Genomic DNA, 72089 nt, shown 5'->3' with positions numbered 1-72089 from the left:
GTTTTCAAATTGGAGGAACCGAAAAGTTTGGATAAATGGAGAGATGAAATCTAAAACTAAACAAAACTTACTAAGTATTAAAAACTAATTAGTGAAAGCAGAATTTAAATGAAGAATAATATCAATTAACAAAGGTTAGGGTTTTGACTTCATTCGAACTCTATGGATGAATTCTAGAGACTATGTTAATTCCACACTCACATGCACAGATTGTAAATCAAATTCTCTAAGTTGTTAAACATACCTTCTTAGGCTATGAATTCCTACTTTTCCCTATTAAACTTCCACACCCAACAAATTGAAGAATAATAGATCCAGTTCATTAATGCTAATGGAATCCTAGTTGATTTCATTGATTCTTAAATCATCTCTAGCATTCAATACTACAATGGTGATTACTCAAGAACCTCAACATGATTCATTTCTCAATCTCATCATATTCATCAAATAATTCCATTAAAAACAGAATAACCACACAATCTATGCAATAGAATATGGAAACACAATAATCAATTCATAACCCATAGAAATCCAAACTTAATAAAACCCTAGCCCAAAATGGGTTAGTTCATAACTAAATCAATACACAGCAAGAAAAACAATAGACATAATGTCAACATATTGAATTGCAGAGAAAAGAGTAGAGATCTCCCCTAGTTGAATATCCACCAGATTCAAGCTCAAATCTTCCCTCTAAATATCAAATCTATTCAAAACTCAATGAGAACAGACGAAAACGACAACCTCCTACGAATGGTAAAGTTTTTCTTTTATACCTCTCCCAAACCTAAAATTTATTTAAATAAACTGTGCGTTTTGGAGAAACTAAAATTCGCAGACTTCACCTGCGGCGAAGAAAGAGTTTCGCCGCAGTGACGAGGTAAGATGGAATCTTGTGCTAACAGTTTCGCCATGGCGAAGAGTGAGACTTCGCCGCGGCAACCTTCATGAAGAATTATGAAATTACAGAATTGCTCTCCGCTTGCGTCTTTGCTTGAATCTTCGATCTTCGATGCTCTCCCATGTGAAAAGCTTCATAGTGCTTCACTTGCTTCAAAACTCTCTCAACTCTAAGATCCGCTTACTTAAGGGTCCAGAAACTCTAATTCGCTCACTATTTTCTCAAATGTCCATTTGGCTAAAACACAAATGTAAAGAATTAAGTGGCAATTCAGGCAAAAATGAACTAAGCAGTATCTGCAATTGCCAAAAAGCCTAATAATAGTATATTCTTGGATCATCAATACTCCCAAACTAAAGACATGCTCATCCCGAGCATCAGTAAAAAAACAAAAAGAAGAAAAACAACAAACGCCCAACAACGCAAATAACAAACTGAAATAAAATAAAACATTAGCCTCAACTCAACACAACGAGTTGCCTAGATAAAAACAAGTCTCAAAGATCGTTGAAAAATTATTACAGAAAAATGTTCAACACTCCAAGAATTTTAAGTTGCATCGACTATCTTCTCTATTTTTCCCCGAGTAGGTGATCCCCACTTCAATCCACATTCCAACTCTCGATTATTTTATGCAAAAATGCAAAGTTTATCAAATGTGCGAACTCCATAAGCCTAAGTATTGAACTACTCTCCACTAATGAGGATTAGACGTTACTAAAGATCAGAATTTCTTATAGGCTTGTAACGTTAGGCTCGGTTAGTGGGCTTAAAAGAAACGACAGGATAAAGCAAGAGAACTCAGTTTTCTTTAAGCAAACATCAAGACTCAAATCAACTTCCACTTTCTTCCTCAACCACCACTACAAAGTCAACCAATTTATAACCCTCAAGCATGTGCACTTCTCATTTTTTTCAACTGCATTGCATTCTCAAATTTTGGTCTTTTTTTTTTTTTTTTTTTTTTTTTTTTTGAACATAGCAATAATCCTGTTGGGTTGCATTCTTAATACTATAGTCAGATAATTGTTCCCCACTCTATTTCTTTCTGTGGCAATGGAATAGAGTAACAATGCCTTCTCATAAGTCACTGTGCTATAATGCTTTCCGACATCATCCTCGCACTCACAAAGTGCCACAACCTGACCATCGGTGTCAGATTGGTTCCCTTGATACTCTTCTTTCCTTTCTTTGAAATCTCCCAAGTGGTATCCAGTTTTGTTATGACCAAAGTATCACATTATCCTCAAACTGTGTATTCCTGAATTCCTCATGCTCATCATGGTTATTTGAGGCAAATCAAAGAAATCATTGATCATGTTTGCATCAAATGGCACATTAATGCCCCTCACAAACACATGACCAAAATCACAATTAGGGAGGTTGCGTAAAACTCTCTTACTATCGGCTCTATGGCCGCATTTGCAGGTTCATCCTAAATGCATTTCACTTTCGCCCTGCCCTTCACTCTTCAGCATAACAGTGGTCAACCCCCTCGACAATAAATCCTTTACTTTCTTTGGATTGCCCCTTCATATCGTTTCCAGCCTTCTCATTAACAAACCGGTCATCTATCTTCTTCCCTTCTTTTACCCTGGAAAGTACTTTGAGCGGCATTTTCCCCAAACTACTATCAACTCAACAATTCAACTCTAAGCACCCTACTATACCACAATCAATCCTGCAAAACCACGGTACTTCCAAAATCGCACCTAGACCCCCAAAATTCTCTTCTTCTTCCAAAATCAACCAAATACTCCAAAATTAAAAACCCAAACTCCTCAACACCACAACAATCAAGATCTACACTTCTTAATTCATCAAAGCACAAACACCACAAAAGTTCCATAACTCACGCAACAATCAATCTTAGATTCAACTCAAAAAAAAAAAAAAAAAAAAAAAAAAATCAAAATTAATCAATAAAGAGTTTGGAGACTCTAAATCTTACCAATCCAAGAGTATTTACCACCAATTTCATCGATTGTGGCTTAGATGGCAAGATCCCCAATTTTGAAAACCAAGGGTTTCCAAAATTTCTTCAATTTTTCGCGAAAATCATTGTTAAAATGAGTTGTTTTGGTGTGGGAGGGTTAAGAAATGAGGAAAATTGAGGAATTTGCTGAAGAAAACTCTAGATTGAAGTAGAAAAAATTTGCTCTCAAATGTGTTTTGAACTTTGGCGTAAAAATGAAAAGTCACGTGGGTATTTATAAAAAGAAGACTTTGCCGCGCGAAGTTCTTAATACTACAATAAAAAATTTTCAACCTAGTTGACACCTGGCGAAGACAAATTCTTCGCCGCAGCGAAAAATCTAGTGCATACAGCGCCTCAGCGAAGAAACTGCTTTGCTGCGGCGAAAAATCCCAGAGCCCACAACGCCTCCCGAAGAAACTCTTTGTCGTGGCGAAGTCTGGGACTTTTTGAATTCCAATTCTTGCAAATGCAGTTCACCGGGCCTTGATTCAATAATTCACCTGAAACACCCAAAAACACCACAATTAAAGTTCATCTAAAATCATAAAAAACTAAACAACTTCAAAACAATAAATCAACAACAACAAATGGAAACACTTGGGTTGCCTCCCATGAGCGCTTGTTTATAGTCGAAAGCTCGACTTTCTCAAGTGCTAATGTCAGAATGTCAAGCCGAGGGGGAATTGACTTGCAACTCATCACTCCGTCGATATATGGCTTCAACCTCTGTCATAACCTTAAATGTGTTTTTTTTCTTATGTAACACCTCCACCACTCCGAATGGTAAACTTTGTAACTATGAAGGGTCTGGACCATCTAGACCTAAGTTTTCGGGAAAAGCCTAAGTCTAGAATTAAACACCAACACTTTCTGACCCATCTTCAAAGTTTCTTCTTCCTAATATGCTTGTCATGCCACTTCTTGTCTTTTCCTTGTACATCCTAGCATTCTCATAAGCTTCGTGACGAAACTCATCGAGTTCATTCAAAGTCAACATCTTTTCTTTCCCAGTAGCTTTGTAAATCCATGTTGACTGCCCATAGGCCTTATGCCCGAGTTCTACCGACAAATGACATGCCTTCCCATGACCATCCTAAATGGACATACATTTGGAGTCTTAAATGCAGTACGTAGGCCCTAATGCATCATCCAACTTCTGTTACCAATCCTTCCTCGATGCATTGACTGTCTTCTCTAAGATTCCCTTTAGTTTTCTGTTTACAGTTCCACCTGTCTACTATTCTGTGGATGGTAGGGTGTCGCAACTCTATGTTTCACTCCATATTTCCCCAACAGTGCATCCAATTGCCTGTTGCAAAAATGCGATCCTCCATCATTAATGATTGCCCGTGGTACTCCAAACCTTGAGAAAATGTTCTTTCCACAAAATTAACCACCACCTGGGCATCATTGGATGTCAATGCAACTACTTCCGCCCATTTTGATACGTAGTCCACTGCTACCAAATGTACATATTCCCGTAAGAATTTGGGAAAGGCCCCCTGAAGTTAATTCCCCATACATCGAACAGCTTAACAACTAGGATATTGTTCAGTGGCATCTCATCTCGCTTTGAAATATTCCCACTTCGTTGACATTGGTCGCATTCCTGAACCATCCGAAAGAATCCTTGAAAAGGGTTGGCTTGTAAACCCAAATTGAAGAACCTTGGCTGCTGTCCTTGCTCCTCCAAAATGGCCACCCACTTCCCTTTCGTGACAATGTCGTAGGATACTATCCATTTCCTCTTCCGGAACACCCTACATATCATCTGATCAGCATAGTGTCTAAAAGAAATGGCTCTCCCAAAGTAGTACTTCAAATAAGAGAAAAACTTCCTTTTTTGTTGGAAGGTTTTGCGATGGGAGCACCTCACTGACAAGTAGTCTGCAAAATCTGCATACCACGGTGCTTCCTCCATTCTCATCAATTTCTCATTTGGGAAAGTTTCTCTGTTGGGTTTCTTCTTCATTTCCCTGAATTGGCCGTTCAATCCTTGACAAATGGTCTGCCACCACATTTTTTTAGCCTTTCTTATCTTGTATCTCCAACTCAAACTCTTGTAGCAATAGGATCCATCTTATCAGCGAGGTTTTGCTTCTTGCTTTGCCAATAGGTGCTTGAGTGCTGAATAGTCCGTGTAGACTATCACCTTGGCACCTAGCAATATGAACGAAATTTATCAAAAGCAAAAACCACAGCCACACATTCTTTTTCAGTGGTGGGTAATTCAATGTGTATCAGTGAGTGTTTTGCTAGCATACTGAATTACAGCAACACTTGTTTTTTTTTCCTCTGTCCTAACACTACTCCTAGTGCAAAATCACTAGCATCACACATAATTCAAATGGTAGTCCCCAATCGGGAACTGCAATAATAGGTGCGACACTACTAATTTTTTAGAGTTTGAAGGCATGCATGCATTCATCATTAACACAAAGCAACATCTTTAATCAATAAATTGCAAAGGGGTTTAGAGATCTTAGAAAAATCCTTGATAAACCGTCTCTAAAACCCTGCATGCCCCAAGAAACTTTGACTGCTTTAACATTTGAAGATGGTGGCACGCTCTCAATCACGTCTATCTTTGCTTGATCCACTTCTATTCCGTCCTTTGAATTCTATGACCAAGCACTATTCCTTCCTGGACCATGAAGTGGCACTTCTCCCAGTGAGAACCAAGTTCGTCTCCTGACATCGCTGCAAAACAAAAGAGAATTAGATAAGCAATTATCAAAGGACAAACAAAAACAGAGAAGTCATCCATGAAGACTTCTATAAACCGCTCCACCATATCTCCAAAGATCGACATCATGCATCTCTGAAAGGTGGCTGGTGCATTACACACCCAAAGGGCATCCTTCAGTAAGCAAGTCCCATAGGGACAAGTGAGTCGTCTTCTCTTGATCCTCAGAGCGATGGCAATTTGTTGTATCCTGAATAACCATCCAGGAACAGTAATAAGCATGCCCTACCAATCCTCCAACATCTGATCGATGAAAGGAATGGAAAATGATCATTCTTTGTCGCTTCGTTTAATTTCCGGTAGTCAATACACACTCTCCAACCCATTTGTCCTAGTTGGTATCAATTCATTTCTCTGATTCTTTATCACTTGATACCTCCCTTCTTCGGAACCACTTGCACCGGACTCACCCACGGACTATCAGAATGGGATAAATTATTCCTGCATCTAGAGTTCACCACCTCCTATCTCACCACTTCCTTCATCGAAGGATTCAATCTTCGTTTGGTTGAACTCTAGGCTTGATATCATCCTCCATGAGTATCTATCATGCAAAAAGATGGAGAGATGCCTCTATATCCAAAATATCCATCCAATTCCGATCTGTGTTCCCTCAACACCTGAATTAATCGCTCTTCTTCCAATTTGCTCAACCTTGAACTGATGATTACTGGGAAGGTTTCTGATTCCCCAAGATACACATATTTGAGGTGGGAAGGTAAGGTTTCAGCTCAAGCTTTGGAGGTTCTTCCTTTCTTTCCTTTTCTCTCTTTTTTCAAAATCAAATTCCTTAATTCTAGATCTTGTCTCTCAATTGGCTGAAGTGCTTCCAATAATCTAGCACATTCGTTCCTTGCTGACTCATATACCTCTATTGTTCTTGATGGGCAATACAGCTTTTAGAGGTAGTTGTGGGTGTTCTCTTCAATTACCTTCGCTACTAGTTTATCCACCATATCAACCTAAAGCACGAATCCAACTCGGATGGGAATTTCATAGCCTCAAACATATTGAACGTTACTGTTTCATCATAAACCCTCAATAGTAACTTTCCTTCTTGCACATCAATGAGTGCTCTTCTATGGCCAAATGGTCGGCCCAAAATAAGAGGCATTTCCTTTCCTCTCCATATCCAATACAACAAATCCGCCAGAAAGATATCTGTCCACCTTCACCACACATCTTCAACTTAACCCCTTGGATGTTTGATGGATCTATCTGCAAGTTGCAACGACATGGTCGTTGGCTTCACTTCACCAATTTCAATCCTCTAAAACAAAAAAGGCATTAATTGATGCTAGCACCTAATCACATAAAACTCGATCAAGGTAATGTTCTCTATAATGCAAGGAATTTAAAATTCCCTGTTTCCTCATCCTCTAACTTCCTTTTGTTTGATAAAATCTCCTTGAAATTTTGCATAGCTCGGCATCTGTTGTAATGCATTGCAAAAGGAATGTTAATATGCATTTTTAAATATTTCAATGATTTGGAAAACTGCTTATCCTAATTCTTTTTCTTGAGTCTCTGAGGAAAACCACATGAGGAGTGTGACGTGCTAATTCTGGTGGTATCTCGGGAAAAGGCAGTTTCTCTTTCCTTTGTCTTTGCCTCACTTTCCGTTTTTGTTCTTCTTCCCTAAACTCGATGGTTTCTCTTCAGCAACTATCTCTTCATCAACTTCCTCATCAGAGTCTTCCTTTTTTTCCCTTTGATGGACTTTCTTCTTCCCTTGATTTTTCCACCTCTTCCAACCACTGTCCCACTTCTTAGAGTTTCGCATTTGCTTGCTCACGTGGGTTAGTCACTGTTTGCTCCGTAGTGAGCCCTGTGTTCTCTCATTTAACTTATCAGCCAATTGACCCACTTGTACCTCCAGTTCCAAATGGACTCCCCTTGATTTCTGAAATTTGTTCTCGTCTCATCATAAACCTTTCTCTTGCATAAACTTTCCAAACATGTCCTCCAATTTTGTCACTCTTTGCTCTCCTGATTGATTGTTCACCCCTGTTTGGTTGTTTGGCAATGCTATTTGGTTCATTGATTATTTTGCTGATTTTGATTGCCCCAAGACAAGTTTGAATGTTCCTCCGACCAGGATTATATGTGTTGGAGTACGGATTGTTCGGTTGCCTTTGATTTCCTACCAAGTAGTTAACCTGCTCCGATGATGTGATGATGAAAACATGTTCCCCACTTGACATTTGCTGCTCACTGTATTACTTGCACAAAATTCACAAGTTAGTTGAGGTGATTGAATGGAATTTACTTGCATACTTCCCAACTGTTTCTGAAGTGCTGTCAGTTGGGCTGAAATGGCTAATATGCATCAATTCATGATGACCCATAGATTTCTCTTCGGTTGCACCCTCTCATTAGGTCTTTGATAATTGTTCTTCCAGAACTTCAAGCAATTCGTGAGCTTCTTCCAGAGTCTATTTTGCAGTGCTCCTCCCGATGCTGCATCCACCATAGTTTGCACATTCACCATCAATCTGTTTATAAAGTTGGACTTGCATCCAAACTGGCAACCCATGATGTGGACACCTCCTTATAATTCTTTGTATCTCTCCCAAGCCTCATACAATGATTCTGACTCTTCCTATAGAAATGAGGTTATTCATTCTTAGCTTTGCCGATTTTGTTGGAAGAAAGAATTTGGTTAGGAACTTCTTGCTAAATCGTTCCATGTTGTAATCGTTCCTGATGGTAATGCCATTAACCATCCCTTAGCTTTATCCTTCAATGAAAACGAGAATAGCTCAATCTGATGGCGTCATCTGACACTTCGTTTGACTTGAAAGTATCACAAATCTCCAAAAAATTGGCAATGTGTAGATTTGGATGTCCTTCAAATCTCTCCTGAACTGTATCGACTGTTGGATCATCTGGATGATTGCCGGCTTTATCTCAAGTTTTGGCTTGTACTGCTGGTCTGTAAAACTCGACCCACTGCCATCAACTGAGAAATTGAAAACTCCCTTAGCATTCTATTTTCTTCCATCTCTACAGCTATACCTCTGGTTCCACTGTGCCTCTCTTTCTCTTCTTTCTCTGTTAAGCCTTCAGTGGTTCTTTCAATCTCTGGATCAACAGGAACAACTAGCTGACGTCTTGCTCTTTGCATAAACTACACAGAAAAATAGTCAGAGAAGATCACAACCAACGAAACAATAACAAAAATTAACAAACAACAATTAAGCGAAAATAAAGCTCTAATCTAGCTAAACAAAGAAAATTTAATGTTAACACAAAACTCAATCCCCGACAATGGCCCAAAAACTTGATGCTTGTAACTACAACATGCATAATAGCAAGTGCACTAGTCGCACAAGTAATAAAGTGATGAGTGAGTATCGTTCCCACGAGGATTGGTTGTTAGCCTAAAATTCCTAATTGTTTTCAAATTGGAGGAACCGAAAATGTTTGATTAATAGGGGAGATGAAATCTAAAACTAAAACAAACTTACTAAGTTTAAAAACTAATTAGTGAAAGCAAGAATTTAAACGCAAGAATAATATCATTTAACAAACGGTTAGGGTTTTGACTTCATTCAACTCTATGGATGAATTCTATAGCACTATGTTAATTCCATATTCACATGCACAGATTGTAAATCAAATTCTCTAAGTTGTTAACATACCTTCTTAGGCTATATTCCTACTTTTCCCTATTAAACTTCCACACCCAACAAATGAAGAATAAGATCCAAGTTCATTAATGCTAATGGAATCCTAATTGATTTCATTATTTCTTAAATCTATCTTTAGCATTCAATACCTACAATGGTGATTACCCAAGAACCTCAACAATCATTTCTCAATCTCAATTCATCAATAATTCCATTAAAAATAGAATAACCACACAATCTATGCAATAGAATAGGGAACAACAATAATCAATTCATTAACCCATAGAAATCCGAACTTAATCAAAACCCTAACCCAAATGGTTAGTTCATAACTAAATCAATACACAGCAAGAAAAACAATAAACATAATGTTCAACATATTGAATTGCAAGAAAGAGTAGAGATCTCCCCTAGTTGAAGAATCCACCAAATTCAAGCTCAAATCTTCTCTCTAAATATCAAATCTATTCAAAACTCAATGAAAACAGACGAAAACTGGATGACCCCCTACGAAAATGGTAAGTTTTTTCTTTATACCTCGCCCAAAGACCTAAAACTTTCTTAAAATAAAACTGTTGTTTTGGAGAAACTAAAATTCGCAAACTTCGCCGCGACGAAGAAAGAGTTTCGCCGCGGTGACGAGGTAAGATGGAATCTCGTTCTTAACAGTTTTCATACTCTCCGCCGCGACGAACCTTCATGAGAATTATGAAATTACAGAATTGCCCTCTGCTTTCTTCTTTGCTTGAATCTTCGATCTTCGATGCTCTCCCATAGCAAAAAGCTTCATAGTGCTTCACTCTGCCCAGAACTCTCTCAACTGCTGAGATCCGCTTACTTCTGTCCAAACTCCAATTCACTCACTATTTGTTCAAATGTCCATTTTGGCCTAAAACACAAAATGTAAAGAATTAAGTAGCAATTCAGGCAAAAATGAACTAAGAAGTATCTACAATCCAGCCAAAAAGCCTAATAAAAACAGTATAATTCTCGGATTATCAAGGGCTTACGAAACCAAATATTTTTTTCTTCTATTATGACAGTTTTTTTAAATTTAAGGAACCGAGTAGGTTTTCCTTTCAATTTTTAGATTGTTCTTCCTTTAACCTTAACTTTTTTCTTTAATATTAAGCTAACAAACTCTTTGTTCTTTTGTAGAAAACAACGACTAAGTTGTCAACACTACTGTCGCAACTGCATCGAAGCATTTGGTTGACTGCCTGACCAGAGTCGTGACACAAACCCTCGTGACACTGCAAATCTTTGGAAGTACGATTTTTTCCTACTGATGCATACTTGGATGGTTCGGCTCGTAAGTATTTCTTAAACAGAAAAATTCAAGTCTTTTTAACAAGTAGACTTTTTTTGTTGATGTGTTCGAAAGCCATGTAGCAGCCATGCAACCGAAGAAGCAAAGACGTTGAAGAAGTCTGTGGGATTGACATTCCCTAGACTAAGTCTAACAGAACAGCTGGACGACCTCCAGCGATGTCCCTGTGTAGGGACACAGGTAACACCTGCAAAACAACATGAAGAAGCTCCCAACCTGCTGCTACTCATCCAATGAGGAAGAAAACCATGGCCTCAAGGACGAAGAAGAGAAAAACAATACCCATTGAAAATCTAAATTTGGTCAGGAGGCTTCAGGATACTGCCAGATAAGTTACAACCCTATCAACTCTTCACCTCGAGAGCCACCTTAAAGGGCCCTCTCAGACCTTGACCGCCCTTAGGACTTCGCAAGGAAATAAAGGTGCGACCACAACCACTTAGGAGACTTAGGAGGGGCTGGTGAGGAACAAGCCGAAGAGGTCCCTACCACATCGATGCACAACCCGTCTGTATTGGACCTCTTAGGGCAATTGCTAGACATCTAAGGCCGATGGTCTTTACCCTTCTAAAATGCCAATGGCCACAACCTTTGATAGGTACATGGCCTCCCGACCTACTAATCTAGTTTGCCACTGCTCTTTAAATGCAAATTCAAGTAAGACAATTCTTTCTTTTGAGAACTCTTTCATATAGGTTGGTTCCTTAGTTTTCAAAAAACTAACTCTTTATTCCTTCTTTTGTAGTTTTTTGCTCACTCTGAACGTGGCTCACAACAAATAGAGATCAACCCTTTTGCAAGCTTCATGAAATGAAGGAGCAGGTTGCCAAGTTGAAGAAAGCCTTGCAATTTGAATGAAGCTACAAACTCTACTCAGTTCAAGAGAACTATACCTGTCAGAAAAGAACTCTCTGGGATAGTAGAGTTTCAGAAGACGAGTTCTAAAGAAGATGACAATACCAAAGAGCTCCAACTAACATAGCGAAGCTCACTAAAGAGTTGGGCCAAAGAGAAAAGAGCTGCAGAGAGCATAAGCGCAAGAAGTGATAGAGAAACTTAAGTTGAGTTATGGAAAAACTCAAAAAAAGACAGAAAGCGAGAGAGAAAGACTTTAGATAGCTCATGGGCATCCCTTCGCTAACAGAACAGATGAGCAACTAGACCTCGAGGTAGAAATGAAGGCTGCTCATTGGGCGGTGCAAGCTATTCACACTTGCAACCAAATAATCCCAACTTAGAGATCTCTAATCTCCCCGAGGAGTACCAAGTTACTCTTGCTTCACTAGTGTCTATTGAAGAGCAAGAAGATCAAGGATCCGCTCACGAGGAAGATCAACAAGAGACAGAAGTCCTCGAAGACCAAACACACGACCTAGAGGTCGTAGTAACCAAAGTAGGGATTCTAAGGTGCAAACCAATGACCGACCTCTTTTCTATCTGCTTGCAAAGAGTCTTTTGCATTTCTTTTCTCTTTCATTGTAGCTCTTGGTCATCCATTGTACATATTTTGCAATATATATAAATAGACTTTTGACTAATTGTGATAACACCTTTATAACTTAAGTACTTCACAAAACAAATACAACTTTTCTGATCGCAAAACTTATAAAACTTGTAAGTAAAGATTATTAAAACTTGAGATTACAACACAAGTAATTCTTGAGAAGAAATGAGATAATCTATTCACAACATTATATAACAAGGAAAATTTACAAGTAACTGATCGTTTAAGCTATACAAGAGTTTGAAATTACTGAATAAGGACTAGATGCTCAGCATTCCAAGCTCGCGGTACTTTAACCATTAAGTCTTTTGAGATGATACATTTCAAGTCGTATCACCTAAGCGACACAATATGGGCCTTCCCAGTTAAGTCCCAATACCCTCGCACTTGGTTCTCTTGTATCGAGAAGGACTTCTTTTAGAACCAGGTCACCACACTTGGAAGTCTCTCTCCTGACTTTGAAGTCGAAGAATTGTTTTGCCCGCTACTGGTAGGAAGTTCCTTAAACAAGCTTTTCTTGCGATGTTCTTCACACTAAGTCCAGACTTGCACACAAAAGTGCTTCATTCTTTGATATAATGTAAAATTCTCTCTGAGTGAACCGGTTCCTATTTCCATTAACCATTTCCTCAAGCCATACACAATGAAAGGGTGTTCTGAAGTACAGGTTCTCAGAGTTGTTCTATATGCCCATAGAACTTTGGGAGATCATCGGCCCAATTGCCCTTGGTTGCGCCAAGCATGGCCTTCAATGTGTGGTTAATACTCTTGTTGAAACTTCAACTTGACCATTAGCTTGCGATCTTGCTATTGAGGCAAATTTCTTATGAATCCCTAGCTCTTCAAAAACTACTTGAAATTCTCATATCAACTGTTTCCCTTTATCAGAGTGATGTGATGAGGAATCTCATAGCGCACACTATGTTCTTAAAGACAAAGTCTTTGACTTCTTGGTGATCGTGGCTAAAGGTTCTGCTTCGACCCACTTAGTAAATATCCACTACGACCATGACATATTTGACGCCACCCTTATCGGTTGGCATAGGACCGATGAGATTAATTCCCCACATAGCGAATGGCCAATTGGTCTCGTTGTTAACTAGTGGAAAGGACTCACGGATGTTCATGAATCTTTGGCACTTGCACTTCTTCCCAAAGTTGAAGGCATTTTCATGAAGTAGAGGCCAATAATATCCCTGGCGAAAATTTTTATTATGAAAGATCATGCACAGTGTGATTACCACAGATTCCTTTATGTATCTCTCTCATGATACATTCTACTCTTCATCCGTTACATAGAGGAGGGGAGTGCAGCCCTCACTTATACAACTGATCTCCGAGGTGTAACGAGCAGCTTTAGTCTGCAAGATTCTTGCCTCTATCTTGTTGTAGGAAAAACCCAATCTTTGATATCTAAATGATTGGAGTCATCCAAGACATGGATTTAGTCGTAGCTATGGCCTAATCGGCGAGTTTATGCTGGGAACTTCGATGTATTTGACTGAAATACGGTCCAGCACATCAAGTCTAGTGATAAGGCTACTTTGCCAAGCATCCGTAATTGAATCACTATCTCTCAGGCTTTCCTAATCGTAAAATGCTTGAAGGTTCAGTGCAGCATGTTAGGTAATGCCCTAGAGCCAATCAATTATGGTAGAATTGACTCTTTGTAATAATGTTCATTAATCAAATAAAAGCATTTTATTTTATACCGCGTAAATCATTATATTGCAATATTTATTGATATATGTCCTTAGAATGGTAGAACCGTGACGAGGGTATCAAGTGTTCAAATCTTGATAGTGAACCCTATGAGCACATATGGTGGCCATTCTAGAAACGTCCGTAGCCCCATATATTTCTAAGTAAGGGCACAGATAAACGGTAGGCTATCATAGTGTTGAACGACCCTGTGAAAGGCAGTGACGACCTCACTGTCGGTTGTTTGGTAACAACCTGGTGCAACACAGGGGTGCTTGTTAGGAGAATACACCGCAGCAGTTCACTGACTGACCCACAGAGGTTCATATGGTGATAACCCCAGTGTCTATGGAACAATCCTCTAACAATGGTGGTGCGGTGATCCTTAGACTTGAGATCACCGGACCTTGTGCACGATTGGTCAGTTTGACACTAGCCTAACGCATTTCTTTTCAGAGCTTCATACGGTGGTGATTGGCTGCATCAGGAGTGTATCAAGACTATGGTGGATTGAAAGGATTCATCACTCCCGGTACAGAGAATTATCTCACGGCCAATTCAGTTATGGCAATGACACTAAAACTGTGGCCAAGTGGGATTGAGTTGTTTCTATCCAGTTTATAATACGGGTCATTGGTCCAGAAACTGAATAATAATATCGAGAGTAACGAAGGTTGACACTATTTCTTGCCTTCGTCTCGTGAGATAACGATGATGAAAGATCAAATTGTACGGTAACCATATCGTTGAAAGGTAGCTACTTTGCTGAATCCGAATCTATCGGTGGCCATGATGCCTTGCTAGGGGCCAATCTTGGTCGTGTATAGTGAGACGATTAATTGGTGTTAATCGCGATACTATCCACTACCGGTATGATGAGAAGCCTTGGGTCACACACATAGAAGATAATTAAGAGCCAAGAAGAAAGAAGGCGTTTTCGTCTTTTTGGCGAAGGGTATTTTGGTATTTTCATAGTGCAATTAATTTGCTGAGGTCGTAGCCTTTTATTTAATTTGTTAAAAAATTAAATAAGTGAATTACGTTAAATGTGTGTTCGCACATATTTAATTAAATCATCATTATTGTTAAATGTTAATTAATATTAATTGTTTTTAATTGAGAATGATGAATTAAATTAAAATATCTATTGGGAGTGTTTGGCAAATGGGGGTGTTTGGGTTGGAGCCCAAGCCCTTCCATTGGGAATAGGGAAACTAAAATAACAGTATAAGAAAGTTTTAGTTGAAAAATAAAAGGGGTTTTTTATTATTCCATTTTTCATTGAAAGAAAAAACTCCTGCCCCAACACACTCTCCACGCCACTTTCACTGTTTGATTGAAAATCAAACTTTTCTTTTGTTCTTTTGATTCTTAAGGCCAAGGAGGACCTAGCAAATCCCTCTTGGTTCTTGTTGATTGTCTTCGTGTGACCTCTACGGTTCGATCCTACACTGGATCGGTAGCAAACACGTTCAGAACAATATTGGGGGGCCTCCAAACGTGGGTATGTTTCTAAACCTTGATGATTTTTCTGCAGATTTGATTTTTTATATAAACTGTAATTTTGTACCCATATTTGGTTCTAAGGAACGATCATACACTTTTTTTTGTTTTCCGTTGCGTAACTGGGTCGTTTACTAACACGGCATTGGCTCTCTCCAGTAACTGATCATATCTCTTTTTTTGCTTGATACTCTCCTAGAATCTGATTAACTACCAACTGGGGTTGCTATTGACGTCGATCATATATGAACCCATCTCTCTTGCTAGTCGCAGACCAGCAAATAGCATCCATACTCGGCCTCATTATTAGTAGCTTTGAATCCAAACCTAAGGGCTCTAATAAGTGAGTTCCTTCAGGACTAATAAGTAGAAGACCACTCTGACTCTTCTTCTGTTGGAAGACCTATCAACATAGAGACTCCAAGTTGATAAGTTTCAAACAGTTTCTTGGATAACTTCATTATCTGGTTGTTTGGCTTGTTATCTAGCTAATAGAACTCCAAAATAAAATCAGCAACAGCTTACCCTTTGATTGTTGCTTTTGGTCTATAATGTAGATCGAACTGACTTAGTTTCACAGCCCACTAAGCAATTTACCTAAAGCCTTTGGCTTTTGAAGGACCCGCCTGATGGGTAATTGTCACTACCTGGCTGGGTGGTAGAAGTAGTATCCTTTGGTCTCATTTGGATACCCCACAAATACACATTTACAGGATTTTGGGCCCAGCTTGTTCGAAGTCAATTTCTGAACATAAGCTTCGCAACCCCAAATCCTTAGATAAGACAAGTTGGGCTTTCGCCCACTCCATAATTCATATGGAGTCTTATCTACAAACTTTGACGGCACATGGTTCAAAATGTGAGCCGTAGTCTCTAAGGCATAACCCTAGAACGATGCAAGTAAATCACTAAAACTTATCATGGACCTAACCATGTCAAGTAAGGTCCTGTTCCTCCTTTCTAACACTCCATTGTGTTGGGGTGTATAAGGAAGGGTGAGTTGTGATACTATCCCACATTCCTTCAGGTGCTCTGAAAACCCTGAGCTTAAGTATTCAGCTCCTCGATCCGACCAAAGAGTTTTAATACTTTTGTCCAACATATTCTGTACTTTATTCCTGAATTCCTTGAATTTATCAAAGGCTTCAGATTTATGTCTCATAAAGTAGACATAACCATATCTATTGAAATCATCAGTAAATGTGATTAAGTATGAATATCCACCTCTGGCCTTAACTGTTAGTGGACCACATACATCACTATGGATGATGTCTAATAGCTCAGTAGCCCTTTCACCTTGTCCTGTGCAGGGAGACTTGGTCATCTTGCCTAACAGGCACGACTCACATACCTCAAATGATTGAAAGTCAAAAGGGTCCAAAACTCTATCCCTTTGAAGTTTTGCAAAGCAATTCTTATTAACATGACACAATCTACAATGCCAGATAGATCTCTGGTTTTGATTGCCATGTTTAGCTTTCTTGGTTTCAACATTGAGAATATCTTTATTGTTTAAGTCAAGAACATATCATCCATTATATAACCTCGTAATTCCAAATAGAATACCATTCAAACTAAAGGACAACAATCCATTAGATATCTCAAAATGATAACCCATATTATCCAAAACGGATACTGAAATAATATTTCTAGAAATAGAAGGTATGTGATAACAGTTATGCAGTTCCAACAACAAGCCCGTAGGCAAACATAAACAGTAAGTCCCTACAGCCAATACAGCCACATGTGCTCCATTTCCAACCCATAGGTCCACCTCTCCCTTGGCGAGCATTCTACTCTGCCTTAGTCCCTACACATCAGTACAAATGTGAGTACCACATCCTGTGTCAATGACCCAAGATGTTGAGGGAGAGAAGTTAATCTCAATCATAAACATACCTGAAGTCATAGCATCTGACTTCTTATTGCTTGTGAGGAAAGCCTTGCAGTGTTTCCTCTAATAGCTAGGCTTGCCACAAAAGAAGTAGACTACTTTACCCTTCCCTATGCCACTCTTAGGGCCAAGAGCAACCTCTCCTTTGGGCTTAGGCTTGGGTTTGGCCTTGGCCTTACCTTTGCCATTACCCTTTCCTTTACTAGCAGCAACCAATAAAATAGGCTTGGACTTCTTCAAGTCCTGCTCTACAGTCCTCAACATGTTCAAAAGTTTCAATAGGGTTTTCACCATCATGTTATATTGAAATTCATTATGAACAGTGCATAAGAGTCAGGCAAGGATTGCAGAATCAAATCCATTTGTAATTCTGCATCCAACTCAAATCCCAAAGTCTCAAGCCTCTCTATGTTCTCGATCATCTTGAGCACATGAGGACCAACTTGGGCTCCCTCAGTCAAACGACTCCCAAACAGTGCTTTCGACACCTTGTACCTCTCATGTCGAGCATTTCCTTCGAAAAGCTCCTTGAGGTGTAGAATAATGGAAGCAGCGTCCATATTCTCATGCTGCTTTTGCAGCACAAGTGTCATCGATGCTAACATCAAGCATTGAATGCCATCAACATCATCAAGGAACTTTTGATAAGTATCCTTTACTTCATGAGTGGCATCAGGATCAGGCCCAGCCATGTATGGCTTTTCAAGGATATAAATTTCTTTTCCGACTTGAGTATAATCCAAAGATTACAATACTAGTCTGAGGAATTGGATCCATCCAACCTGTTTTCTTTCTCGATTATCGGTCGCAGGTTCATAATGCTCATTTTGGTGAATCTACAATTGCAGAAAAGATAAAGTCATTATAAAGTTCATTATTATTTAATATGGTCTTTTATTAAACGATGCTCCCACTATTTTACTCAAGTCAATAGCCCTTACTATTAACTCGGGAAAGCCCGTTGACTTTCCTAGTGGACCGAGATCCCATCCTGCCCATTTCAAACCTTCGCTTTGGCGAACAAGCCAAAATGAGTTGATTAGGTAGGCCAACAAACTTAATCCACACCAGTTGATAGCTCCCACTATCAACCTCAAATGTGAAAAAGCCAACAAGCCAATCACACAATCCAATGGCTCCAACCATTGTCCTCAAGTGTGATTCTCAGTATCAGTAGAGTGGACACTACATGTCACCACGTACACATAATATGTGTACTGCTCTACTATGCCTATGACGCGTTTATCAACCTTCGCTTTGGCGAACAAGCAAAACCGTCATTTTAAGTCGACCCATCACCATTAAGGAAAACTCCAATGAATTTTAACCTCCCACTGGTAGAAGTGTACCCTTCGCTTTGGCGAACAAGGTTTCGACGAACAGTGGTTTGATTAAAACCATGGTGATGGAAGGCTTAGGTGACTTAATATACTTAGTTGAGGGGTTTGTTATTTAATGTCTCATCAGATTATTATCTTTGTTAGAATGACATTGTTTGGCATGTTATTCAACATTCAACCTTAGCATGCATTCTAAACAAAATATTAAACGTGCCGGTACATGGCCTAACTAAAACCGATCTCCTCGAGCCTAGAGGGATCGGTGGGTCACCTAGGGATCCTGTAACAAATATCTTGAGTCTTCAAGTATGGTTGCCTCGTCCTTCGCTCCGTCTCCAGGTACATTACAAAAACATCATTCTAAATTTACAATAAAATTAATATTAAACTAATTTTACATCAACAAATTTAGAAACCTCGATTTACATTCGAGGGGAATGAGATGAGAAAAGAATGTACATTAAGAAGAAGAGAGAAGGCAGGACACGCAGGCCCTATTTAAAATATTACAGCCATACATACCCAAAATAATTTAAAACATTCACCCTTAGGTCTAAGGCTCATGTACCGCGCACCATGCAATATACAAACAAGTACAAAGCATACATTTCAAAAACAATCAATTTTTGAATTGGGTGGGTTAATTAATTAATTACCCTCTTAAATGTGCAGAATGTACATTGGCTTTATAGGTTATTAAAACTGCAGATTAGTCCCTTTCAGGAAAAAAAAAAATACAGAATGGGAAAACTACATCCTTCGCCGCGGCGAAGGTTTTATCTTCGCCGCGGCGAGGATTTACAGTATGCATTTCGCTCTGGCATACTTCGCCGCGGCGAAGGTTTTATCTTCGCCGCGGCGAGGATTTAAATTAGGTCTAGCCGCCACAGATTTCGCCGCGGCGAAGGTTTTATCTTCGCCGCGGCGAAACTGTCCAGAGGCTCCTCGCCGCGGCGAAGCTAAAGCTTCGCCGCGGCGAAACCTGGAAATCCCCAATTCCTACAGTTCACGTTTTTGCAGTTTTTTGTGTATAAACACTAATCCAAATCAAATCAAACGCACACGCGTTCAACCAGGATATTAACCAACCAATATAACATTCATCAACACATTTTAAACCAGTTTATCATTTGAATCATTCATGCATAAACTGATTTTTCAGATTTTACAGATTTTTCAAAAACTGGGTTTTTCATGGCAGATTCATCAAGGCAGCATGTTATCAACAAATACATGTATCAACCATTCAATAACTGTAAATCTAGTACCCTAAGGCTCTGATACCACTGTTAGGAAACGACCCGGTTGCGCAGCGGAAAACAAAAATTTTACAACTACGGATCGTTCCTTAGAACCCAAAATCAGGGCATAGATTTTACAGTTTATGCATAATATGAATCTGCAGAAAAATAAATCCAAAGGTTTAGATTTATACCCACGTTTGGAGGCTCCACCAATGTTGTCTCTGAATGTGTTTGCTACCGATCCAAGTGTAGGATCGAACCAAGAAGTCCACACGAAGACAACCACCAAGAACCAAGGAGGGATTTGCTAGATCCTCCTTGGCCTTAAGAAATCAAGAAGAAGATCAGTATTTGATTTTTCAATCAAACAGTGAGATTGGCGTGAGAGAGTGTATAAGGGGCTGCTGTGTTTTCTTTTAAAATTAAAGAATGAATCACACACTATTCTTTTTATAGGCAAACCAAGTTGCCCTATTCCCACATGGAATGGGCTTGGGCTCCAACCCAAACACCCCATGTTGCCAAACACTCCCAATTTGATATTTTAATTTAATTCATCATTATCTTAATTAAAATCAATTAATATTTAATTAACATTTAACAATAATGATGATTTAATTAAATATGTGCGAACACACATTTAACCGTAATTTCACTTATTTAATTTTTTAACAAATTAAATAATAGGCTACGACCTCAGCAAATTTAATTGCACTGTGAAATTACCAAAATACCCTTTTGCCTAAAAAGACGAAAACGCCCTTCTTTCTTCTTGGCTCTTAAATTATCTTCTATGTGTGTGACCCATAGGCTCCTCATCATACCGGTAGTGTATAGTATCGCGATTAACACCAATTAATCGTCTCACTAATACACAGACCAAGATTGGCCCCTAGCAAGGCATCATGGCCACCCGATAGATTCGGATTCAGCAAAGTAGCTACCTGTCAACGATATGGTTACCGTACAATACGATCCTTTCATCATACGTTATCTCGACGAGACGAAGGCATAGAAATAGTGTCAACCTTCGGTTACTCTCGATATTATATATTCAGTTTCTGGACCAATGACCCGTATTATAATCTGGATAGAGCAACAACTCAATCCCACTGTGGCCACAGTTTTAGTGTCATTGCCATATACTGAATTGCGCCGTGAGATAACTTCTCCCGTACCCGGGAGTGATGAATCCTTTGTCAATCCACCATAGTCTTGATACACTCCTTGATATAGCCAATCACCACCGTACTGACAGCTCTGAATAGAACTGCGTTAGGCTAGTGTCAAACTGTACCAATCGGTGCACAAGGCACTCCGGTGATCTCAAGTCTAAGGATCACATGCACCACCATTCGTTAGAGGATTTGTTCCATAGACACTGGGGTTACCATCCATATGGAATCCTCTGGTGGGTCAGTCCAGTGAACTTGCTGCGGTATATCCGCCTACAACAAGCACCCATGTGTTGCACCAGGTTGTCACCAAACAACCTTGACAAGTGAGATCAGTCACTGCCTTTCGACAGGGTCGTTCAACACTATGATAGCCTTACCGTATTATCTGTGCCCTTACTTCAGAATAATACTGGGGCTACGGACGTTTCTAGAATGGCCACCATATGTGCTCATAGGGTTCTCACTATCAAGATTTGAAACACTTGATACCCTCGTCACGGTTCTACCATTCTAAGGACATATATCAATACATATTGCAATAATAATGATTTACGCGATATAGAATAAAATGCCTTTTATTATTGATTAATGAACATTATTACAAAGAGTCAATTCTACAATAATTGATTGGCTCTAGGGCATCTACTCTAACAATCTCCCACTTGCACTATAGCCAATCATTCATGTATTTAATACCAAATGATTTCAAGTGCCTTTCATGCTTCTGCTGCGACAGAGGCTTTGTCAGTGGATCTGCGAGATTGTCGTCAGTATGCACTTTACTAATCTGCACGTCTTTCCTCTCAACTATCTCTCTGATGAGATGGAATCGTCTGAGTATGTGTCTGGACTTCTGATGAGACCGTGGTTCCCTAGCTTGAGCAATTGCTCCATTGTTGTCACAATAGATGTCTATAGGATCAACAATCGTAGGAACCACACCAAGTTCAGTGACGAACTTCTTAATCCAGACTGCCTCCTTGGCCGCATCTGACAATGCAATATACTCAGCCTCCATTGTAGAGTCCGCTACAGTGCTTTGCTTGGAGCTCTTCCAGCTCACTGCACCGCCATTGAGACAAAATACAAACCCTGATTGCGATCGATAATCGTCTTTGTCCGTTTGGAAACTAGCATCACTGTATCCTCTTACAGTGAGCTCATCTTCCCCTCCATAAACCAAGAACATATCCTTAGTCCTCTTCAAGTACTTAAGAATATTCTTGACAGCCATCCAGTGACGCTCACCTGGATCCGATTGATATCTACTACAAGTGCTCAAAGCACATGAGACATCAATCCGAGTACATAGCATGGCATACATGATGGATCCAATTGCTGATGCATATGGGATCCTCTTCATCCTATCTCTCTCATCTTGTGTTTTAGGACACAATTCCTTAGAGAGATAAACACCATGTGACATCGGAAGAAATCCTTTCTTGGATTCTTCCATACTGAATCGTTTCAGTACTTTGTCAATATATGCACTCTGACTTAGGCCAAGCAACCTACGCGATCTATCACGATAGATCTTTATACCAAGGATGTAGGCTGCTTCCCCTAAGTCTTTCATGGAGAAGCACTTGGATAACCAAGTCTTTACCGACTGCAAGTTCGGTATATCATTCCCGATCAGAAGTATGTCATCGACATACAACACTAGGAATGCTACTGCGCTCCCACTCACTTTCTTGTAAACACAGGGCTCATCTTCGTTTTTGATAAAACCGAATTCTTTTACGGCCTCATCAAAACGAATGTTCCAGCTCCTTGAAGCTTGCTTGAGTCCATAAATGGATCTCTGCAACTTGCATACCTTATTAGCTTGACTATCAAGAACGAAACCATCAGGTTGTGTCATATACACATCCTCCTCAAGGTTTCCGTTCAGGAAAGCAGTTTTGACATCCATTTGCCAAATCTCATAGTCATGATATGCAGCAATTGCAAGCATAATCCGGATGGATTTAATCATGGCAACCGGCGAAAAGGTTTCTTCATAGTCAATGCCATGAATTTGTTTGAAACCTTTGGCAACCAGCCGTGCTTTATAAGTATGCACGTTGCCATCCATGTCAGTCTTCTTCTTGAAGACCCATTTACACCCTATGGGTTTTACCCCTTCAGGTGGTTCCACCAGAGACCACACTTGGTTCTGGTACATGGAGTCCATCTCAGATTTCATGGCTTCAAGCCATTTAACGGAATCTGGATCCGATATAGCGTCTTCGTAGGTTCTGGGTTCATCGTCTTGGTAGACCAGTACGTCACCATGTTGAGTCACGAGATAACCGTATCTCTCGGGCTCATGGCGTACTCTCCCAGATCTACGTAGCTCCTGTGCTACCTGAGGTGGTTCACTTTGATCCACAATTTGTGGAGTAACCTCCTCATGATGCTCAACCACTTCTTGTGGCACATCATCCCGTCCTTCGTCTAGTATATCTTGTGGTTCTAGAACTTCATCGAGTTCTACTTTTCTCCCACTAGTACTTCTTAGAAAATATTCCTTTTCTAGGAAGACACCAGATCGAGCAACAAAAATTTTGCGCTCTTCTGGGTGGTAGAAATAGTATCCTTTGGTCTCCTTTGGATACCCCACAAATATACATTTACAGGATTTTGGGCCCAGCTTGTTCGAAGTCAATTTCTTAACATAAGCTTCGCAACCCCAAATCCTTAGATAAGACAAGTTGGGCTTTCGCCCACTCCATAGCTCATATGGAGTCTTATCTACAGACTTTGACGGCACACGGTTTAAAACGTGAGTCGCAGTCTCTAGGGCATAACCCCAGAACGATGCAGGTAAATCACTAAAACTCATCATGGACCTAACCATGTCAAGTAAGGTCCTATTCCTCCTTTCTGACACTCCATTGTGTTGGGGTGTATAAGGAGGGGTGAGTTGTGATACTATCCCACATTCCTTCAGGTACTCAGAAAACCCCGAGCTTAAGTATTCACCTCCTCGATCCGACCGAAGAGCTTTAATACTTTTGCCCAACATATTCTGTACTTCATTCCTGAATTCCTTGAATTTATCAAAGGCTTCAGATTTATGTCTCATAAGGTAGACATAACCATATCTACTGAAATCATCAGTAAATGTGATGAAGTATGAATATCCACCTCTGGCTTCAACTGTTAGTGGACCACATACATCACTATGGATGATGCCTAACAGTTCAGTAGCCCTTTCACTTTGTCCTGTGAAAGGAGACTTGGTCATCTTGCCTAAAAGGCATGACTCGCATACCTCAAATGACTGGAAGTCAAAAGGGGCCAAAACTCCATCCCTTTGAAGTTTTGCAATGCGAGTCTTATTAACATGACACAATCTACAATGCCAGAGATATGTTTGGTTTTGATCGCTATGTTTAGCTTTCTTGGTTTCAATATTGAGAATATCTTTATTGTTTAAATCAAGAACATATAATCCATTATATAACCTTGCAATTCCAAATAGAATACCATTCAAACTAAAGGACAACAATCCATTAGATATCTCAAAATGATACCCCATATTATCCAAAACGGATACTGAAATAATATTTCTAGAAATAGAAGGTACGTGATAACAGTTATGTAGTTCCAACAATAAGCCCGTAGGCAAAGATAAACAATAAGTCCCTACAGCTAATGCAGCCACATGTGCTCCATTTCCAACTCGTAGGTCCACCTCTCCCTTGGCGAGCACTCTACTCTGCCTTAGTCCCTGCACATCAGTACAAATGTGAGTACCACATCCTGTGTCCATGACCCAAGATGTTGAGGGAGAGAAGTTAATCTCAATCATGAAAGTACCTGAAGTCGTAGCCTCTGACTTCTTCTTGCTTGCGAGGAAAGCCTTGCAGTGTTTCCTCCAGTGGCCAGGCTTGCCACAAAAGAAGCAGACTACCTTGCCCTTTCCTATGCCACTCTCAGGCCCAAGAGCAACCTGTCCTTTGGGCTTGGGCTTGGGTTTGGCCTTGGCCTTACCCTTGCCGTTACCCTTTGCTTTACTGGCAGCAACCAGTAAAACAGGCTTGGACTTTTTCAAGTCCTGCTCTGCAGTCCTCAGCATGTTCAGAAGTTCTGACAGGGTTTTCTCCATCGTGTTCATATTGAAATTCATTATGAACGGAGCATATGAGTCAGGCAAGGATTGCAGAATTAAATCCATTTGTAATTCTGCATCCAAGCCACATCCCAAAGTCTCAAGCCTCTCAATGTGCTCGATCATCTTGAGCACATGAGGACCAACTTGGGCACCCTCAGTCAGACGACTCCCAAACAGTGCTTTCGACACCTTGTACCTCTCATGTCGAGCATTTGTTTCATAAAGCTCCTTGAGGTGTAGAATTATGGAAGAAGCATCCATATTCTCATGCTGCTTTTGCAGCATAGGTGTCATCGATGCTAACATCAAGCATTGTACGCTATCAGCATCATCAAGGAACTTTTGATAAGTATCCTTAACTTCCTGAGTGGCATCAGGATCAGGCTCAGCCATGTATGGCTTTTCAAGGATATACAATTTCTTTTCTGACTTAAGTATAATCCGAAGATTACGATACCAGTCTGAGAAATTGGATCCATCCAACCTGTTTTCTTTTTCGATTATCGGTCGCAGGTTCATAATACTCATTTTCGGTGAATCTACAATTGCAGAAAAGATAAAGTTATTATAAAGTTCATTATTATTTAATATGGTCTTTTATTAAACGATGCTCCCACTATTTTACTCAAGCCAATAGCCCTCACTATTAACTCGGGAAAGCCCGTTGGCTTTCCTAGTGGACCGAGATCCCATCCTGCCCATTTCAAACCTTCGCTTTGGCGAACAAGCCAAAATGGGTTGATTAGGTAGGCCAACAAACTTAATCCACACCAATTGATAGCTCCCACTATCAACCTCAAATGTGAAAAAGCCAACAAGCCAATCACACAATTCAATGGCTCCAACCATTGTCCTCAAGTGTGATTCTCAGTATCAGTAGAGTGGACACTACATGTCACCACGTACACATAATATGTGTACTGCTCTACTATGCCTATGACGCGTTTATCAACCTTCGCTTTGGCGAACAAGCAAAACCGTCATTTTAAGTCGACCCATCACCATTAAGGAAAACTCCAATGAATTTTAACCTCCCACTGGTAGAAGTGTACCCTTCGCTTTGGCGAACAAGGTTTCGACGAACAGTGGTTTGATTAAAACCATGGTGATGGAAGGCATACGTGACTTAATATACTTAGTTGAGGGGTTTGTTATTTAATGTCTCATCAGATTATTATCTTTGTTAGAATGACATTGTTTGGCATGTTATTCAACATTCAACCTTAGCATGCATTCTAAACAAAATATTAAACGTGCCGGTACATGGCCTAACTAAAACCGATCTCCTCGAGCCTAGAGGGATCGGTGGGTCACCTAGGGATCCTGTAACAAATATCTTGAGTCTTCAAGTATGGTTGCCTCGTCCTTCGCTCCGTCTCCAGGTACATTACAAAAACATCATTCTAAATTTACAATAAAATTAATATTAAACTAATTTTACATCAACAAATTTAGAAACCTCGATTTACATTCGAGGGGAATGAGATGAGAAAAGAATGTACATTAAGAAGAAGAGAGAAGGCAGGACACGCAGGCCCTATTTAAAATATTACAGCCATACATACCCAAAATAATTTAAAACATTCACCCTTAGGTCTAAGGCTCATGTACCGCGCACCATGCAATATACAAACAAGTACAAAGCATACATTTCAAAAACAATCAATTTTTGAATTGGGTGGGTTAATTAATTAATTACCCTCTTAAATGTGCAGAATGTACATTGGCTTTATAGGTTATTAAAACTGCAGATTAGTCCCTTTCAGGAAAAAAAAAAAAAGAATGGGAAAACTACATCCTTCGCCGCGGCGAAGGTTTTATCTTCGCCGCGGCGAGGATTTACAGTATGCATTTCGCTCTGGCATACTTCGCCGCGGCGAAGGTTTTATCTTCGCCGCGGCGAGGATTTAAATTAGGTCTAGCCGCCACAGATTTCGCCGCGGCGAAGGTTTTATCTTCGCCGCGGCGAAACTGTCCAGAGGCTCCTCGCCGCGGCGAAGCTAAAGCTTCGCCGCGGCGAAACCTGGAAATCCCCAATTCCTACAGTTCGCGTTTTTGCAGTTTTTTGTGTATAAACACTAATCCAAATCAAATCAAACGCACACGCGTTCAACCAGGATATTAACCAACCAATATAACATTCATCAACACATTTTAAACCAGTTTATCATTTGAATCATTCATGCATAAACTGATTTTTCAGATTTTACAGATTTTTCAAAAACTGGGTTTTTCATGGCAGATTCATCAAGGCAGCATGTTATCAACAAATACATGTATCAACCATTCAATAACTGTAAATCTAGTACCCTAAGGCTCTGATACCACTGTTAGGAAACGACCCGGTTGCGCAGCGGAAAACAAAAATTTTACAACTACGGATCGTTCCTTAGAACCCAAAATCAGGGCATAGATTTTACAGTTTATGCATAATATGAATCTGCAGAAAAATAAATCCAAAGGTTTAGATTTATACCCACGTTTGGAGGCTCCACCAATGTTGTCTCTGAATGTGTTTGCTACCGATCCAAGTGTAGGATCGAACCAAGAAGTCCACACGAAGACAACCACCAAGAACCAAGGAGGGATTTGCTAGATCCTCCTTGGCCTTAAGAAATCAAGAAGAAGATCAGTATTTGATTTTTCAATCAAACAGTGAGATTGGCGTGAGAGAGTGTATAAGGGGCTGCTGTGTTTTCTTTTAAAAATTAAAGAATGAATCACACACTATTCTTTTTATAGGCAAACCAAGTTGCCCTATTCCCACATGGAATGGGCTTGGGCTCCAACCCAAACACCCCATGTTGCCAAACACTCCCAATTTGATATTTTAATTTAATTCATCATTATCTTAATTAAAATCAATTAATATTTAATTAACATTTAACAATAATGATGATTTAATTAAATATGTGCGAACACACATTTAACCGTAATTTCACTTATTTAATTTTTTAACAAATTAAATAATAGGCTACGACCTCAGCAAATTTAATTGCACTGTGAAATTACCAAAATACCCTTTTGCCTAAAAAGACGAAAACGCCCTTCTTTCTTCTTGGCTCTTAAATTATCTTCTATGTGTGTGACCCATAGGCTCCTCATCATACCGGTAGTGTATAGTATCGCGATTAACACCAATTAATCGTCTCACTAATACACAGACCAAGATTGGCCCCTAGCAAGGCATCATGGCCACCCGATAGATTCGGATTCAGCAAAGTAGCTACCTGTCAACGATATGGTTACCGTACAATACGATCCTTTCATCATACGTTATCTCGACGAGACGAAGGCATAGAAATAGTGTCAACCTTCGGTTACTCTCGATATTATATATTCAGTTTCTGGACCAATGACCCGTATTATAATCTGGATAGAGCAACAACTCAATCCCACTGTGGCCACAGTTTTAGTGTCATTGCCATATACTGAATTGCGCCGTGAGATAACTTCTCCCGTACCCGGGAGTGATGAATCCTTTGTCAATCCACCATAGTCTTGATACACTCCTTGATATAGCCAATCACCACCGTACTGACAGCTCTGAATAGAACTGCGTTAGGCTAGTGTCAAACTGTACCAATCGGTGCACAAGGCACTCCGGTGATCTCAAGTCTAAGGATCACATGCACCACCATTCGTTAGAGGATTTGTTCCATAGACACTGGGGTTACCATCCATATGGAATCCTCTGGTGGGTCAGTCCAGTGAACTTGCTGCGGTATATCCGCCTACAACAAGCACCCATGTGTTGCACCAGGTTGTCACCAAACAACCTTGACAAGTGAGATCAGTCACTGCCTTTCGACAGGGTCGTTCAACACTATGATAGCCTTACCGTATTATCTGTGCCCTTACTTCAGAATAATACTAGGGCTACAGACGTTTCTAGAATGGCCACCATATGTGCTCATAGGGTTCTCACTATCAAGATTTGAAACACTTGATACCCTCGTCACGGTTCTACCATTCTAAGGACTGTCAGAGTAGATGCCCTAGAGCCAATCAATTATTGTGGAATTGACTCTTTGTAATAATGTTCATTAATCAATAATAAAAGGCATTTTATTCTATATCACGTAAATCATTATTATTGCAATATGTATTGATATATGGATGGTAACCCCAGTATCTATGGAACAAACCCTCTAACGAATGGTGGTGCATGTGATCCTTAGACTTGAGATCACCAGAGCGCCTTGTGCACCGATTGGTACAGTTTGACAGTAGCCTAACACAGTTCTTTTCAGAGCTGTCAATACGGTGGTAATTGACTGCATCAAGGAGTGTATCAAGACTATGGTGGATTAACAGAGGATTCATCACTCCCGGGTATGGGAGAAGTTACCTCACGGCACAATTAAATATATAGCAGTGACACTAAAACTGTGGCCACAGTGGGATTGAGTTGTTGCTCTATCCAGTTTATAATACGGGTCATTGGTCCAGGGACTGAATACATAATATCGAGAGTAACCGAAGGTTGACACTATTTATATGCCTTCGTCTCGTCGAGATAACGTATGATGAAAGGATCGAATTGCACGATAACCATATCGTTGATAGGTAGCTACTTTGCTAAATCCGAATCTATCGGGTGGCCATGATGCCTTGCTAGGGGCCAATCTTGGTCTGTGTATTAGTGAGACGATTAATTGGTTTTAATCACGATACTATACACTGCCAATATGATGAGGAGTCTATGGGTCACACACATAGAAGATAATTTAAGATCCAAGAAGAAAGAAGGGTGTTTTCGTCTTTTTAGGCGAAATGGTATTTTGGTAATTTCACAGTGTAATTAAATTTGTTGAGGTCGTAGCCTTTATTTAATTTATTTATTAGAAAAATTAAATAAGTGAAATTACGCTTAAATATATGTTTGCATATATTTAATTAAATCATCATTATTGTTAAATGTTATATATATATATATATTAATTGAGTTTAATTGAGATAATGATGAAATTAATAAAATACCTAATTAGGGGGTGTTTGGGTTGGAGCCCAAACATATTCCATATGGGAATAGGGCATTAAGGTTTTACCATAAAAGAAAAGTTAAATGTAAAAATTATAAGTTTTTTATTTAGTTGAATTTTCTTTGTGAAACCAAAACACACAGCAGCCCCACCTTCACTTTTTTTTTGGATAAGGTAAGTATGTATAAAAGACCAAAAATGTACAAATACGAGGGGCATACCCCAAGAGGATGACTGATAACTTTCAGTCAAAAACCCGTGGGAAAACCCACAAAGTCACAAACAGCATAAAGAGAGCACGCAGGCTCCCCACAAAGCAAGAAGATGCCATAAATAACAAGCCACAAACCGGCATAAAAGAGCACGCAGGCTCACCACAAACACAAAGCCACAAACCGGCACAAAAGAGCACGCAGGCTCCTTACAAAGCTAATCAGGAAGATGCCATATCCCACGGAGCTGAGTCGAGATCTCGTACTTAGGTGCTAGACCCAAAATCTTGGCCCGAATTAGATCACAAATAGCTAAGACAATATCTCTGCGAGAGCTACAATGCTAACGAAACACGCGATTATTCCGTTCAAACCATAGGAAATAAACTGTGGCTGAAAGGACCAACCGGGAAAGAAGGTGGTTGAAGTCACCTTTTCGTCAGAGATGCAAGCTAGCCCACTGAAGCAGAGGGAGCCAGGAGAGAGTAGGCCATGTAGAGAGCGTCCTGGTAGTGACCTCCCGTCAAACATAATTGGAAAAGTCACAGCTGAAAAACAAATGGTCATGGGTCTCTGTAGCTGATCTGCATAAAACACACCGGGAGGATGTAATGACACCATGAGAGCTGAGCCGGTCCATGGTGTGAAGCTGACCAAGAGAAGCGAGCCAGAGAATGAAAGAGTGACGTGGAATATGCCCGGGAAACCACAAGAGATGATGAATCGAGTTCACATCCCGTTTGTCTCGCAACACATTCCAGGATGAATCAATAGAGAAACGTCCAGACGGATGGCCCTTCTACACAAGATGATCAGGATGACTCGCTAAAGGCTGCACTGTAATAGAGTCCCAGATATGCTGAAGGTCTACACTGCCCGAAGGAAAGTCCCACAAACCATCCCGAATAATGTCTGAAACCCGAGCATCCCATGGCAAACCAGTGAAAGTCAAGGTTTTAAAAGGGAGCAAGTCACACAGAGGACCCTGCAGAAGCCAGTGATCTCGCCATAACGTGGTGTCCCTACCATCTCCAATACAAATCATAATAAGACCCCGGCACCAAACCCTGCCAAGTAAAATCTTCCTCCAAGCCCATGAAGCCCCAGAAGTAACTCGGATATGCCAAAAGGACCAACCACGGAGGAGAACCAAACAGGCCCAAGAAGACCATATAGAAGATCTATCAGTAAGTAGCCTCCAAACGTATTTGAGAATAGCCGCCCTATTCCAATCTTGGATCCTCTTAATCCCCAGGCCACCCTCCGTCAATGGATAGCAAACAGAAGACCATGCAACCTTAGCACCAGAAGGGGACAAAGAAGTACCCTTCCAAAGAAACGAAGCCAAAATACTCTCAATCCGTCTAACTGTAGCTGCCGGCAAAAGAAACATGGAGGACCAATAAACCTGTATGGAGAAAAGTACAGACTTAATCAACTGTAGTCGGCCTGCATAGGTCAAAGATGCCGACGTCCATAGCCTAATCCGAGAGAGAATTCGCTCCAACAGAGGCCTACAATCAGAATGTCGAAGGCGGGTAGAGATTAGAGGAACCCCTAGATATCTTACCGGTAACTGGCCCAACTGGAAACCCATGATAGACTGTAACCCAATATGCTCCTCATCTGTAACTCCAGAAAGAAACAACTGGCTCTTCTCTGCATTAGTCACTAATCCAGAAACCTTAGCAAAATAATCCAAGGCCAATTTGATCAAGCTAACAGAGGAAGCATCTGCTCTACAAAACACAATCAAATCATCCGCAAAACACAAATGAGTAATAGCTGCCCGCCTACATCTCCAATGATACTAAAAACTAGGGTTGTGAGAGGTTTCCCAAAAAATACCAGCTAACCCTCCATAGCCAACACAAAAAGGTAAGGAGAAAGAGGGTCCCCCTACCGCACACCCCGGGAGGACCTAAAAAAATCGTGAAGCTCTCCGTTCAGGGCAACAGAGAAATACGGTGTAGAGATACATGTCATGATCCACCTCACCATACGCTCAGGAAAACCCACAGTACGCAATCCCAAAAGGATGAAATCCCAACTCACAGTATCAAAAGCTTTCCGAATATCAACTTTAAGGGCACATCGAGGTGAAGTACCCCCAAGATGATAATTCCGCAAAAGCTCCTGAGTCAGCAAAATATTATCAGAAATCCTTCGACCCAAGACAAAAGCTGACTGGGAAACCCCAATAATATTCGGAAGCACAACTTTAAACCGATTCATAATCACCTTAGAAATGCACTTGTAAAGTACATTACAACAAGATATCGGCCTAAAGTCTGTCATACGACTTGGGCTCTCCACCTTGGGAACCAAAGCAATCCTGGTGGCATTAACACATCTTGGCATTTCATTAGTAGCAAAAAAATGTCTCACTGCATCCCTGAAATCTGTACCAATAATATCCCATGCCCGCTTAAAAAACAAAGATGTGAATCCATCTGGGCCGGGGGATTTATCATCCGGGATAGAGAATAAAGCAATCCTAATCTCATCATCAGTGATAGGAGCAGTCAATGGAGAAATCATATCAGGAGAAATGCGGCCAGAAAAATACCTGGAAGCCTCTGCAATCTGAGGGCGACTAGGGGCAGTAAGAAGATCCTGAAAAAAACCCACCGCCAAACGCCCTAATCCCTGACTGTCAGTAATATGTGTACCATGCCCATCAGTCAAACCGTGGATGCGGTTCCGAACCTGCCTATGGATCAACGACTTATGAAAGAACTTAGTATTCTGATCCCCTAAGTTCAACCACTGAACACGAGACCGCTGCTTAAAGAAAGCCTCCTCATCTCGACAAAGACTGAAATACTGGTTGGCAAGGTTCCTCTCCTCAGAGATACACTCAGTAGAAAAGGGGTCCCGATCCAAATTTCCCTGGGCTGCTGCCCACCGAGCCCGAGCCTCAAGTACCCTGCTGGAGATATGACTGGAAGCCCGAATATGTAAAGCTTTTAGCTTCCGTTTCACTAGCCCCAATTTCTGCGTAAGACGGAACATAGGATTGCCCACAAGAGGCTCGTCCCAGACTGCCTGAACAATATCCCTAAAACTTGCATGATCAGCCCAAAAATTTAGAAATTTAAAAGGGGATGGTACCTTGCCACGGCGGGGACCAAACCGGACGATAATAGAGCTGTGATCTGAAACATCTCGAGGTCGGAACTCTGAAACTGTGCTTGGTCGATCAAGGAACCAAGAAAGTGATGCAAAGACCCAATCGAGCTTTCGTAAAATAAACCCATCGCCCTGTTGACCGTTATGCCAAGTATACCGAAGCCCAGTAAAAGGAACCCCAATCAACTCAGCATCATGGATACATTGGCCAAAATCATCCATATAACCATACCACTCAGGATCACCACCCACTCTGTCAGAAGCTCCCAAGATGGCATTAAAATCACCCAACACAAGCCACGGGAGCCCCTCTGAATCAAACACTGCCGACTGATCCCTAAGGAAATCCCACAGATTGCGGCGATTCCCAGGGTCATTAGAACCATACACAAAAGTAATCCCAAATGAGAACCCCTCAGAAACATGAGTAACCCTGCAAGTAATCTCCTGAAGAGAGCAATGAAGACTATGCACAGAGTAAAGAGAAGAGTCCCAACATACCAGAACACGGCAAGCAATAGAATCTGTCGCATTCGATAAAAACTGCCACGAAGGACAAACAGACGAGACCACCGACTGTAAATGAGACTGCTCAACCTTAGTCTCCAACAAACCAATCAAACCCAAAGAAGAGTCAGAAATCCAATTCCGCACAGCGCGTTGTTTCGAGAAGCCGTTAAGGCCTTTAATATTCCAACTCCCTATCATTGGAATTGGGATAGAAACAAGCTAAGAAATCACTTGAGAGCTGAAGCCCCCGCTTTCCCTGACCTATCCCCTTTGCCAGCCCCACCTTCACTCTCCCACGGTAGATTCATTTTGCCTAGAAATCAATTTCATTGATTTTTCTTTTCTTCTTTATCTTGAAGCCAAAAAGGATCTAGCAAATCCCTCTTTGGTTCTTTTGAGATTGTCTTCGTGTGGACTACGTGGGTTCGATCCTACACTTGGATCAGTAGCAAAACGTTCAAAGACAATCGTGGTGGAGCCTCCAAACGTGCGTATGGTTTCTAAACACAGATTATTAATTTCTGCAGATTGCTTTAATATCAATTGTAAAATTATACACTTGATCTTGGCTCATGTAAACGATCCATATATATACCTTTTTTTTGTTTCCGCTGCGTATACGGAACCGTTTACTAACAAGGACATATATCAATACAGACAATGATGATTTATGCAATATAGTATAAAACGTCTTTTATTGATCAATGAACATTATTACAAAGAGTCAATTCTACAATAATTGATTGGCTCTAAGGCATCTACTCTAACACCAAGAAGCTTAACAGCTCGTGCTTAGAAGTGGCATCAACGAGCTAATCAATTCTGGACAAAGGAAAATTGTCCTTCGGACAGGTTTTGTTGAGATCCGTGAAATCAACACAAATTTGCCATTTATAGTTGGGTTTTTTCGCCAAAACAGGATTGGTGACCCAACTAGGGAGCTTCCCGAATGAACCCGATTGAAAGGAGCTTATCCACCTCAACCGTAAAAGCAGCATAACACTTTATGTCCATAGCTCTTCTCTTTTGGCGAACAGGTATAAATTCACTATTGATGTTGAGTGCTGACATATAACATTTGGGCTGATCTTGACCATGTCATCATGATTCCACACAAAAACACCTATACTCTGTCTGAGGAAGCTTGTTAAATCATTTGCAAGCTGAGGGCTGAGATTGCTTCCGATTCTCAACACATGAGTTGGCTCATTTTGGTTGACTGAAACCTCAAATAAATTCTCAACAGGCCCACCGTGGGAATACTCCTTCTGAACACGAGGACCAATACAGTCTTGCACTAGACCGAGATGTGGTTCAATCCTGCTGATCGTCATTGCCTACTTAGAAATGCCCATAGACCTCCATTTCCCTTTGCATGCCATTTACACTACCCTAACATAGCAATCGCGAGATTTACACTAAGACCCCTTGACTTCCCTACACCCTGTCGGAGTGAGAAATTTCATCTTCAAATGATAGATAGAGGTAACAGCATTAAAGTTCTATAGTAAAGGTCATCATAAGATGCCATTGAAAGCTAACGGACAATCTAATACCAGAAATTTTGTCATTTTAGTCTTCGTGGGTCTCACCCAAAGTGACAAGAAGCGCAATTGTTTCCCTGGGAATCAAATGATCCCCGATAAAGCCATAAAAGGGAATGGAGATAGACTTTAGATCTATCTTCTGTAACTACATTTCCTCAAATGCTCGCTGAAACAAGATGTTCACGATGCTCCCATTATCCACCAACATTCTATGGACTTTGCACCTTCCTATTTCAGATGTGATGACAAGTGCATTCTCATGAGGGTGATGCAATCGTACCACGTCTTTTTCAGAGAAGGTAATCTCTTCTTCTCTGTGCACCTTAGCAGGTCGCAACACCATATTCAAAACACTCACAAGCTCATGTCGAGCCTCTCAAGCGTACTTCTCTTGAGCACCTCGAGAGTTTCCCGCAATATGCGGTCCCCCAAAGGTAGTCCTCACCAAATGGAGACCTTTGCGACCACGACGCTTCCTTCCATCGCCTTCTTGATCCTTCTCCCGAGTGGGAGTTGGACCATCAATATACTCATTGAAGTGCTCCTTTTGAATGAGGTCTTAAATAGCTTGCTTAAGAGCTCGATATTCATCGGAATGGTGCTCATTATCCCGATGATAACGACAATACTTCTTGCTATTTCTTTTAAAAGCAGGATTTTTCATGGGCTTTGGCTCTCCAAGCAGATTAGCTTCTTCTGACTTGTCCAGAACAGCTAAGACCGATGCATTGGATGGAGTAAATAAATTTCAGTCGCTATCGAGACAAGAAACTTAGGCATAGGATTTCTTGGGCTCAAACCGTAGTTATTTTCCCTTCCTCTGATCGTCATTAGCCAATTTGCGTTCAGATCTTCTACTATTCTCTCCCTAGTTTTCCTCTCTTTGACTAGGAGCGCTAGTCAAAGGTGAAAAACCATGAAGAGGTGGCGGAAAAATGATGGAAAGCAGGTAAACAAGACATGCGAGCTAAGATATGGATTATAGGATTCAAAACTTTAAATAAAGCATAAATTAACATTATACCTTCTCCTTAAAGCTTAGGTTTGATGAAGCCAAGATTCAAAGCTGTGAACCCTCCACACTTTAACACCACCTTGAGAGAAAGAGAGGGTGGCTGAACCTAAGAGAGAACTTGTGTTTTTCTTTTGAGTGAACAATGAACAACTTGACCTAAAATGCAACCATTTGCATTTATATACACATGGGTCATTTTGTAATTCCTTCTTTTCACTTGTATACCCTAATAAAATCTTATTCTAAAAGGAACCCAAGCATTTATTAATTTGGCCTTTGAATAATCAATATTATTCAAGGGCCCATGTAAACTACACCAGTTTACATTAATAACCCGTAAGTTTATGCTTTTGCCCTTTAACTATTAAAAGGTTATTTTAGTTCATCTCATTTATCTTAACGCTATAAGATATAATAATTAAATACAATTAATTATTGTTTGACCATTTTAACCTTTAAAATGTCACGAATAATTTTCAACGTAACAATTACCATTGAAATTCCGTCATTACCCTCAGAAGGTGCTAGCCCTCTTCGGATAATCATTTCTCTCTCTTATCCATCTCTAACTTCTCAAGGCTATTGGTGTGACCATGTAGGTCCACCATGGATTAGCAGTTAGCTGGTTTCAGATGAATCAAGAAACTTGTCCAAAGGCCCAACGACTATGGTAAACATCTAGCAATGTGTCATCGTCCCTAAACCATGATGAAGAAATACTTCATCAAACCCTTTTCAAATCATATGTACCATGCAGGTAAAGTCCCTCTATTGATATATCCTAATCGAGTACGGATTCATGGAACGTCAAAATCCTAAACTTGATTTTCTACCGAATCATCGATCAATATGTCTAAAACTTATCATCACGAACTTACTTTCGAATGACTAATAATAGACTCTAGCTAGAGATTTTGATTTTTGACATTTATCGACGTTTGGCCAAGAACTCGAATCTGAATAGAGTCAGTGGTACTCATGATCCTATATTTCTGAGTCCATGGATCCCGTCTTGACCATCGTTCATTTCCACATATGAACAATCCATGACCAAATAGGCTTTATCATACGAAATATGACTAGTCTCATACTTATACACCGTATGAACCATACGCAACTATATTGGATCCGACCACAATGTCTCAGGTCAAAGGACTACATCATGCACTGATATAACCAAACAATAAATCATTAACTACATGCTTTTCCAAGTGATTTGTCATTATTTGGTCACGTTCAAAAAACAATTCACCAACCGCTAATCTAATGCCCCAGTGACATGACTATCATCGTCATCCATACTTATATCAACTCATGATATCTTTCGAAAGCATCTAGTATGCCTACTATGCAATATAGTTGCCAAAATTATATTGCTTCCATAGGGAACCTTTTGATAAATTCATTTACCGATTAAATGAATCATCTAGACAATTCATATACATACTTTATTTTAAATGCATGACTGAATAAAGGAAGCAATTTATATATATGAATTGAAGAACTCTTTCTTCTATTATTTATGATATATTGATACAAGACAAAATGCTTTGAAACCAACAACACGAATGGTTTCTAAGGCATACACGAACATTCACTAATTGAAGGACCGGGGTCGTAGCAATTTAAAGTAGCCACTGAATTCTCTATTCTAAGATATTTCTTTGTGAGGTTGTAGAAGCAAGTGAGGGAAATATCATCCTCGGATTACAGTTTCTTCCACAGGTCAGTTTGCGGGTGAACTCCAGCAATAATGAGCGTTTGAACTGAATCTTTGGGTGTATTAGTCACCTTATTCAGCTCCCTATGAAATCTATCAATAGAAGACTGGAGAGATTCATTCCTCTCTTGTCGTATGTTGCTGAGGTAGCTCAATGGCATTGAGAACTTATGATTGGCTTGAAAGTGTCTCAAGAATAACAAACTCATCTACTGCCATGAGTTGATAGACCTTGGTGGAGGCAATCTGAACCAATGTTTAGCGTGGGCAGTTAAAGTCACTGCTAAGCAGCGACCTTTTGCCAAGTTAGAAACTTGGTGAAGCTCCATGAGGTCATAAAACTCATAAATATGATCATGCGGATCAGAATTCCCATCAAATGCTCTCATGTCGGGCATTCTAAATCTTGATGAGAGAGGACCAGTCAAAATTGCTGGAGAAAAGAGAGGCGCCTCAACAACCTGCCCCTTCTCATTCTGTTGAGCTTTAATCTAATCTAAGGCTCGTTGTAACTCCTCTATCTAAGGAAGCAGAGCCATCTGAGGAACACTTTTTACAATGTGAGTGCGTTCTCCATGATTGCGATTAAGGAAAGACCGTAGATCGAACTCTTCCCTGCCTTGGTCGAAGCCTTTGACATACCTTTACACATGTTGGCTAGAGCCATGTGAAGGTACTGAATGGCTTAGGGAGTTCACCCGACCTCCGTGGTGGTCAGAACTGACCCTCGGATGGTGAGTATTTCCATCGCAGTGATGGTCGAAACCATCATTCCAACGATAATGGGAATCTCCTTGCCGAGCACTCTTGTGGGGGTGGCTTTGTGATGTAGCATGAGATGGCTGATGATGCGAAATACCACGTAGTTGCAAAGATACAGGTATTCTTCGTGTATCACGACCGATATTCACTAGCCCTTTAGAGCCCTTTGGCCCATTGTTTGCCATTTGTTTCCCTTATTTTTACGCACTATAGTGCGTGTGGTATGAGTTTTTGCCCGTTTCCACACTTTAGCGTGATCTATAAACCTTTTTGAAGGTGGCACCGCCTTATTAGAATTGGCAGTATGACCTAATCTAAACAATCTAACATTTGGTTAACCGTTTAAAGGGTGTTGTTGAACCTTTCCAGGTAATCCATTATAGCTGGATCTGGCTGAGAGATCAAAGGGATGCCTACCACAGTACTTTGGGGAACTGGAGGTACTTTAGGAGGAGTAACATCCTATACTCGAGGGGTCTCCTCGTTATTGGTGCTAGTACACTCGGTTTCAAGACCTTGAGCCATAAGTTCGCTAGTAGATCTGATTGATTAGAAATACTGGATGAAAAGCTGATGTGAAATTTGTGCCCTTCTTCCAGCGCCAAACTTTTGATGCTTGATTCTGATACCAACGACCTAAAACGTGAAAGTACTAAGAGAGTCTTAGAAATTATATGTGAATGATTGACTTTAGAGTTAAGATAAGGATAAAATGCTATTGAATGCAAAGACCGAATAATAAATAAGACAGAGGATTTTTATAGTAGTTCGAATGCTTAAAGTGATTCCTACATCCACTTTTTCTTTTATATAAGTGTGTTACAAGAGGTGGCATATAGCAAACAGTAAACAGAGGTACAATGACTATGTATTCAGAAAAAATATCAAGTTAGTCTCTTTCTCGTAGGTTGTCTTTGCTATTGAATATTGTGAAAATCAGAGAATGGTTGATCTCGAATTTATGAGGGGGAGTTCTCTATTTATAGCCGCTGAATTCAAGGTAATGATTCCAAATCTGCAAGTGGCTAGGTGTCGTGAAAGTCCTTCCTTGCCTCCCATTGGTTGATAACTTAGGAAATATCCTCAAATTATCTAGGGCTTAGACAGGTGTGCGGTCCCCATTCACTCATAGATAAAACTTGAATTTGCTGGGTTGGCGACAGTCATATCCTTTCTGTCTTGGGGTGACATGGCAGCTCCTAGATAGTGCAAAGCCTTCCTAACTCTGATTGGTGCTTGCTGATGTAAGCTTATGTTAGCCTTGATTTTTTAGGCATAACAAATGTCCTATTTATTGTATTTATAGAAATTAATTATATTTGTAAGGTGAGTGCTGTTAGAGTAGATGCCCTAGAGCCAATCAATTATTGTAGAATTGCCTCTTTGTAATAATGTTCATTAATCAATAAAAGGCATTTTATTCTATATCGCGTAAATCATTATTATTGCAATATGTATTGATATATGTCCTTAGAATGGTGGAACCATGATGAGGGTATCAAGTGTTTCAAATCTTGACAGTGAGAACCCTATGAGCACCTATGTGGCCATTCTAAAATGTCCGTACCCTAGTATTATTCTAAAGTAAGGGAGTAAGGGCACGGATAATATGGTAAGGCTATCATAGTGTTGAACGACCCTGTTGAAAGGCAGTGACAAATCTCACTTGTCAAGGTTGTTTGGTGACAACCTGGTGCACACATGGGTGCTTGCTGTAGGCGAATACACCGCAGCAAGTTCACTGGACTGACCCACCAGAGGATTCCATATGGATGGTAACCCCAGTGTCTATGGAACAATCCTGTAACGAATGGTGGTGCTGTGATCCTCAGACTTGAGATCACCGAAGCGCCTTGTGCACGATTAGTGCAGTTTTGACACTAGCCTAATGCAGTTCTTTTCAGAGCTGTTAATACGGTGGTGATTGGCTACATCAAGAATTGTATCGACTATGGTGGATTGACAGAAGATTCATCACTCCCGGGTACGGGAGAGTTATCTCACGGCGCAATTCTATAGAGCAATGACACTAAAACTGTGGCCACAGTGGGATTGAGTTGTTGCTCTATCCAGTTATAAATACGGGTCATTGATCAAAAACTAAATACATAATATCGAGAGTAATCGAAGTTGACACTACTTCATGCCTTCGTCTCGTCGAGATAACGATGATGAAAGGATTGTTAGAAAACGACCCAGTTGCGCAGCGGAAAACAAAATTACAACCATGGATCTTCCTTAGAACCCAAAAATCAGGGCATAGAAAATTACAGTTTATATTTTATAAGAATCTGCAAAAAAAATCCAAAGGTTTAGATTCATACCCACGTTTGAGGCTCCACCAATGTTGTCTCTGAACGTGTTTGCTACCGATCCAAGTATAGGATCGAACCAAGAAGTCCACCAAAAGACAACCACCAAGAACCAAGGAGGGATTTGCTAGATCCTCCTTAGCCTTAAAAATCAAGAAGAAAACGATTATTGATTTTTCAATCAAAAAAGGTGAAGTGGCGTGGGAGTGAGAGAAAAAGGGCGTGCGTGTTTTCTTTTTTTTTTTTTCAAAAGGGCAAATGATTAAATTTAAAACACACAAACACAATTCTTTTTATAGGCAAACCAAGTTGCCCTATTCCCACATGGAATGGCTTGGGCTCCACCCAAACCCCATGTTGCCAACACTCCCAATTAGATTTTTTTTTTTTAATTTAATTCATCATTATTTCAATTAAAATCAATTAATATATATATATTAACATTTAACAATAATGATAATTTATTTAATATATGCAACATATATTAAACGGAATTTCACTTATTTATTTTTCTAACAAATTAAATAAAGGCTACAACCTCAGCAAATTAATTGCACTGTGAAATTACCAAAATACCCTTTCGCCCAAAAAGACGAAAACGCCCTTCTTTCTTCTTGGATCTTAAATTGTCTTCTATGTGTGTGACATAGGCTCCTCATCATACCATAGTGTATAGTATCGCGATTAACACCAATTAATCTTCTCACTAATACACAGACCAAGAGTGCCCCTAACAAGGCATCATGGCCACCCGATAGATTCGGATTCAGCAAAGTAGCTACCTGTCAACGATATGGTTACCGTACAATTCAATCCTTTCTCATACGTTATCTCGACGAGACAGGCATAGAAATAGTGTCAACCTTCGGTTACTCTCGATATTATATATTCAGTTTCTGGACCAATGACCCGTATTATAATCTGGATAGAGCAACAACTCAATCCCACTGTGGCCACAGTTTTAGTGTCATTGCCATATACTAATTGGCCCGTGAGATAACTTCTCCCATACCCGGAGTGATGAATCCTCTGTCAATCCACCATAGTCTTGTACACTCCTTGATATAGCCAATCACCACATACTGACAGCTCTGAATAGAACTGCGTTAGGCTAGTGTCAAACTGTACTAATCGGTGCACAAGGCACTCCGGTGATCCAGTCTAAGGATCACATGCACCACCATTCGTTAGAGGATTTGTTCCATAGACACTGGGTTACCATCCTATGGAATCCTCTGGGGGGTCAGTCCAGTGAACTTGCTGCGGTATATCCGCCTACAACAAGCACCCATGTGTTGCACCAGGTTGTCACCAAACAAACTTGACAAGTGAGATCAGTCACTGCCTTTCGACAGGTCATTCACACTAGTTAGCCTTACCGTATATCTGTGCCCTTACTTCAGAATAATACTAGCTACGGACGTTTCTAATGGCCACCACATGTGCTCATAGGGTCTCACTATCAAGATTTGAAACACTTGATACCCTCGTCACGGTTCTACCATTCTAAAGACATATATCAATACATTTGCAATAATAATGATTTACGCGATATAGAAAAAATGCCTTTTATTATTGATTATGACATTATTCAAAGAGTCAATTCTACAATAATTGATTAGCTCTAGGGCATCTACTCAACAATCTCTCACTTGCACTATAGCCAATAATTCATGTATTTAATACCAAATGATTTCAGTGCCTTTCTGCTTCTGCTGCGATAGAGGCTTTGTCAGTGGATCTGCGAGATTGTCGTCAGTATGCACTTTACTAATCTGCACGTCTTTCCTCTCAACTATCTCTCTGATGAGATGGAATCGTCTGAGTATGTGTCTGGACTTCTGATGAGACTGTGGTTCCCTAGCTTGAGCAATGTTCCATTGTTGTCACAATAGATATCTATAGGATCAACAATCGTAGGAACCACACTAAGTTCTGTGACGAACCTCTTAATCCAGACTGCCTCCTTGGCCGCATCTGATAATGCAATATACTCAGCTTCTATTGTAGAGTCTGCTACAATGCTTTGCTTGGAGCTCTTCCAGCTCACTGCACCACCATTGAGACAAAATACAAACCCTGATTGCGATCGATAATCGTCTTTGTCGTTTGGAAACTAGCATCACTGTAGCCTCTACAGTGACTCATCTTCCCCTTCATAAACCAAGAACGTATCCTTAATCCTCTTCAAGTACTTAGAATATTCTTGACAGCCATCCAGTGACGTTCACCTGGATTTGATTGATACTACTACAAGTGCTCAAAGCATATGAGACATCAATCCGAGTATATAGCATGGCATACATGATGGATCCAATTGCTTATGCTATGGGATCCTCTTCATCCTATCTCCTCATCTTGTGTTTCAAGACACAATTCCTTAGAGAGATAAACACCATGTGACATCAGAAGAAATCCTTTCTTGGATTCTTCCATACTGAATCTTTCAGTACTTTGTCATATATGCACTCTGACTTAGGCCAAGCAACCTACGCGATCTTCACGAGATCTTTATACCAAGGATGTAGGCTTCTTCCCTAAGTCTTTCATGGAGAAGCACTTGGATAACCAAGTTTTTACTGACTGCAAGTTCGGTATTCATTCCATCAGAAGTATGTCATCGACATACAACACTAGGAATGCTACTGTGCTCCCACTCACTTTCTTGTAAACACAGGGCTCATCTTCGTTTTTGATAAAACCGAATTCTTTTACGGCCTCATGAAAACAAATGTTCCAGCTCCTTGAAGCTTGCTTGAGTCCATAAATGGATCTCTGCAACTTGCATACCTTATTAGCTTGACTATCAAGAACGAAACCATCAGGTTTGTCATATACACATCCTCCTCAAGGTTTTCGTTCAGGAAAGCAGTTTTGACATCCATTTGCCAATCTCATAGCATGATATGCACAATTGCAAGCATAATCCGGATGGATTTAATCATGGCAACCGGCGAAAAGGTTTCTTCATAGTCAATGCCATGAATTTGTTTGAAACCTTTGGCAACCAACCGTGCTTTATAAGTATGCACGTTGCCATCCATGTCAGTCTCTTCTTGAAGACCCATTTACACCCTATGGGTTTTATCCCTTCAGGTGGTTCCACCAGAGACCACACTTGGTTCTGGTACATGATCCATCTTAGATTTCATGGCTTCAAGCCATTTACGGAATCGGATCCGATATAGCGTCTTCGTAGTTCTGGGTTCATCGTCTTGATAGACTAGTACGTCACCATGTTGAGTCACAAGATAACCGTATCTCTCAGGCTCATAGCGTACTCTCCCAGATCTACGTAGCTCCTATGCTACCTGAGGTGGTTCACTTTGATCCACAATTTGTGGAGTCACCTCCTCATGATGCTCAACCACTTCCTGTGGTACATCATCCCGTCCTTCGTCTAGTATATCTTGTGGTTCTAGAACTTCATCGAGTTCTACTTTTCTCCACTAGTACTTCTTAGAAAAGTTCCTTTTCTAGGAAGACACCAGATCGAGCAACAAAAGATTTTGCGCTCTTCTGGGTGGTAGAAATGGTATCCTTGGTCTCCTTTGGATACCCCACAAATATACATTTACAGGATTTTGGGCCCGCTGTTCGAAGTCAATTTCTTAACATAAGCTTCGCAACCCCAAATCCTTAGATAAGACAAGTTGGGCTTTCGCCCACTCCTAGCTCATATGGAGTCTTATCTACAGACTTTGACGGCACACGGTTTAAAACGTGAGCTGCAGTCTCTAGGCATAACCCCGAACGATGCAGGTAAATCACTAAAACTCATCATGGACCTAACCATGTCAAGTAAGGTCCTATTCCTCCTTCTGACACTCCATTGTGTTGGGTGTATAAGGAGGGGTGAGTTGTGATACTATCCCACATTCCTTCAGGTACTCAAAAACCCCGAGCTTAAGTATTCACCTCCTCGATCCGACCGAAGAGCTTTAATACTTTTGCCAACATATTCTGTACTTCATTCCTGATTTCCTTGAATTTATCAAAGGCTTCAGATTTATTTCTCATAAGGTAGACATAACCATATCTACTGAAATCATCAGTAAATGTGATGAAGTATGAATAGCACCTCTGGCTTCAACTGTTAGTGGACCACATACATCACTATGGATGATGCCTAACAGTCAGTAACCCTTTCACTTTGTCCTGTGAAAGGAGACTTGGCATCTTACCTAAAGGCATGACTCGCATACCTCAAATGACTGGAAGTCAAAAGGGGCCAAAACTCCATCCCTTTGAAGTTTTGCAATGCGAGTCTTATTAACATGACACAATCTACAATGCCAGAGAGATGTTTGGTTTTGATCGCTATGTTTAGCTTTCTTGGTTTCAATATTGAAATATCTTTATTGTTTAATCAAGAACATATAATCCATTATATAACCTTGCAATTCCAAATAGAATATCATTCAAACTAAAGGACAATCCATTAGATATCTCAAAATGATACCCCATATTATCCAAAACGGATACTGAAATAATATTTCTAGAAATAGAAGGTACGTGATAACAGTTAGTAGTTCCAACAATAAACCCGTAGGCAAAGATAAACAATAAGTCCCTACAGCTAATGCAGCCACGTGTCTCCATTTCCAACTTGTAGGTCACCTCTCCCTTGGCGAGCACTCTACTCTGCCTTAGTCCCTGCACATCAGTACAAATGTGAGTACCACATCCTGTGTCCATGACCCAAGATGGTGAGGGAGAGAAGTTAATCTCAATCATGAAAGTACCTGAAGTCGTAGCCCTGACTTCTTCTTGCTGCAGGAAAGCCTTACAGTGTTTCCTCCAGTGGCTAGGCTTGCCACAAAAGAAGCAGACTACCTTACCCTTTCCTATGCCACTCAGGACCAAGAGCAACCTATCCTTTAGGCTTGGGATTGGTTTGGCCTTACCTTACCCTTGCCTTTACCCTTTGCTTTACTGGCAGCAACTAGTAAAACAGGCTTGGACTTTTCAAGTCCTGCTCTGCAGTCCTCAGCATGTTCAGAAGTTCTGCAGGGTTTTCTGCATCGTATTCATATTGAAATTCATTATGAACGGAGCATAAGAGTCAGGCAAGGATTGCAGAATTAAATCCATTTGTAATTCTGCATCCAAGCCACATCCCAAAGTCTCAAGCCTCTCTATGTGCTCGATCATCTTGAGCACATGAGGACCACTTGGGCACCCTCAGTCAAACGACTCCCAAACAGTGCTTTCGACACCTTGTACCCTCATGTCGAGCATTTGTTTCGTAAAGCTCCTTGAGTGTAGAATTATGGAAAAGCATCCTATTCTCATGCTGCTTTTGCGCATAGGTGTCATCGATGCTAACATCAAGCATGTCGCTATCAGCATCATCAATGACCTTTTGATAAGTATCCTTAACTTCCTAAGTGGCATCAGGATCAGGCTCAGCCATGTATGGTTTTCAAGGATATACAATTTCTTTTCTGACTTAAGTATAATCCAAGATTACGATACCAGTATGAGAAATTAGATCCATCCAACCTGTTTTCTTTTTCGATTATCGGTCGCAGGTTCATAATGCTCATTTTCGGTGAATCTACAATTGCAGAAAAGATAAAGTTATTATAAAGTTCATTATTATTTAATATAGTCTTTTATTAAACGATGCTCCCACTATTTTACTCAAGCCAATAGCCCTCACATTAACTCGGGAAAGCCCTTGGCTTTCCTAGTGGACCGACATCCCATCCTCCCATTTCAAACCTTCGCTTTGGCGAACAAGCCAAAATGGGTTGATTAGGTAGGCCAACAAACTTAATCCACACCAATTGATAGCTCCACTATCAACCTCAAATGTGAAAAAGCAACAAGCCAATCACACAATCCAATGGCTCCAACCATTGTCCTCAAGTGTGATTCCAGTATCAGTAGAGTGGACACTACATGTCACCACATACACATAATATGTGTACTGCTCTACTTCGCCTATGACGCGTTTATCAACCTTCGCTTTGGCGAACAAGCAAAACCGTCATTTTAAGTCGACCCATCACCATTAAGGAAAACTCCAATGAATTTTAACCTCCCACTGGTAGAAGTGTACCCTTCGCTTTGGCGAACAGGGTTTCGACGAACAGTGGTTTGATTAAAACCATGGTGATGGAAGGCATTCATGACTTAATATACTTAGTTGAGGGGTTTGTTATTTAATGTCTCATCAGATTATTATCTTTGTTAGAATGACATTGTTTGGCATGTTATTCAACATTCAACCTTAGCAGCATTCTAAGCAAAATATTAAATGTGCCGGTACATGGCCCAACTAAAACCGATCTCCTCGAGCCTAGAGGGATCATGGGTCACCTAAGGGTCCTGTAATAAATACTTGAGTCTTCAAGTATGGTTGCTTCGTCTTTTGCTCCGACTCCAAGTACATTACAAAAACGTCATCTAAATTTACAATAAATCAATATTAAACTAATTTACATCAACAATTTAGAAACCTCGATTTACTTCGAGGGGAATGAGATGAGAAAGAATGTACATCAAGAAGAGGAGAGAGACAGGACACGCAGGCCCTATTTCAAATATTACAGCCATACATACCCAAAATAATTTAAAACATTCACCCTTAGGTCTAAGGCTTATGTACCGGGCACCATGCAATATACAAACAAGTACAAAGCATACATTTCAAAAACAATCAATTTTGAATTGGGTGGGTTAATTATTAATTACCCTCTTAAATGTGCAGAATGTACATTGGCTTTATAGGTATTAAAAACTATAGATTATCCCTTTGCAGAAAATACAGAATTGGGAAAGCTACAGCTTCGCCGCGGCGAAGGTTTTATCTTCGCCATGGCGAGGATTAACATTTGGTCTAGCCGCACAGACTTCGCCGCGGCGAAGGTTTTATCTTCGCCGTGGCGAGACTTCATAGACGCACTTCGCCGCGGCAAGACCTAGAAATCCCCAATTCGTATAGTTCGCGTTTTTTGCAGTCTTGTGTATAAACACTAATCCAAATCAAATCAACATACATACGTTCAACCAGGATATTAACCACCAATATAACATTCATCAACACATTATTAAACCATTTATCATTTGAATCACTCATTCAACAGTGGATTTACGATTTTTCAGTTTTAACAAAATCTGGGTTTTTCATGGCAGATTCATCAAGGCAGCATGTTATCAACAAATACATGTAACAACCATTCAATAACTGTAAATCTGCACCCTAGGCTCTGATACCACTGTTAGGAAACGACCCTTTGCGCATGGAAAACAAATTACACCATGGATCGTTCCTTAGAACCCAAAATCAGGCATAGAAAATTACAGTTTATATTTTAAGAATCTGCAGAAAAATAAATCCAAAGGTTTAGATTCATACCCACGTTTGAGGCTCCACCAATGTTGTCTCTGAACTTATTTTGCTACCGATCCAAGTATAGGACCGAACCAAGAAGTCCACACGAAAACAACCACCAGAACCAAGGAGGGATTTGCTAGATCCTCCTTAGCCTTAAGAAATCAAGAAGAAAAGGAGTATTTGATTTTTCAATCAAAAAGGTAAAGTGGCGGGGGAGTGAGAGAAAAAGGGCTGCTGTGTTTTCTTTTTTTTTTTTTTTTCAAAAGGGCAAAATAAATTAATTTTAAAACACACAAACACTATTCTTTTATAGGCAACCAAGTTGCCTATTCCCACATGGAATGGGCTTGGGCTCCAACCCAAACAGCACATGTTGCCAAACACTCCCATTAGATTTTTTTTTTTAATTTAATTCATCATTATTTCAATTAAAATCAATTAATATATATATATTAACATTTAACAATATGATAATTTATTTAAATATATGAAAACATATATTTAAACGGAATTTCACTTATTTAATTTTTCTAACAAATTAAATAAAGGCTACACACTCAGCAAATTTAATTGCACTGTGAAATTACCAAAATACCCTTTCGCCCAAAGACGAAAACGCCCTTCTTTCTTCTTGGATCTTAATTGTTCTCTATGTGTGTGACCCATAGGCTCCTCACTACCAATAGTGTATAGTATTGCGATTAACACCAATTAATCGTCTCACTAATACACATACCAAGATTGGCCCTAGCAAGGCATCATGGCCACCCGATAGATTCGAATTCAGCAAAGTAGCTACCTGTCAACGATATGGTTACCGTACAATTCGATCCTTTCATCATACGTTATCTTGATGAGACGAAGGCAATAAATAGTGTCAACCTTCGGATACTCGCGATATTATATTTCGTTTCTAGACCAATGACCCGTATTATATCTGGATAGAGCAACAACTCAATCCCACTGTGGCCACAGTTTTAATGTCATTGCCATATACTGAATTGCACCGTGAGATAACTTCTCCATACCCGGGAGTGATGAATCTTCTGTCAATCCACCATAGTCTGATACACTCCTTATAGCCAATCACCACCGTACTGACAGCTCTGAATAGAACTGCTTAGGCTAGTGTCAAACTGTACCAATCGGTGCACAAGGGGCTCCGGTGATCTCAAGTCTAGGATCACATGCACCACCATTCGTTAGAGGATTTGTTCCATAGACACTGGGTTACCATCCATATGGAATCCTCTAGTGGGTCAGTCCAGTGAACTGCTGCGGTATCTGCCTACAACAGCACCCATGTGTTGCACCAGGTTGTCACCAAACAACCTTGACAAGTGAGATCAGTCACTGCCTTTCGACAGGGTCGTTCAACACTATGATAGCCTTACTGTAATCTATGCCCTTACTTCAGAATAATACTGGGCTACGACGTTTCTAGAATGGCCACCACATGTGCTCATAGGGTTCTCACTATCAAGATTTGAAACACTTGATACCCTCGTCACAGTTCTACCATTCTAAGGACATATATCAATACATATTGCAATATAATGATTTACGCGTATAGAATAAAATGCCTTTTATTATTGATTAATGAACATTATTACAAAGAGTCAATTCTACAATAATTGATTGGCTCTAGGGCATCTACTCTAACAAGGATCGAATTGTACAGTAACCATATCGTTGACAGGTAGCTACTTTGTTGAATCCGAATCTATCGGGTGGCCATGATGCTTGCTAGGGGCCAATCTTGGTATGTGTATTAGAGAAACGATTAATTAGTGTTAATCGCGATACTATACACTACCAGTATGATGAGGAGCCTATGAGTCACACACATAGAAGATAATTTAAGAGCCAAGAAGAAAGAAGGGCGTTTTCTCTTTTTGACGAAAGGGTATTTGGTAATTTCATAGTGCAATTAAATTTGCTGAGGTCGTAGCCTTTTATTAATTTGTTAGAAAAATTAATAAATAAAATTACGGTTAAATTGTGTTCGCACATATTTAATTAAATCATCATTATTGTTAAATGTTAACTAAATATTAATTGATTTTAATTGAGATAATGATGAATTAAATTAAAATATCTAATTGGGAGTGTTTGCAAATTTGGGGGTGTTTGGTGTGGAGCCCAAGCCCATTCCATAGGGAATAGGCAACTAAAATAACACTATAAAAGAAAAGTTTTAGTTGAAAAATAGTAAGTGTTTTTATTATTCCATTTTTCATTGAGAGAGAAAACCTCCTGCCCCACACACTCTCCCTGCCACTTCACTGTTTGATTAAAAAATCAAACTTTTCCCTTTTGTTCTTCTTGATTTCTTAAGGCCAAGGAGGATCTAGCAAATCCCTCCTTGGTTCTTGTTGATTGCTTCGTGTGGACCTCTACGGTTCGATCCTACACTTGGATCGGTAGCAAACACGTTCAGAGACAATATTGGTGGAGCCTCCAAACATGGGTATGGTTTCTTAAACCTTGAACTGATTTTTCTGCAGATTTGATTATTTTATATAACTGTGATTTTTGTACCCGGATCTTGGTTCTAAGGAACGATCCATAGAGTTTATGTTTTTTGTTTCCGCTGCGTAATTGGGTCGTTTACTAACAAGTGCCTCGATATCAATCAATAATCTAAAATTACATATAGTGTAAGTTTGAGTGCAATATCAGTCATAATCTAACATTGCATATAGTGTAAGTGTGAGTGCTCAATATCAGTCATGTCTTAAAGATTCTCATTTAACTACTGTTAAACGTTTTATTCGCTATGTTAGTGGAAATTTAAATTATTGACTATTTTATTCTTTTGATACTAATATTGATCTTGTGGGTTATATTGATGCTTATTGGGTTGGAAATAAGGACGGTAGAAAAAGCACAAGTGGTAGTTGCTTTTATATAGGAGTTATTTAGTCGCTTAGTAAAGTAAGAAACAAATTCTATATCATTGTCATTTTTAGAAGCAGAATATATAGTTACGCACAATTTCTCTGGATGAAGCAAATGCTTTTTTATTATGGAATAAATGAAGATGATATGAGACTTTTGTGTGGTAACAAAAGTGCGATTTGCATTGCAAAAAATCATTTTTAGCATTCTCGAATGTTGATGCAAAAGTACACCAACTAGAGTGATCGATCGACCTTGTCAGGACCGAAACTAATGTGTACGTGATTACGGGTAACCAGCAGTGAAACAATAATAAATGCAATAAAGCAAATGGCAAAGAGGTTTTTAAAGTGGTTCAGCGAGTTGAACTCTTGAGCCTATGTCCACTATTTTTGTATTTGCTGTGAGAGCTTACAATGAAAGTCCTAGAATAATTTCCTAACCCCTTTCTCATTGTTGGAGGGGGTTTATATACAGATTGTACACAAAGGAAATAGCAAAAATAAAGGGATTACAATTAAGTTTGAAATGCAACTCCAATATTCTCGCGATTGGGTGTTGTGATTGCGTAAAGATTATTGTTGATCTGATCATTCCCGAGATATCTGAGATATGAAGTTATCTGTGAATTGGTTGAATAACTGTAAGGATTGGTCATGACTAGCTTGTGCAAGGTTGAGCTATAACTCGACAAGCTTATGTTGTGTCGGACAATCGATAGAATCGAGCTGGTTCTGGATCGGGCTATAACCTCGCAATTCTCCAAGCTTAATGGAAAAATCACACACAACATCTACGCCTAGTGTTTGGTACTCATTTTGAGCTTCAAAGACTATTGCTCGATTTGCTATCAAGCTAGGCATTCATCGATAGGGCATTGGGTGCAGATTCAGTTGAGCTTCGAGAGTCGAACTCATGCCCAGTCGACGTACTCCACACTTGACCTTTTCTCTTCTGTGACATTCTTGACAAACTCGAAATTTGAAAAGTGAGGGTACTTGTGTAAATTCCACGCAGTCATGTCACATTAAATGCAAGCGACTACAACTGTTCACTCTCGAAGTTGAGGCATGTGTGATGACGGTTATGATTATGGCAGTCTGACGGTTAATCGCCGCTCGTGGATGATTGACACGTGGCCATGTCCAAGGTTTGAGATTGATCGGCGAATAGAGGGTCAAGATTCACTGTAGATCGACGGCTACAATAGAACCCTACCCTTTTGTCTTCCATGCAAACCACTATAAAAGCAGGCAAACTTGTCAGAAAGCTTACATACCTTGCAAAAATTCTCAAACATTCTTGCTTATTCTGTCGCTACTTCTTCATCTTCACAGTGCTTTTCTGACAAGTTCATCCTTTCCTCCTATTCCGATAAGGTTTCTTTTCCCTTCCTTTACTTGTTTTCTTGATTTTCGCGGTTGTGGGTGGCCATTGTTGTGGCCACATTGAGTCTTTTAGGACTTTGTTAGAGTTTTTAAGTGTGTCTCTAGTGGTTCTGGGTTTAAGGAGGGTTTATCATGGTGGCCATTGGAATCCCTGGTAGGTGGCGTGTGTCTATTGCCCGATGCAAGGTATCTCAGGTGCCTGAACTGAAAGCAAAGTGTGGATAAGTCGTCAACTTTTTTGAACTCTGACACATGTTCACTTTTGTTTTGGTACCTAGAGGCGAGATATAGTCATGTCCTCATCAAGCAACCACACAATTGATCGCATGTTCAATTCTCCTGCAGGCTCAGTAATCCTTAGGGGCATAATCCCCAAGGTTTCCGAGGATATTGTTGCACAGGGCTTGGACCCTGATGCGACGAGCTTGTCTAACCATGCCTCTATGGAGGTCACTCAACCAAAGAAGTCTCCAACTCATAGGCCACGCAGAGAGCCACAATCCTCGATCAGGATCAAGGATCTAAGGTGCATAACTGAGACATATGCGCCTCTACTTAATTTAAGGGTTTCGGGAGGCTTCTCCTAGAAGAATCCCCCCACGGGGTGTATGGCGATTATTGAATCCCTCATGAGGTGCAGGCTATCTATCCCCGCCCATCATTTCATTGACAACATTTTGAGAAGGTTCGACATCGTCCCTCTCCAGCTGTCCACAAACTCATACATCATAATCATAGGTTTGTACATAGCATACCAAATTACCGAGCTAGGCGAGCCATCTGTTGAGTAGCTCATCCATTTGTATAGGTTGAAGAAGGATTAAGACTAGACATACTACCTCTCCAAGGCAAGGTAAATTTTAACGGTCTAGTCAACATTCTAAAGAAGGTTCCACATTGGGATTCTCAATTTTTCTTATGAGGCCGGGGAGACCAACTTTTTTGCTTCAAAAGCTAGTAAGATTTTGACCTCCAGTGAGTGGGAAGAGAGCCTTCAAGCTCGATGGTTGAACTAACCAAACTTCTTTGTTGTACAGTTAACGTCGAACTAAATTTTCTCCCCAAGGTGAGCTTACAGAGGCTTTACCACTTTAGCAATCTCTCTAACAAGGAGCGCAACAACAACAAGATTATCTCCCTTCCTCGACTGAGGGCATAGGGCTTTTGCCCAAACAAAGCAAATTTCATCACCATCCTTGAGAAAGGTAAAGCTTTTATTGGCTCACTTTTACTTCTTTTTTTTGTGTGTGTGTGTGTGTGTGTGTGTGTGTGTGCAGGTCGCTGATAGTTTGCCTCTCTTTTCGTAGAAATATGGCTGAGAAACCAAAGGGCCTGAAGAAGAAGGTGGCAACTTTCGGGGTTGCCAAGAAGACGTCGGATGCTCCAACGAAGAAGCAACCTATTGATGCTGCTAGAACAGCCAAGCAAGGTGCCTCGCATCCGGCCCTAAAGCGAAAGGGAGGCAAGCTTGGGGAAGGCCCAAGCACTAAGAAGCTCGCGACCGCCTCTAAGGCAGTTAACAGGAAAGGTGCCCTTGAGCCACAAAAGGGGCTAGCAAAGAAAGCATCCGAGCCAATTGGAGGCTCAAGAAAATAGAAAGCGCTCGAGCAATATGATGGCTCGGGCATGAAAAAGATGTCGAAGCAATATGAGGGCTCCAACAAGAAAAAAAATGACTGAGACTTAAGGGGGTTTGAGGAAACAGAAGGTGGTCGAGCAGCAAGGTGGCTCGAGTACTGAGGTCGCAGGGCAAGCAAGCGGCCCAAAGAAATCCACGACCAAGGACTTGGCCAAGAAAAAATCCATTCCCACTGGCGAAGTGGGAAGTAAACCAAGCTTGCCTTAATAGGGAGGCACAAAGTATATGCCTTTTTATTGATAAATAAACATTTATTACAGAGTCAATTTTACAATAATTGATTGGCTCTAGGGCACCTACTCTAACAATCTCCCACTTGCACTATAGCCAATCATTCATGTATTTAATACCGAATGACCTTAAATGTTTTTCATGCTTCTGTTGCGATAGAGGTTTCATCAGTGGATCAGCGAGATTGTCATCAGTATGCACTTTACTAATCTGTATATCTTTCCTCTCAACCATTTCTTTGATGAGATGAAAATGTTTGAGTAGGTGTCTGGACTTCTGGCGAGACCGTGGTTCCTTTGCTTGAGCAATTGCTCCATTGTTGTCACAATAAACATTTATTGGATCAACAATTGTGGAAACCACACCAAGTTCAATGACGAACTTCTTAATCTAGACTACCTCATTGGCCACATAGGATAATGCAATATACTCAGCCTCCAATGTAGAGTCCGTTATAGTGCTTTGCTTGGAGCTCTTCTAGCTCACTACACCCCCATTGAGACAAAATACAAACCCTGATTACGATAGATAATCATCTTTATCCATTTGGAAACTAGCATCACTATATCCTCTTACAGTGAGCTCATCTTCCCCTTCATAAACCAAGAACATGTCCTTAGTCCTCTTTAGGTACTTTAGGATGTTCTTAACGGCTATCCAATGACGTTCACCTGGATCCGATTGATATCTACTACAAGTGCTCAATGCACATGATACATCAATCCGAGTTCACAATATGGCATACATGATGGATCCAATTGCTGACGCATATGGGATCCTCTTCATTCTATCTCTCTCATCATATGTTTTAGGACACATATCCTTAGAGAGATAGACACCATGTGGCATCGAAAGAAATCCCTTCTTCGATTCTTCCATACTGAATCTCTTCAATACCTTGTTAATGTATGTATTCTGACTTAGGCCAAGCAACCTACGTGATCTGTCTCGGTAGATCTTTATTCCGAGGATGTAGGCTGCCTCTCCTAAGTCTTTCATGGAGAAGCACTTGGATAATCAAGTCTTTACCGACTGCAAGTTTGGTATAGCATTCCCTAACAGAAGTATGTCATCGACATACAACACAAGGAATGCCACTGCACTCCCACTCATTTTCTTTGTAAACACAAGGCTCATCTTCGTTCTTGATAAAACCGAATTCTTTTACGGCTTCTTCTAAATGAATGTTCTAGCTCCTTGAAGCTTGCTTAGGTCTATAAATGGATCTCTGCAACTTGCATACCTTCTCAGCTAACCATTGGGTTGTGTCATGTACATATACTCTTCAAGGTTTCTATTCAGAAAAGCTGTTTTGACATCCATTTGTCAAATCTCATAATCATGATATGCTGCAATTGCAAGCATAAACCGGATGGATTTAATCATGGTAACTGGCAAAAAGGTTTCTTCATAGTCAATACCATGAATTTGTTTGAAACCTTTGGCAACTAGTCATGCCTTATAAGTATGCACCTTGTCATCCATGTCAGACTTCTTCTTGAAGACCTATTTACACTCTATGGGTTTCACCCCTTAAGGTTGTTCCACCAGAGACCATACTTGGTTCTGGTACATGGAGTCCATCTCAGATTTCATGGCTTCAAGCCATTTAACGGAATCTGGATCTAATACATACTCATCGTAGGTTCTGAGTTCATTGTCTTGGTAGACCAGTACGTCACCATGTTGAGTCACGAGAAAACCTTATCTCTCAAGCTCATGACATACTCTCCTAGATCTACGTAGCTCTTGTGCTACCTGAGTGGTTCACTTTGATCCACAAGTTGTGGAGTAACCTCCTCCTAATGTTCAACCACTTTCTGTGGCACATCATCCTGTCTTTCGTCTAATGTATCTTGTGGTACTAGAACTTCATCGAGTTCTACTTTTCTCCCACTAGTACTTCTTAGAAAAAAAAAATATTATCTAGAAAGACACTAGTATGAGCAACAAAAGGTTTTATGCTCTTCTGGACAGTAGAAATAGTATCCTTTGGTCTTCTCAAGATACCCCACAAATACACTTTCACAAGATTTCGAGCCTAGCTTGTTCGAAGTCAATTTCTTGACATAAGCTTCGCAACCCCAAATCCTTAGATAAGACAAGTTGAGCTTTCACCCACTCTATTATTCATATAGAGTCTTATCTACAGACCTTGGCAGTACATGGTCTAATGAGTGAGTCATAGTCTCTAGGGCATAACCCCAGAATTATGTGGGTAGATCACAAAAACCTTATCATGGACCTAACTCCCACATTCCTTCACGTATATTTAGCTCAACTTGCCACATTCGGCGTAGATGTGACTTTGAAAATATTCTTATTGTCCATTTTTGAAAACATATTATTATGAAACAGTTCCATAGAATATTATTTATACTAAAAGACAACAATCCATTAGTAAAGCAATATTCTTACTTGTCCAAAGTGGACATAGAAAAATTATTTCTAGAAACTGAACGAATATCATAACAATCCACGAGTTCCAAGTAACAAGCCCGTAGGCAAAATTAGACAATAAGACCCTATAGCTAATGCAGCATTATGTGCTCTATCTCCAACTAGTAGGTATACCTCTCCCTCAGCGAGCAATTTACTCTGCCGTAGTCCTTGCACATTAGAACAAATGTGAGTACCACATCCTGTGTCAATGACCCAAGATGTTGACGGGAGAAGTTAATCTCAATCAAGAACATACTTGACAAAGAAGTAACATTCTTCTTCTTTTTTGCTAGAAAACCCTTGCAATGTTTCCTCCAGTGGCTGGGATTCCCACAGTGAGGACAAACACCCTTTCTATCTATAGCAGTTCCTTCCAACGACTTTTGAGCCCTTACCTTCTCACTTGAGTTGGCTTCAACGAACGTTAATGTTTCTAACATTTTCATGCCTGACTCAGTAGCATTCAACATATCCAGAAGCTCGGAAAGGGTATTCTTCTTATCATCCTTAATGAAGTATAGACAAATTGAGAGTAAGAATTTGGCAAAGACTGTAATATTAGGTCTATTACTAAACCTTCATTAAGTCTGCATCCCAAAGTCTCAAGCATGTTCATATACTTGGTCAACTTGAGTATATGATCGCCAATTTTGGTACCCTCTTCCATCCTACATCTGAATAATGACTGAGACACCACATGCTTCTCATTTCTTTGAAGTCCATTCTCTGGCACTACTGTCACAGTAATGGTGTCATTGATTCAAGCACAATGTATCTAGTCATTTCTGTTTTCGCATCATGCGTATGCTTCACATATACATACCCAGTCTCATGGATAGAACTATCAGCAGGCTTTGGTGACAAAGCATGCTCAATGGTGTATAATCTATCGCTTGACTAAAGTATATCATTTATACTTCTATACCAGTCAACCAAATTCTCACCATTCCATTTCTCTCTCAGTTCGATGATTTGTCATAGTGATGTTGGGATCATTTTGCTCAATTAAGTGAAACTACAAATGCAGAATAAAGCAAAATTATTATCATGTTTATTTTTATTTAATAAGGCCTTTTATTAAATAATCGCTCCCACTATTTTCCTCAAGCTAATAGCCCTCACTATTAACTCGGGAAAGCCCGTTGACTTTCCTAATGGACCGAGATCCCATCTAGCCCATTTCAAACCTTCGCTTTGGCGAACAAGCCAAAATAGGTTGATTAGGTAGGCCAACAAACTTAATCCACACCAGTTGATAGCTCTTACTACCAACCTCAAATGTGAAGCAAGCCAACAAGCCAATCACACAATCCAATAGCCTAGCCATCGTCCTCAAGTGTGATTCCCAGTATCAGTAGAGTGGACACTACATGTCGCCACGTACATAGAACATATGTACTACTCTACTATGCTTATGATGTGTTTATCAACCTTCGCTTTGGCAAACAAGCAAAACTGTCATTTTAAGTCAACCCATCACCATTAAGGAAAACTCCAATGAATTTTAACCTCTCACTGGTAGAAGTGTACCCTTTGCTTTGGCAAACAAGGTTCTGACGAACAGTGGTTTAATTAAAACCATGGTGATGGAAGGCATACGTGACTTAATATACTTAAGTTGAGGGTTTTTATTTAATGTCTCACCAGATTATTATCTTTGTTAGAATGTCATTGATTGACATGTTATTGAACATTCAACCTTAGCATGCATTCTAAACAAAATAAAACGTGCCGGTACATGGCCCACTAAAACTGATTTCCTCGAGCCTAGAGGAATCGGTAGGTCAACCTAGGGTTTAAACAAAAAAAACTTGTGTCTTCATGTTATTCCTCTTCAAAGCTCCTTCGCTTCTTCTTCACGATCATTACAAAGAATTTTATAATAAAAATCATATTCTAATTTACATCAATAAAATAGAAACCTCGCATTACATAGGGGAGTGAGATGAGAAGAAGAAATACATGGAGATTTAAAAGAGAGAGGCAGGACACGCAGGTCCTATTTGTTTATAATATTTACAAACAAACCCAATAAATAATAAATAATAAACAATAGGTCTAAGGCTCATGTACTGGGCACCATGCAATTATCAAACAAGAACATTGCATACATTCAAAAACAATCAATTTTGAATTGGGTGGGTTGAATTATTAAGTTACCCTCTTAAACGTGCCGAATGAATATTGGCTTTAAAGTTTCAAAAACTGCAACTTAGCCCTTGTACAAAAAACGAGAAGCAAAATCGGAATAGTAGGTTTCTTGCCGCGGCAAATAAATTATTCGCCTCGGCGAAGTTCATACACATGGTTGCTGTGGCGAAGTTTTATTTCGCCGCGGCTACCGTGAACTTCCAAAAAAACAGAAAATGTTCCAAAGAGATTCATGCCGCGGCGAAGTTTTATTTTTCCGCGGCTAGATTTACTTTTTCGGCATTTCACAGTGGCGAAGGTCTATTTTGCCGCAGCTAGATTCACTTTTTGAATCTCACCGCAGCAAAGCGTTATTTCGCTGTGGCTAACGCCGCAAAACAGTGAATCACACAATAACATCTTTTGCAGTTTTTCACATAACGACACGGATCCAAATCAAATCTAATGCTTAAACATTCGACCAGGACACCAACCAACCAATACACATTCAATCAACACATTATTTAATCAATTGATTAATTAAAACATTCAACATACATAATTTTTCTAGATTTAAAAACCTTCAAATCATGCAATAACATGTTATCAAGCAAATACACATGTTATCAAACATCAATTAAACAACATAATCTAATACCCGAGGCTCTGATACCATTGTAAGTTATTGATCTCGAAAAAGCAGCGGAAAAATCACAAATTAAAACAAAAAAAGATCAATCACTTTCTACACCAAGATCTGGGTATAGATCAAATTGCTTACATGTTAATAAACAGAAAATCTGTACAATATAAATCATAGTAAATAATCCATACAAGGATTAAGAACACATTACCAATGTTTGGAGGCTCCTTCAATACTTTGATTTCGCTTTTCGATTCAAGAAGAGAATCACACGAACGTCATCCACACGAAGATAATCCGCATAACCTACTATAATTTTGCTAGAACTAATAGAAGGCTTTAAGAATCAAGTGAATCAAAGAAAGAAATTCTTTGATTCACACACTATGAAAAACGTGAGAGAGAGAAGAAAAGGTGGCCAGGGTTTTCTTTTCAATCAATGAATGAAAAATTAATTATATTTTTTTTATGTTTTAATTAAGTTTCACTGATATATAGTGTCACTTAATTGACAACCCTAATCCCAATAGGAATAGCCATGGACTCTTAAGTTAATCCATCCTTGCAACCAAACACACCCTTTATGGTACTTTAATTTTAATTGATTATTAATATAATTAAAATCAATTAATATATATATTAACATTTAACTATTAATAATAATCCATTTAAATATATGCGCACATATATTAAAATATAATCTCACTAATTTTAATTTTAATATTAAAATTAAATACAGACAACAACCTCAGCAAATTTAATTGCACTATGAGATTACCAAAATACCCTTTCATCCTAAAAGACGAAAATACCTCTTTCACAAAAAAAAAAAAAGATTCTTAAATTATCTTCTAAGTGTGTGACCCGTAAGCTCCTTATCATATCGGCAGTGAGTAGTATCGCGATTAACAACAATTAATCGTCTCATTGCTCACAGACCAAGATTGGCCCCTAGCAAGGCATCATGGCCACCCGATGATTCAGATTTAGTGAAACAGCTACTTGTCAATGATATGGTTACCGTGCAATCCAATCCTTTCATTATTAGTTATCTCATCGAGACTGAGGTACAGAAATAGTGTCAACCTCAGTTATCCTCGATATCTTTGTATTCAGTTACTAGACCAATGACCGGAATAATAAATTGGATTGAGCAATAACTCAATCCCACTATGGCCACAAATTTAGTGTCATTGTCATTTACTGAATTACCCAGTGAGATAACTTTTTTCGTACCTCGGAGTGATGAATCCTTTATCAATCCACCACAGTCTCGATACACTTCTGAATGTAGTCAATCACTACCGTATTGATAGCTCTAATTAGAACTGCATTGGGCTAGTGTCAAACTACACTAATCGGTGCACAAGGCGCTCCAGTGACCTCAAGTCTAAGGATCACATGCACCGCCATTCGTTGGAGGATTTGTTCCAAAGACACTAGAGTTACCATCCATATAGAATCCTCTGGTGGGTCTGTCTAGTGAACTTGCCTCTCGCAAGCACCCATACGTTGCACCAGGTTATTGGCAAACAACCTTGACAAGTGAGATCAGTCTCTGCCTTTCGACAGGGTCGCTCAACACTATGATAGCCTTACTGTATTATCTGTGTCTTTGGTAGAATAATACTGGGGCTGCGGACATTTCTAGAATGGCCACCATATGTGATCATAGGGTTCTCACTATCAAGATTTGAAACACTTGATACCCTCATCATGGTTATACCATCCTAAGGACATATATCATTACATACACGATATAGAAGAATATGCCTTTTTATTGATAAATAAACATTTATTATAGAGTCAATTTTACAATAATTGATTGGCTCTGGGCACCTACTCTAACAGGATTGGGAGGCAAAGTTTAAACAAATCTCGCTCAACCTTGCCTAGGAAATAGAAGGTCGACAAAATGTCGAGGCTGAAACTGAGCAGCTTAGGCTTTAAATTGAGGAGCTGAACGAGGATGTCTTGAACCGAGCTTGGGAGGCATTGGTCTTCCTTGTGTAGAAGTTATAAGAAGCTCATCCCTCAATTGACTTCTCCTTTTTGTTGTGATCCTATCAGAAGGAGGTCGAAAGAATGAGGATCGAGGCTCAAGGAATGGCCTATGTTTACTCGGATGATTCCAAGCCTGATGGTGAGGACCAGGAGGAAGTCGAGGGAGGCAAGAAGGAAACTAGCCTTAGGCAGGAGGTCGAGGATCCGACTCCCCTGGCTACGCTCCCCCCTATTGCTATCGACCTTCCCCCAACCAAGCCTCTACAAGATGTCCCAACTCCTACCCTCGAAGTGGCTTCCAAACTCCTACTGTCGAGGAAACTTCTGCTCAGATTGGCGACGAGCCCCATGATCCTCTAACTGCTTAGAAGAATTTCTCTATTTTTTTTTCCTTTTTTAGTTTAGTTTGTAACTAAACTTTTAATCAATGAAAAAGATTTTTTGCATATATCTATTGAGCAATTTTTTATTTCTGCAAAGTCGTTATGATCGTCCTAATTGGACTTGTCGTAAAAAATTTGAATTTGTTCTAAGTTATGCGTAGCTCGCTTCTTAAGGAACTTTTCGAATATACATGAGGAAATCTTATGCGACAACTTTGACTTCGGACTCATTGTCCGTCTTGAGTTTTGGTTGCCAACGTATGATCGATTTTCTTTGACGTGTTTTACTTGGATTTTTGCAAGTGTAACTTCGTCGATCTGGGGAATTTCACCCTTAATGAGTTAGATTTTGACGTTGCTTATTGAGCTAAACTGCTTTTTTTCTAAACTTATGACTCTGAGTTTTTTGGATGCGATCGTGTAGGTTGCGATTTTTGAAGTAATAAATGATAAACAATAAATAAACAAAAAAGACAAACAAAGAAAAGTTTCTAAATAATACCGTTTTTTATTGATAGAATCTTTTGGCCATAAACGACCTTACAATAAATGTTTGAAAGAAAATAAAACATGAGTGGAACCCGAGCTGCTCATTTGTAATACCTTCACAGATGCTCGACGTTCCAGACTTGCAGTATGGCTTCGCCATTGAGGCGTTCCAAGTGTAAGGTTCCTTGTGCGAGCTTTTCAGAGATCCTAAATGGATCTTCCCATTTGGGTTCAACTATACCAAAGTTTGGGTTTTGTGTACTTCGACCCTCTTTCTGAGGACTAGGTCTCCCACTTCAAAATCCCTATTCTTGACTTTAGTGTTAAAGTATCGTCTGGCTCAATGCTAATACGAGGCGAGCCTTAGCTGAGACTTGGCTAGATGCTCTCCAATTAGGTCTAGCCTCAGGCGGAGAAGATCTTTGTTTGTTTCTTCGTTGAAAACTTCCCTCCGAAATGGACTAATCTCCACTTCAACTGGGGTCATTGCTTCACACTTGTATGATAAAGAGAACAAGGTTTCTCTTATCGAGCTTCTGACTATCATTATCTAAGATATAAAGCCTCGGGTAACTCTTCTACCCGTCGTCCCTTCAAGGCGTCAAGCTTCTTCTTAATGGTGTGCTTGATAACTTTGATCACAACCTCTACTTGACCATTGGCTTAAGACCGATAAATAACGGCGAAGCTCTTCTTAATACCAAGCCATTCGTAGAAAGATCTGAAGTCTTCACTGTCGAATTGTTTTCCATTATTGGTTATTATAGTATGGGGGATACCGAATCTATAAATGATGTTCTTATAGACAAAATCTTTCAGATTGTTTGACGTGATGGTAGCTAAAGGCTCAGCTTCTACCCATTTAGTGAAGTAGTCCACAGTGACAACTGCAAACTTAACGCCCCCTTTTCCTTAAGGTAAAAGGCCTATCAGGTCGATGCCCCAAATTGCAAATGGTAGGGGCTTGTCAAAGTAGTTAACTCCTGGGGTGGAGCTGTTAGGAAACGACCCGGTTGCGCAACGGAAAACAAAAATTTTATAACCATGGATCATTCCTTAGAACCCAAAATCAAGGCACAAATTTTATAGTTTATGTATTATATCAAGAATCTGCAAAAAAATTGAATCTAAAGTTTAGATTCATACCCACGTTGGAGGCTCCACCAATATTGTCTCTGAACGTGTTTGCTACCGATCCAAGTGTAGGATCGAACCAAGAAGTCCACACGAAGACAACCACCAAGAACCAAGGAGAGCTTTGCTAGATCCTCCTTGGCCTTAAGAAATCAAGAAGAAAAGGAAATATTTGATTTTTCAATCAAATAGTGAAAGTGGTGTGGGAGAGTGTGTACAGGCTGTTGTGTGTTTGCTTCTTTAATTGAAAATGAACTAATTAAAAATCCCTTCTTAATTTCACACACACATTTTCTTTTATAGGCAAACTAAGTTGCCCTATTCCCACATGGAATGGGCTTGGGCTCCAACCCAAACACCCCATGTTGCCAAACACTCCCAATTAGATATTTTAATTTATTTCATCATTATCTCAATTAAAATCAATTAATATTTAATTAACATTTAACAATAATGATGATTTAATTAAATATGTGCGAACACACATTTAACCGTAATTTCACTTATTTAATTTTNAAAAGGGGCTTGGTTCGTGATTTGGGAGGCAGCTCATGGAAGGAGAAGATTATTGAAGATTTGGGCTTCAAATTAGAGAAGATTTCTCCATCTTTTGCTTGCTTTTCAATGATGAATCTTGATTCAGTTTGTTTTTGTTGTTTTATTTCGTTTTTGAGTATGAACTGAGTTGTTTAGCTAGGGTTTGATGTAATCTTGATACAATGATTCAAATTTATATGGATTGAATTACTTTGAGTTTTAATTTCATGATTGAGTGTTTATCTCTTTGCTTAATGTCTTTTGGATGCTTGATCACCATTCAAATGTGTGTTGTTCACAATGAGACTGAGAAGTGATTTGTGATTGTGCCTCTTGGGATAAATACCATAGATTAGCAAACGCTAGAGATAGGTTTAGCGATCTATGAAATCTAGATAGAATTCCACAAAGCTTAAAATCCTTTGAACTATTAATCTTCATTTTGTTGGGTGCGGAAGCTTAATAGGGATAAGTAGGGAAATGTAGCATGAGAATGTATGTTTTACAACTTAGGGAATTCGATTTTCAATCAAGGAATTAGAACTTGGGTAATAGATTCTATGATTTGGGTTAGCGTATTTAGGTGAATTCAACACCCTAGCATTTGTTTTAGAATTGTTTAATTAGTTAAGTTGTTGGGTTTTGCATTTGTATTTAGTTTGTTAATCTTCCATCAATCCAATTTATTGTTGCTTCAATTAGGACTTAAACTAGAAAAATCAGAAATTAGTAACACTATCCTCGTGGGAACGATACTCACTCATCACTTTATTACTTTTTGCGACTAGTATACTTGCTATTTTTGCATATTGTAGTAAACACCCATCACTACCGACCCAAGTGTAGGATCGAACCGATGAAGTCCACACGAAGACAATCGAAAGGAAATAAGGAGGGATTTGCTAGATCCTCCTTAGCCTTAAGAAACAAGAAGAAAAATCAAAGAAGAACTTTGATTCTTTACTAAAGAAAAAGTGGCGTGAGAGTGAGGGTGTTTTGGGGGCTGTGTTTTTCTTTCTTTTGAATGAAATAGTGATGAATGAAAAAGTTAAACTTTATTCCAACTACAGCTTTTCTTTTATAGTCAAATTTCAATTGCCCTATTCCCATAGGGAATAGGCTTGGGCTCCAACCCAAACACCTCATGTTACCAAACACTCCCATTTAGATATTTATTTTAATTCATCATTATCTTCAATTGAAATCAATTAATATATATTTAATATATATATATTAACATTTAACAATAATGATAATTTATTTAAATATATGCTAACACATATTTAAGTGTAATTTCACTGATTTAATTTTTCTAATAAATTAAATAAAGGCTACGACCTCATCAAATTTAATTGCACTGTGAAATTATCAAAATACTTTTTCGCCCAAAAAGATGAAAACGCCTTTCTTTCTTTCAGAGTCTTAAATTATCTTCTATGTGTGTGACCCATAGGCTTCTCATCATACCGGCATTGTATAGTATCGTGATTAACACCAATTAATCGTGTCACTAATACACAGACCAAGATTGGCCCCTAGCAAGGCATCATGGCCACCCGATAGATTCAGATTCAGTAAAGTAGCTACCTGTCTACGATATGATTACTGTACAATTCGATCCTTTCATCATATTGTATCGAGACGAGACGAAGGCATAGAAATAGTGTCAACCTCCGGTTACTCTCGATATTATGTATTCAGTTTCTGGACTAATGACATGTATTATAAACTGGATAGAGCAATGACTGAATCCCACTGTGGCCACAATTTTAGTGTCATTGCCATATACTGAACTGCGCCGTGAGATAACTTCTCCCGTACCCGGGAGTGATGAATCCTCTATCAATCCACCATAGTCTTGATACACTCCTTGATGCAACCAATCACCATTGTATTGATAGCTCTGAATAGAACTACATTAGGCTAGTGTCAAACTGTACCAATCGGTGCACAAGGCGCTCCGGTGATCTCAAGTCTAAGGATCACATGCACCACCATTCGTTAGAGGATTTATTCCATAGACACTGGGGTTACCATCCATATGAAATCCTCTGGTGGGTCAGTCCAGTGAACTTGCTGTGGTATATCCGCCTACAATAAGCACCCATATGTAGCACCAGGTTGTCACCAAACAAACTTGACAAGTGAGATCAGTCACTGACTTTCGACAGGGTCGCTCAACACTATGATAGTCTTACCGTATTATCTGTGCCCTTATTTCAGAATAATACTGGGGCTGCGGACGTTTCTAGAATGGCCACCATATGTGCTCATAGGGTTCTCACTATCAAGATTTGAAACACTTGATACCCTCGTCACGGATCTACCATTCTAAGGACATATATCAATACATATTGCAATAATAATGATTTACGCGATATAGAATAAAATGCCTTTTATTATTGATTAATGAACATTATTACAAAGATTCAATTCTACAATAATTGATTGGCTCTAAGGCATCTACTCTAACAAAAATGGCATCACTTCAATATGAATACCTTAAGTAAAAACTCAAACAACCATAGACTTTTCCTGAAATGTCTTTGGTGCCAAATCCTTTTGATTCTTCATCTGCATGGCCACAACCCTCATTTTCACCTTTCCTAAAGATCAGTCAACCTTTGGTCTCTCCTTAGATGCCTTCTGGTGCAGTTCATGCTTTTGGGAACATTGAATAGTTATATGCCTGACTCCGCAAAGAACGTGATGAAAAGATTAAGCTGGAAGAGAACAAAAGAAGTGAGAAAAATATTCTGCTAAAACACATGAGTCAGCGTGAAACCATCTGATAATATATCTGACTCTTTCTTTTCCAGTCATTCAGATCCTCCATCTCCAAAGCCTCATCATCCTTTATCTAAGGATAAGGCTTCAATGCAAATAATGATGTTGGAAGATCACCAAACTTCTGCTAATCCTGTCTCTTCAAAAAGTCCACTTTCTTCCAATTATATGAGTTCTTTTTTTAGAGACATGGCAGAAAGACATTGTCTTGCAGCCTCTAGTATTTCTCAGGATTCTCCATCTTCCTTCCAAACAAAATCAGAAGCTAATATGCCTTCTACTGATGAATCATTTGATAGTAGCTTTAATTGTGAAATTGATACTTTTGATCAACATCTCAATGTCTATCCCTAATTGATGACCCATCAACCCGAATCTTCAAGACCACCTATTGTCTCTGAAGTTGATGATGAAATGCCTAAAGGAGATGATTCCATTCCAGACTCTCCGCCTATGTATCGACAACCTCGTCATAATACAGTTAAGCATGACTCTTATACAACTTTAGCCAAGCCCCACACTTTTACTATCGATGATCCTCCTTTACACAAATGGAGAAACCAGATGTATGAATTTCAAGTCGGGTTACAAGCTAAGATGCTTAAACATGATGCCCAAGTCTTTAATATTCTTACGCAATTTACCACTAGGCTTGGAGGAATTCTTTGCGATTGGTGGATTAGTCTTCAGAAGTATAGACAAACTTTGTTCATCCACTTGCCAGATATTAATCAAGCTCTGTATCTCCTCTATGATGAGTTTTGTGGATTACCTCACCTTTATGAGGACCAGGTTAGAGAAGAATATTTTAAAATGCGATGTTGTTCTCTCAAAAAGAAAGATCATGACACACATTATAAAGAAATGGTAAAACGATATCATATACTTAGGGGTATGGATGATCCTAACATGAAGCAAGCTTTTTTAGCTCTATTCCAGAATCCCTAAGTCATGAAGCAACCAAGCTCATGCAGTCTCAAAGTAAACAACTTGGTTCCATTTCTCTTGGAGAAATTTATTAGTTTGTCATTCTTGCTCTGGAAAAGCTCTATTCTCAAAAACAATTTTTTGATGATTATCTGAAGCGTTCTAAGCAATTAACAAAGGTTTGTCAAAGACTAGACTTGCAAATCAAGTGAAAATCAGATCGCTCATGTTTTTGTCCTACCAAGAAGAAGTTTCATTCTAGATACATCAAGTATTCACAACCTAATGCTCTTGCCAGACACAAATTTCGATGTTTCACGCACCGCAATTTCTTCAAAAGAAAAAATGCTAAGGTAAACGACCTAATCGGTATTACTTATGAAACCGTCTTGGCCATTTTGCCAAGAATTGTCTAAACAGGCCCAAAAAATTAGCCAAAATGATGCAACAACTTTCTTAGCTCATTGATATAGACTTTTTTGATGATGATGTCGAAAGCTGGTTTTCCATGGATGAATAACCCACTTCAGATACAGTTCTTCAATTTGCAACCACTGATACTGAATTCTCTTATTCAAATGATTGTCACTATTTCTACCATATCTAACAAATACCACAATCCTTTCCATCATTAGCCTTCTCATATCATGTACCTACAACAACAGTTCAAATCTTCCCTACTAAATATTCCAATCCCATTTCCATCATAGCATTTTTTGATATTGGTGCTACTCACACTATTATCAACCTTATAACCCTCCCATCCTCCCAGTGGAAACCTCATCAAGAAGTATTCTACATTGCTAATAGTGACACCTTCACTACTCATCTAATTAGGAAACCCATTAAAATCCAAAAATTTTCAATGATGTTTTACTTTTCATAAGTTTCTTGGTTCCGATTTACCTAGTAAAGATATGGTTCTAGGTTTTGATGTTTATTCCAAACTCAATAAACTTAGAATCCTCCCTGATGGTATTTGGTACAAGATATTTTTCTAATCCTGGACCACTCAGCCTAATTTATTCCAGATTGAAAGCAATCCAATTGAGCAGATCAAAGCCCAGCTTATTTCCCGCTCTTGTACAGATTCTCATGCAGATTTTCTCACTAAATGTTCCCATCCATTATGAAAGAATTTTGATTTCTTTTTCCATCTTCCATTCATCAAGAACGAAGATATCAATCCCACTAAAGCTAGTCATTCTGACATGTCACCAGGACATCTCAGCCTAGCCCAACAAGAATGTACTCAGCTTTTATCTCAAGGATTGATTAAACACACAGATTCCCAATGGGCATGCAAACTTTTTATGTCAACAAATGTGCTGAACAAGCCAGAGGAAGACTCGGACTTGTTATCAATTATTAGCCTTTGAATTTCCTTCTTTGTGATGACAAATTTCCCCTGCCTTCTAGACAAATTCTATTTGCAAATCTTTATAATGCAAAGATGTTTTCCAAATTTGATCTCAAAGCTGGATTTTGGAAACTTGGAATTCATCCTGATGATCGCCATAAGATGCTTTCTGCATTCCTAGCCGACATTACCAATGGAAAGTCATGCCTTTTGGTCTTGAGGTAGCTCCTTCCCTGTTTCAGGAAGCCATGACGAAGATCTTTGCCCCTCTTCTTCATAAATGTCTCATTTATATCGATGATATTCTCCTCTTCTCAAAAGATGAGGAATCTCATGTTCATCTTCTTCGCAAATTTGCTGATATCATACACTCTTATGGTATTATGCTCTCTAAGAAGAAAATGTAGTTGGGTCAGACAAAGATCGATTTTCTTGGTATGGTTATTAATGATGGCAAGTATGACCTCCAACCTCATATTGCTAATGAGTTGCATAATTCCCAGATGTTCTTATGACGCAGAAAGAAATACAACAATTCTTGGGAATTGCCAATTACATGCACAATTTCCGTCCCAACATTTCTAAACTCACTTCTCCACTTTCCCAGATGCTTAAAAAGAATCCTCCTCATGGTTTGACAAGCAAACCAATATAGTTAAGAGTCTTAAACAAAAATCCTTCCATACACAGCCATTGAAGATTCCTTCTTGTGGGAAATGAATTCTTTAGATGGATGCAAGTGACACTCATTGGGGTGCGATGCTTTTTGAAAAAGATGATGACAAGGTACAACATTTGTGTGGATGCTAGAGTGGACAATTCAAACCACATCAACAACATTATCATTTTACTGTTAAGGAAGTTTTGGTAGTAAAAAAATGCTATGAAAAAGTTTGAATTCCATCTCGTTGGACATCATTTCTTTGTTGAAACAGATATGAAGTCCTTTGATCAAATGCTCCGATTCAACAAGAGAAAGGTTCCACATCAACAATTACTTCGATGGTAGAATGTTTCAAAAAGTATTCTTTCACCATCCAGCACATCAAAGGTCACACCAATACCATTGCAAGTTATTTATCAAGGCCTAAAACTAAACAGGTTTGTTTCATGAACCCTAGGTCCAAACCATTTCTCTATTTCATGTATCAACCACTAACCTAGTCCAATTCTTGTTAATCCTCTTCTTTACCAAACCATATGCCAGACACACCGTCTAACTTTGATGACCTTGTTCAAACTCTTACCATTGATGAAAATGTCACCACCCTTATGTTTTCTTATCAGATTCAATGCATTGAAAAATCTGGACAGTCCATGTATGATATTTTAGGTGTCCATCCAGATTACCCCTTTTAAAAAATATTTTGTTTACCTTTAGGTCTAGATATCATATTTCCCAAAGAATTATTATGGTTCTTTTGGTACATGTTACACCAGTACCACGTTGTCATTCAATTCCCAGTTCATTGTATGTTAAAAATGATTTCCCAGTATCAGTCATCCTCGACCTCTGAGTTACATGGTTTAAAACCTTGGAAAAATGGAAGTTTGTGTTTGTTCATCAACTTGCTCGATACAAAGGTCCTATGTCCACCAAAATGGCATGGTTTATCATGTTTTGCCATATACATCACTCTATCAGATTTGATGGCCTCTATTTTTCACAACATCAAGTCACATTTCATTAGTCTTATCTATATGATCTCATCCATAATATGTTTGACCATCCTATTTAGATTAGGTCAATTCAAAAGATCCTTTTTGAGAGAAATCAGATGATTCCAAATGAGGTATGGCCATCTTTTCCTGATGATGCCCCATGAGAACACTTTCCTCTAGTGTACACTGAGAAATTACTCCAGGTCAAACAAACATGCATGAGTTCCATTACTATTCAATTAAATGACACTTCAGACTATTAAGAATGGTGGTACCCAGATTCTCAGCCAGATACTGTGTAGGAAGAAGAGCTTTAGCAGTCTCGTGATTATTATCTTCATAAATCCAAACGATAGCAACACATGCATGCACCAAGTACCTCTGTAGGGTAGCCATCTTAGTCTTTAGACATTTCTTCAGATATTCATCTAGATTCATCTTCTCGACAAATTCCTGTTGATTGGACTCAAGCAATGGGCTGTCTCGATTTCCAAGATGAAGACTCGTGGCACATTACAAACTTGTCAAATGATTAAAGCTTTGTGTCTTAAAATAAAAATTTATGTCCTTTATGTTTATCTGTAAAATAGACATGGACAAAATGGCAGTTTGCCAACTCAAGTGCAACATCTCTCGTGTAAGATAAAAAGTCAAATATAGTACGCAAATAAATGTGTGAAAAAAAAAATCTAAAAAGTCAATTATGTCAAGCCATGTATTAAAGGCCTCTTTAATGTGTATTAAATGGGATGTCTTGTATTTCTCTATAAATAAAGACTCTTCTCTTCCCATTGGAGGAGGATGCATTGTGTAATAATCTTTTGTATATTTCTCTTACT

General features: G+C 39.5%; 1 protein-coding gene across 1 annotated transcript; it reads right to left on the bottom strand.

The window, feature by feature from the left end:
• Nucleotides 1-31049: 31049 nt before the first annotated feature.
• LOC116113894 lies at nt 31050-35226 on the bottom strand. The gene is made up of 3 exons (XM_031400053.1): nt 34962-35226; nt 32359-34083; nt 31050-31984 (listed from the first exon to the last, which is right to left on the bottom strand). Exons 1-3 carry the CDS (start codon nt 35224-35226, stop codon nt 31050-31052), a joined length of 2925 nt encoding a protein of 974 aa, XP_031255913.1.
• Nucleotides 35227-72089: the final 36863 nt, after the last annotated feature.

Source organism: Pistacia vera, unplaced genomic scaffold (genome assembly GCF_008641045.1).
Source record: "Pistacia vera cultivar Batoury unplaced genomic scaffold, PisVer_v2 Contig692, whole genome shotgun sequence".
Classification (NCBI taxonomy): domain Eukaryota; kingdom Viridiplantae; phylum Streptophyta; class Magnoliopsida; order Sapindales; family Anacardiaceae; genus Pistacia; species Pistacia vera.
The sequence above is the reverse complement of the archived record's forward strand: the minus strand, read 5'-3'. Positions and strand labels throughout refer to the sequence as shown.

Coding starts and splice junctions, on each gene's coding strand:
- LOC116113894 (XM_031400053.1), bottom strand. CDS start 35,226: ATGACGATCAGCAGGATTGAACCACATCTCGGTCTAGTGCAAGACTGT. Junction 34,084..34,961: donor GATCAGCCCAAATGTTATAT/GTCAGCACTCAA, acceptor TTCCAATGATAG/GGAGTTGGAATATTAAAGGC. Junction 31,985..32,358: donor GCGGAATTATCATCTTGGGG/GTACTTCACCTC, acceptor TTTGTAGAGCAG/ATGCTTCCTCTGTTAGCTTG.